This window comes from Dipteris shenzhenensis, chromosome 11 (assembly GCF_047967505.1).
Source record: "Dipteris shenzhenensis isolate YYH24624 ecotype China chromosome 11, Dip_SZ_1.0, whole genome shotgun sequence".
In the NCBI taxonomy this organism is placed as follows: Eukaryota; Viridiplantae; Streptophyta; class Polypodiopsida; order Gleicheniales; family Dipteridaceae; genus Dipteris; species Dipteris shenzhenensis.
Genome location: NC_141606.1, coordinates 10,916,390 through 10,988,478, shown reverse-complemented (window position 1 = coordinate 10,988,478; position 72,089 = coordinate 10,916,390). Strand labels below are relative to the sequence as shown.

The following is a 72,089-nucleotide window of genomic DNA, read 5'->3' as shown; positions in this document are numbered from 1 at the left end:
AAATGGGATGATAGACGGGCCCGTATTTTCTTTGGTCTAACGCGCAAATAAACGCGGGGATTAACGCGCAAAGAGACGAGCATTTAGCCGCGCTAATAGACGCGCCCGTAATTTCTCTACTAAAACGACGCCTATAGACGCGCCCGCTATTTTGCGCGTCTACCAAGTGCGTCTATGGTTGCTTTGTGTTGTTGTGAAGCTGTAAGCATCTCCTTTGCATCCACAATACCATTGAAATCCTTCATCACCTCCTTAGCAACTTGCACACATAGGCGCTTGTGTCTTGGGTCCCTTAGTATCCCAATGACATCACTTGACTTCAATAAACTAGCTAGAGCATATGAATAGTCAATATCATCCCAGTCCATTCTTTCCATCACATCTTCCATGAAGTTCCTAAAGCAAAACACAATAAAAACTTAGTCACAAACAATGTAGCACAAAAGAGTGTAATCTCATTGGAACATTTGATAACCAATCTTGTAGCCCGGAGTCTCCTCTTTCTAGCACCACCAGTAGGTGCCAATGCATCCATGTTATGTAAGTACCTTCTTTTCCTCTCCTTCAATCCCAAAGGTGTTTCTTTCATCTTTTGCACTCGTTCTTTTGCCTTCTCTCGTTCCTTCTCTACGGCTCATTGTACTTGATTGTATATAGATCTTTCCAAGCCTTTTTTGGACTCAGCTAGCTTACAGAGTGACTCTTCTAATTTATGTCGCTCCAAGTCCAATGCTTTGGCTTTATCATAAAGATCGTGGTTCTCCCTTTGAAGATCCTGCATAGAGTTATGCATTGCAACAATGGTGCTATTTCCTAAATGTGCTAGCATCTCTGCTTGGGCTTTGCGCATCTCGCTTGCTTGTATAGCCATTGACTGAGCATTGTTTAACCGATTATAATAACCAAGCAAGCCCGCATGTCCATTTCCAAAAAACCGAACTAGCTCATGCATTGTATGGAAAGAAGGGTTCTTTTGGTTGGCAGGATACAAGGATCCTTCTACCCAAAGGATACCAGGATCCTTCTACCCAAAGGTCGAGATGCTTCTTTCGTTGCGAACAAATACTGTGGATTTTGGAAGCTCCCCTCAATCCTAGACTATGTGTGCTTGCATATTCAGCCTCCAACTCTAAGTGAACCTAGTACTTGTTGGAGATGTCCTCGAATGGTGCCATTACTAAAGGAGTGTAGAGAAGGAGAAGGTGTGGAGATGCAGGCTTGAAGGAGTAGCACTCAGGAAGAGGGAGGGCAAGGAGGAGGAGGGATGGGGGAGGGAGGACCAGTAGTTGAAGAGGAGAACAGGGGGGCAGACCAGCAGGTGTGGAGGGTGAGGAGGAGTAGGTGTGGAGGAGGAGGGAGGAGGGAGGAGTAGGAGGGAGGGGGGAGGAGGAGCAGCAGTGGAGGAGGGAGGGGGAGGGCAAGAGGAGCAAGCGTGGAGGAGGGAGGGAGGGGTAGGGTAGAAGGAGCAGGCATGGAGGAGGAAGGGAGGGAGGGCGAGGAGGAGGAAGGGGGAGGAGGGAGTGAGGAGAGAGAGGGGAGGAGAGGGGAGAGGAACGAGGGAGGGAGGGAGGGGGAGGAGGGAGGGGGAGGAGGGAGTGAGGAGGGGGAGTTAGGGAGGGGGAGGGAGGAGGGGGAGGGAGGGAGGGAGGAGAGAGAAGGAGGGAGGGAATTCAAATTTTGAATTTTTGATTTCTAAATTTTTTGGTTCCCACCTAGGAGTAAGAGTTGTGTAAGAGGTGTAAGAGGTGGGGTCACTTGTGGGCTTAACCCACCTAGGTGAGGGGGGGTTAGGACTTTTTGGGACCTACCTTGGCCCTTTCATTAGGACTAATTCATTCCTTATGAGGCCCTTTTGAGACCCCAATTCTCCCCTAATGATAAATCTATATGAGTCCCTAAATATCCTAGTTTTCTCTTGCATTATCTTTTCCAACAATTGATAATTTATAGAGCTTTGAATGGACAGATATTTGATAATAACCATCTTGGAAGAGCTATTTTAAATAAATTAATTAGGTGATTGATTTTTGTAACCATCTCATTTTTTACAAAGAATAGTAAGAAAAGGGTTTGATACCATTTCTTAGAGCAGTCCAAAGAAAAGTGGGGTGAAAGGTTTGATCCTATTGCTTTTATGATTTTAGAATTCTAGCTAATTGTGTTTGTGTTAGATAGAATAGGATAGCATACAACATCTAGCATATTTAATGCCCCTCAACCAAACCATAACGAATAGGCCTGGTGGATAGAAATAGAGTAATTAGCATTGGCCTCATTTACCTTTCATGGCCAAGTACACAAAGTAGGGACAATACATGAAATCTATTAGATTTCTTCTCAATTCCTTTTGCTAGCTACGGATTCCTTAGATCATCAATAATTTAAATGGGCCAAACCGCTACCTCACTGCAACATGGCCATTTGTAGAGTCAATTTGTAAATCTATTTTGTAAATATGTTGTCTAAGTCATTACCCAAATAGAACCACCTTGTGAATAGTACCATGGGAACTACATGCATTAGACTTAGGCTAAACTTGTCACATATGCTTAATGAGAGCCTAAATGTCGAGGTAGCCATGTTCCTTGATTATGCAACTACTACACCTATTTGGATGTAGATTAGTGCTTTGTGGCCTCTCATATTAATTTGAATGCTTTTATTAGATATCTATGGTAGCATTACAAAGAAATATTGAATTGTTGAAGTATCAAGATATGTGTATTATGCTACTACCTTGCATCATACTAGATGCAATTAACAATATTCTTAGGAAATTTTACTCTATTACACACTCTCCTAGTACATGTATATGAGTAGTTGACTGGACCAAGTTCGTCATTCTCATCACATAATTGACCCAAACACTACAACATGGTACATGGCACCATAATAAATAGTTTGGTCAAGGTTATTTGCCGTTTGATCTCATTAGTCTTACGATGATCATGCCAAAGCATTTAGTGCATATGTATGACAAAAGATTAATGAGCTCTAATTAGTTTGGTATAACCATAAATTTGGTGATGCTCAATTGTATATTTAATTGTGTTTCATGGATTAGTGAAGGTTTTCAGACCATCTGCCATTAGAAATTTAGACTCCCATTAAGCCCACCTTGACTGCATTAGCAACGCCTCAATATAATCAGGTTCACCAGTGCGAGGTACTACTGCCATGTGCTCCGAATCCTAAGCCAATGCAGTGTGCAAGCTGCTTGGATCAAGAAATTTTGACTTCTTGCCCTTAAGCTTCTAGTCATACGTTCGTTCTTGTGACAAGGCGTCTGTTGAAACTTTGGATCTCGGGATGTCGCCTGAACGGAGCTTCCGGCCCTTTTTGCAATTTCCAGGAACTCATTAGTGTTGACAAATGGCTGAACCGAAAAGGTTCATTGACTGTCGTTCCTCTTCAAACGAAGGAGACGAAAGCTACTGCCGGTTCTACCGACTACAGTGGGGAATAGGGGGCGACGGCGGGAGCTTGCCGAATGCACCGGTCCGTGGTAATCCTGGAGGATTGAGGAGCTGCGAGAGGAAGGTGGAACCAAATCGACGGAGAACTTGCAAACTGCAGGAAACAGAAAATGTCACGGGCAGCGTCATGCCTCACATGTCGCTAGAGGTTATAACTCCTGATAGGTAATATGGATCGTCAACTGCGTATTTGCAAAATCGTCCATGCGTGACTGCGTCTGTATGACGATTGATGAGAAAAGCTGAATTCCAGCATGTTTGTTCCGTGACCCGTCCTGTTTCTGTCTTTTCTTCCCACGGTCTGATCCACGTGAACATGTCTGTGGGCGTTCTGCCACCGATAGCTCATGTCTCGTCGCGTTGCACCGAAGGAAAACCGAAGTTTTTCCCACTTCATGCACACTGTACGTCCCAAAGTTATCGTAACTTATTCTAACCTCAATACGAACATTGTGAAACCCGTGGCAGGCCACAGTATAACTATTTACATTTCCTACGAAGTCAAAGGGAACCGGTGGAGCTGTAGAAGGAAAACCTAAGTTTCTCCCACTTCATGCACATTTTACGTCCCAAAGTTCTAGTGACTTATTCCTAACCTCAATACGAACATTGTGAAACCCGTGCCAGGCCACGGTATAACTATTTCCATTTCCTACAAAGTCAAAGGGAACCGGTGCAACAGCTCCAGAGTCCACACGCTTGAGTCTTGACAACGCTCTACACTCTGGTCAACCAGTTTTTCTCTCTCTGCTTGATCCCAATATGCCTTTTTCATTTTTTATATGCAAATTTCCCTAACAATATGGCTGCCTTGATCAACAAAGCTCTCACCTCTCCCTTGCCCAAATGATATAGCCTATTGATCATCCCTTACTACTTCATGTAGTCGTAAAAGCTCGTTAAGCATCCACTTTTTCTTATTACTATCCATTTGCATTCCTCTCTTAACACGCACTCGAATTCTAAGCAGATCTACAAAGGCAGATATGTTGAGGGCAAGCTTACGATGGTTTGCATACGAGCTGGCTAGCTTAGACAAACAAGCCTACTTTTTCTAGCCATTGAGCTACGTCGTCAAGGCCCGAGCTTGGCCGGAATTCAATCTGGACCGTACGATTGAAAACGATTCCTATGTAGAAAAAGCTATTGCCAAAGGAAACCGCCTCCAATAGACATGTGTCAGTCTCACCCGTCAGAACGACCAATCAACGACCTCCCTCAAGGTTTCAACACTCGAGAAATGCTCGTGGTCAACATTCCTGGGTTGTTCTTTCATCCATTAAGCTAGTTTAGGTCGACCATCAAGTTAGTTCATAATCAAGCCTAGTGTAGAAACTAATCTAATGGTTGGGAAGTATCTTCTTGGTTAAAACTAGCCGGGAAATGGGCATGATGGTTAGATGGGTAGCAAGCTAAATTGCTATTCTAACCACTAAAATAGCTGTCTTACAAAAGAATAGACAATGGGAGTTATGTGGAGCATAGAATCAAAATTGAGGATTAGGAACCAATGGATTTTAGGACTTTTAAAGGTCATTGAAGATGGAACATGAATCTACAAATTTTGCAATTGAACAGAAGATTGAACGTGATTGTGCATAGAATATTGAAGTTCCTTTCAAAATTGGCAGCAACGATGTTTGCGATGGATAAGCATGTAACTTCTTGGGATATCAAACGACGTATTTCCTAGAATGGTAAGATAGTCTATTACACAAATCATTAATTGGATACACTTCAAACTTGGACCAAGCTAGGTGATAAATCGATAAGATGGTAAGAGCCTTATAGCTCACAAAGATGGTTATAAGATGATGAGGTGAAAACTAATATGTGTCATTTTGTTCAATTCATGTAGAAATCTACACTTACACAAAGTAGTAGGATTGGTACTCTTGTATGGCTTGATTGCTAGCTTTCTTCCACCACTCCCTAGGAGCAAGATAGACAAAGAGTTTTAGATCAATGACCTATCAAGTGCCATGTACTACATAATATTTCAGCCATTTGAGACAATCAAGGAGTCATAGTTTAATATAGTATCCATGAGCTAGAGTGCAAATGATAAAGACTAGGGGAGATTGGAGTCCAAAAGGCCCCTTTATCGAAGGAGCTAATACATGCTCTAATTAAAAAATCAGCAATCCACCAATGAGGAGGCTCCAACATTTAAAATTTGGAGGTAACCACAAATGTCCGTGCACATTTTGTGTGTGTATGTGCGTGCATGCATGTGTGTGGTCAAACCATCGTGTTTGATCCTCAAGAATGACTATATCTTTGCATTTGATTAATTTGCTTCTTGCCACATGTCTGTAGTGTAGGCAATTAAATTCTCGTTAAACTTATTTTTAAGATATAATAGATTTCTACTTTGCCATGTGCAGAGAAAAGGAGCTTACATATGGCACCCCTCCTTGCAATGCCTTACCCAACACATCAAAACTAAGAGCATCCTGATGTCATATGCTTCAAGATTTTCCCTACCTGAGCATTGTTAGATTCTTTTGTTGTGTCTTAATTTCTTCATCGCGTTCTTGCCAGCCCTTAGCATGGCCATGAGAGAGAGAGAGAGAGCGAGAGCGAGAGAGAGAGAGAGAGAGAGAGAGAGAGAGAGAGAGAGAGATCAGAGAGAGATTAGAGAGAGAGAGAATTGCAAACAAAGTTATTGATATATATATGACATAGACATTCAAACATTGGAGGGGGTGTACGTATGGGAAACATAGACCTTGTGAGCATAGGTTGAAGTTTTTAAAGTATTCAAAGATAATTGACATAGTATTTAGGTGTGGGAAAAGGCTCCATAATGGAGGGAGGCAATGAATGGATAGAAGGTACTAAAGGAGCCGGTGGGATCGGAGGGTAGTCATGTAGGCAGAGCAAGCAAGGGCCTGGCTACATAAGCAGAGGTCGAGCAATCGAGCAAGCTTTAGGGGTGTGTTTTATTAATAATAAACTTACAGATATAGGCATTTTATAAATAGGCCTTGAACCTCGGGGGGTTCACTCCGAAAATTTTAGTGTACCATGTGCATTCAAAAGGAGAGGTATTTGAATTCCACTTTTGGAAAAAATTTAATGGGTTTGCAATAATAGGAGGCTTTTTAATTCAACTTTAGAAAATAATCCGTTAATTTATAAGGTAAGAGGGGTGGTTTTATTGGGGAAAATATTTTAGTTGAGGGGTTTTTAAAATACCCCTTGAACGCACATGATACCTAGGATTTCTTAGGGGTGCACGCCCCGAGCCTTGAACACACATAATATATAGGGTTTATACATACTAACCCCCCTAGAAGTGAGTAGAGCAAAAAGGAGATGGCTTGCGATTGGAGAAGGGCCAGGGGGGAGGGTGCACGATTTATAAATCCTATATATCAAGTGCGTTCAAGGAGTGTTTGTAAAACCCCTTAGCTGTAAAATTTCCATGGATAAAACACACCCTTTTCTAGTCAATCTGTGAATACCCCCTTTACATGATACCCCTTTGTATGTGCAAGTGGTATGCTTACATATTTATGAGTAACCTCCCCAAGGGAAATGGCCGGGTAGACATGGTGGCATCACAATGAAGAAAGGGCAAGGGCCACCCTCTAGTGGTAGATAAGGAGACCTCTATTTTTATTCCCCTCCCCTGGTTTCTCTCAACCTCCCCCATAAACCTCCATCTTTCTCCTCCTCCTCTGCTCGTTCTACCCTCCTCCTCCTTTGCCATTATCACCTACAAAAATTTCACCCTACTCGATCTCCTCTAATCCCCTTCACCAACCCCCTTGCTTCCTCCCTCCCTAACACCACAAAGCTCCTAAACAACATGTACACCATTGTCACCTCCCCTTGCTCCCTTGACCACCTCATGCAGTTCTCTTGCTACTCCTCCCTACTCTAGTGCTTCCTCTGCTCCTCCTTCTCGACCTCTTTCTCCTTCTTCTTGATGGGACTTTTCCTCAATATCAGCTACCCTAGTGCATCTGTTGGCATCTCCTCCTCCCTCAACAAAGTTAAAAAGGGCTTCATAAGGGGAGCATTAGCAGAAAGGATTAATCTCTTGATTACAAGTGAAAAAGGTCGTGGTCAACTATATTAAATGTGATTTTTTTACCTAACCCTCATATGGCCTAAGCAATGGCTCTCATAGTTTTCCATGTTTCACAACTTGTTTGGAAAGTTTTCAAATACCCCCTGTTCGTACTTGATGAGGGTACACCTTCAAGTTTGAATCCCAACTTCATAAAGGCCATCTTCACCATATATTGGTGCTAAAAAGATAGGGTGCCATAATGATGGCCCTTCTATCCTAATCATTGTCAATCTCAACTTGTTGAATGTCTCATTTGCAACCAAGAAGGGGCTAGGGTTGACATCTTCTCATTGAGTAGCTCGTCGATTAATTGGTTAGGGTAGATTGTCACAGGAAAAGGTAGTCCCTCCCATTCTTCCATCCATTTGGGATGCCTATAGTAAGTGGATGAGAGGTAGAGAGGTTGTCACTAGCGAGAGGGTAGGAGGTAACCTTGAGAGTGCCGCGAGGCCCCACTTATACTTAACACATGGTAGTCATTTGAGTGTACCTAACAAAATTTATAAATAAGCCGACACCATGAGGATGGCAAAATCAATTTGAATTGTAGAAGCCATGAACTGATTCACTAGGAGCCATGAAACCTTTATGAAATGCATTAAGGTCCAACTGACGCCCGACAATGGCTGTTACGGGGATGAGTAACCTAACCCATCTACGACGGGCTACAGACCCACTCCGCTAGGTCTGAAAGTTGAGATCATAGATTACGTTTAAGAAAATTTAAGGTTTCATTTATATATCTCAAACATTGAGGAAGTTTAAGAAAAATTGTGAATTAAAACATATACATATGTACATACCAACACACACACAGACAACACTAAATATTAACATTTAAATAAATATCTTTAAAACTCTCTCTCTCTCTCTCCCCGTCTATGCATGTCGACATAATATATAAACAAACAAACAAAAAAATATACTCTCTCTCTCTCTCTCTCTCTCTCTCTCACACACACACACACACACACTCTTTCCCCTTAGTAACGTCATGATTATCCCTTTGGATGGAGACTACCATCAATGAATTTGGTGTGCTTTGGAGGGCAAGGTCTTGTTTCCAAAAGCTAAATTGTCTTTTGAAAGGAAGCTTGATCAGATCATTCTCCCACTCATAGCAACCTTCCTTGAGTGGAAGACTAGCCAGCCCTTGTTGCCACAAACTGCGATGTGACATGTGCCGTAATGACAGTGCAAGTCTTGAATCTCTATAGTGCCTCTCATCATAGAGGCCAAGCCGGTCATCCTTATGTAGCAATCATGAAGGAAGAAGCATGATTGCTTGTTTTCAATTACAGCCCCTCATCTCCTTTGACAATCCTTGCAGCTGGGAGGCGTCCCTTGGAACCCCTCGTCCAGTAGAACATCTGCACCATGATCTGTTTTCCGAACCTTCCGATATTAACTTCCCTTTTCCCCGGTCCAATTCTGACCCCTGTTATGGCCTCGCGGAGCAGCTTTCGCGGTCGCAGGTACAAAACTCGCCAAACAATCTCGTACTAAGCTGTTCACTTCAACAGAATCCTCCTGATACAATCGAACTGTTTCAACCCCTGCTGCATTCCCTGCTTTGTGGCTCAGCTATACCTGTTGACGTTCTACGAAGCTGGAATATTCCTTCTGCCATATCTGATGCGGAAGAAGTACGAGATTTAGGTCGGCTTGTCGCTACGGATCATACTTTCCACTCGATGTTATCACCGGAATATCATTTTGAGGCATCTGAGACAGAAACGGGGCAGTTTTACGTCTTGTTCATGAACTAGAGTCTGACATTATGTTCGATGATTCCGCAAATGCACAGTCTAGCGTCATATCTGCTTTCAAAGCTTGGACTTCCATTGGAGTGGATCATACTCACAGAAAGAGAACTACAAGCTCCCAATGCGCGTTAAAGAGATGCCTCTTGCACATGGTGTACATTGTTCTGTAACATCTCAAGTTCCTGTACTCGACATTCAAGCTTTCTCAAATAGCTTATGGTTGATTTAAGCATGGCTGCCTTGTCCTTCCGAAAGACGAGTTGTAAGGAAAATGATGTTAGCATAACAAAATGCCAAACCGAAGCAAAGACAACTGAAGCAAGAATCGATATCTACATTTGTGGGAAGGTCCTCACCTTTTTATTGAACGGAAAGAGTCCCCGCAAGACATTGTAACACTCGTTTTGATTGTCTGTTCACCTTCTTTCAGCTATCAGGTGCTGACGGGCTATCGCCTTATGTCGGTCGGTCATATTTTTCCTTTTGCTGCATTGTGTTTGACTTGAGGGCTTCATCTTGTACACCATGTGCAAGAGGCATCTCTTTAACGCACATTGGGAGCTTGTAGTTCTCTTTCTGTGCGTATGATCCACTCCAATGGCAGTCCAAGCTTTGAAAGCAGATATGATGCTAGACTGTGCATTTGCGGAATCATCGAACACAATGTCAGACTCTAGTTCATGAACAAGACGTAAAACTGCCCCGTTTCTGCTCTCAGCTGCCTCAAAATGATATTCCGGTGATAACATCGAGTGGAAAGTATGATCCGTAGCGACAAGCCGACCTGAATCTCGCACTTCTTCCACATCAAATATGCTAGAAGGAATATTCCAGCTTCGTAGAACGTCAACAGGTATAGCTGAGCCACAAAGCAGGGAATGCAGCGGGGGTTGACGAGGCTCGATTGTATCAGGAGGATTCTGCTGAAGTGAACAGCTTAGTACGGGATTGTTTGGCGAGCTTTGTACCTGCGACCGCGAAAGATGCTCCGCGAGGCCATAACAGGGCGGCATTAGTGGGTCAGAATTGGACCGGAAGGTTCGGACAACAGATCATGGTGCGGATGTTCTACTGGACGAGGGGTTCCAAGGGACGCCTCCCAGCTGCAAGGATTGTCAAAGGAGATGAGGGGGTGTAATGGGTTGTTATGGAATGTGGAGCAAGGCTCGGGACTGAGATCAACCGCCAATGCGGAAACTGATAATAAGTTCATTACACTAGGCTCTACAACCGCTTCGCTCACCGGATACATGAACACAAATGTCGTCGTGCTTACTGGACAAAGGTTTCGCATCACTTATACGGCGCAGCTGCGAGCTGAGGCCCACAGCAACAACATTGAACTTTCTCATCAACTAATCTTACAACATTGATAACCCAACTTTCTCATCAACTAATCTTACACTAGGCTCTACAGCCGCTTCGCTCACCGGATACATGAACGCAAATGTCGTCGTGCTTACTGGACATGAACGCAAATCTTTCGATTTGCGATCGAAAGGTTTCGCGTCGCTTTTAGGGCGCAACTGCGAGCTGAGGCCAACAGCAACAAGTTTATACCAACGGATCGTGGACGAACTGCTTTAAGTCGCTGCATAAACAGTTAAACTTATTTCAGAATCTACGGATCGTGGACAAACTGATTTAAGTCGCTGCATAAACAGTTAAACTTCTTTCAGAATCTTTCTTTACAGAATCCAGAGGCAGACGTGACCGATGAACTTCTCCGTAACATCGGTCGTCGGGTGTCAGTCTTTGTCAATGCATGGCCTCTACAATTCAAATTGATGTTGCCATCCTCATGGTGTCGGCTTCTTATGATTTGACTCCTTGACGTAGCTTATTTATAAATTTTGTTTAGGTACACTCAAGTGACAACCATGTGCCAAGTATAAGTGGGGCCTCGGGCACTCTCAAGGGTACCTCCTACCCTCTCGCTAGTGACAACCTCTCCGCCTCTCATCCACTTACTATAGGCATGCCAAATGGATGGAAGAAAGGGAGGGACTACCTTCTCCTATGACAATCTACCCTAACCAATTAGTCACAATCTACCCTAACCAATTAATCGACGAGCTACTCAATGAGAAGATGCCAACCCTCGCTCCTTTGTCGGAAAGGAGACGTTCAACAATTTGAGATTGACAATGATTAGGATACAAGGGCCATCATTATGGCCCCCTAGCTTTTTAGCACCAATCTATGGAGAAAATGGCCTTTATGAAGTTGGAATTCAAACTTGAAGGTATAGCCTCATCAAGTACGAACAGGGGTATTTTTAAACTTTCCAAACAAGTTGTGAAACATGGAAAACTATGAGAGCTATTGCTTAGGTCACATGAGGGTTAGGTAAAAAATCACATTTAATATAGTTGACCACGACCTTTTTCACTTGTAATCAAGAGATTAATCCTTTTTGCTAATGCTCCCCTTATGAAGCCCTCTTTAACTGTGCTGAGGGAGGAGGAGATGCCAACAAATGCACTAGGGTAGCTGATATTGAGGAAAAGTCTCATCAAGAAGGAGAAAGTGGTCGAGGAGGAGGAGCAGAGGAAGCACTAGAGGATAGAGGAGTAGGAAGATAACTGCATGAGGTGGTCGAGGGAGGGGAGGCGACAATGGTGTACATGTTGTTTGGGAGCTTTGTGGTGTTAGGGAGGGAGGAAGCAAGGGGGTTGGTAAAGGGCTTAGAGGAGAGCAGGGTGGAATTTCTGTGGGTGATAAAGAGAGAGTAGAAGAGAGAGAGAGAGAGAGAGAGAGAGAGTAGAAGAGAGTAGAAAAAGAGAGAGAAGAAAGAGAGAGTACAAGAGAAAGAGAGAGAGAGAGAGAGAGAGAGAGAGAGAGAGAGAGAGAGAGAGAGAGAAATGTGAGGGGGGAGAGTAAATGCGCGAGTAGGGGAGAGGTTGAGGAGAGAGAGAGAGAGAGAGAGGGGGGGGGGGAGAGGGACAGAGAGAGATATATATAGAGAACAAAGAGAGAGAGAGAGAGAAAGAGAGTTATTAACAATCATCTAGATATGCATCTAAAAGCGCATCTAAAAGCGTAGCTATACTATCTATTAGACGTGCCTATAGACACGTTCCACAGTACAGACATGGTGTTAGACGTGCTTTTAGACACTACACAGAGTTCTGACATTTATAACTCATGCAAAAACACATTTTTTGGGTTGTTTATCTATAGGATGTCTTCATCTTTAACAAGTAGCTCCAGTGAGGATGAATTCCTCCATATTCACCATCGCGAAATATGGTTGGAGTGAAAAATTAAATATATCTATCATCGATGTCGAGGAAACATGTATCATGCATGCAAAATTACACTCAATCACATCTCAAAATATGGAGAATGGGATGCGACCGTAAACATGGTAAGTGTTAAAGAGTTAAGGTTGATTGAGATACCTATGGGTGTTCATGTGTTTGATATATGACCATTTTTTAATTTGATACAGGATGCAGTGCCACACCCACATATGTTGCCCTATGCTCGTTGTGAGGAGGCGAAGCGTTGGTGATATGAGGTGGGATCTTTAGGAGGGACCGTTACAGATGCATGGAGTGATGGTGATAGTAGCACTCCGCCATTACCTCATGAGGCCATGGAGGAGGAGGTGCTTGATGATATGGTGCGGGATTTATATATCCATAAGTCCTTAGGTAGGGATGATAGCATGGAGCAGGATGATCTTTTTATTGTAGCATTGACTCCACTGTTTGAGGGGTGCACATTCTCTATTCTACATGCCTACCTTGCGTTACTAAACTTGCTGACCATCTATGGATGGAGCAATGCAAGTTTGAATGCATTCCTCAAGTAAGCTTTAAAGTCTAGTTTGCAAACATCATGAATTATGCTAGTGGGTCAATTACTCGAATGTTTTTTCTCATTTATGATCTTCACGTGCAGGCTATTGTGTAAAATGCTTCCAAGGGAGAATAAATTACCGACCTCAAGAGAAATGGCAAGGTAGCATGTGACCTCTCTTGGAGGATTAGATTACAAGCACATCCATGCATGCGTTAACAAATGTGTTCTGTTTCATGGACCACATAAGGATGCAAGAGAGTGTCCTACTTGTGGAGAGGCAAGATATAGATGTGACGCTCCAATTTTGTATATGAAATATTTTGGAATATATATCACAGATAGTGTTCAAAAAGGATGGTTTTGATGTTTTGAAGGTTTTGGGAAAGTTTGGTATTGGTCAAAAAATTTTGGTTTTTGTCCATTATGGTGTCAGCTGGATTTTGCGGCTTGATTTTGAGTTCGTTAGAGAAATAATTTGAAGAAACTCTGTATGAGAAAGTTTTAGATCTTGTTGAGTAGAAAAACTTTGTCCTCGTGAAAAATTTGTGGTTCACTCGTTTGCATGCTTGTATGGAGGTCAAAAGTTGCTAAAGAAGTGGTTTTGAGCTAAAAGTGCATCTAGATTTCCGTGTCAAGAATTGCATGCATTAGACGGAGGTCGAGATGGAAGAGTTAGCCATGAAAGGTGAAATGCAGAGGGAAAGAAGAGGGTCCGATCTTCGAGATGAGCTATTGAGCTTGTCCATTGGATCTACGAGGCAGGCGTGGTGGTGCTTCGAACAGGGCCATTTTGTACGCGTTCGCTATCAAAAGAGCACGCTAAAAGAAGGTGAAAAGCACACGCACGCTTTTTGAGAAAAGCTATTTTTGGCTAAATTTGGGGGATTTTGGCCGTCTTTTTTTGGAGTCATGAAAGGCTATAAAAGAAGAGGAGATCGTGAGAAGGAGAACACACAATCCAACGCACGCATATCGAGGCTGTGCAAAAGAGAAGAGAAGGCACGCATATCGAGGTTATGCGAGCGAAGAGGAGGCACACATATCGAGGCATTGGGAAAGTGACAATAGCACACGCGAATCGAGGCATCGCAAAGAAGAAGATAAGATCAAGATATTTTGAGAGTGAGAGTGAGAGTGTGATTGAGATTTGATCATCTGATTTGAACATCTTCGTGCGAGTGAGAGTGAGAGTGAGAGTGAGATAGCTCAGGGGTGATTGGGTGGTATCAAGCTCCTTCATAGAGTGATTCTTCTCCAAAATTATTATAAAGACTCATCAGTTTGATTCATATTGCAATCTCTCTTCTTGTTTATTCGTGATTATTATCTTGCTATAATTTTGATCGTGATTGTGAAAGAACGGTGCATGACAATAGAGTAGATCTCAAAACTTTGGATGTGCCTCGTAAGGTTTTGCGAGATTTTCCATAATCCCTCGCATACAACATATGTTCAAGTGCAAATCCATTTTAGAGCTCATGTGACCATGGCATTCCTCCCATCGATCAACCGATGGCAAGTGGAGAACTCCCGCAAACACTCCTATTGAAGACACATGGCCAAGCTTCAAGGAAGAACCTAGGAACTTGAGACTTGGATTGGTTTTGGACAATGTGAAGCCATTTGGTCTTAAAAGCACATCTTACAATGTATGGCCAGTGATATTGGTGAATTATAATCTTCCACCCTCTATGGTGATTAAAAAAAGGACATGTTATGTTATCCCTTTTAATCCCAGGGAAACATAAAGTCAAAAATCCTGATGTTTATTTGAAGCCTTTGATTGATGATCTAGAGATACTTTGGAGAGGTATCGAGGTGCATGATGTGAGCAGGCCTCCCTCATCACGAGACTTCAACTGCAAAGCAGTCTTGATGTGGACGATGCATGACTTCCCAAGCTATGGCGAGTGTTCAGGTAAGCATTGAAATTTTAATTATGAGTAGGCAATCGATGTGGCACCCTGAACCCACCTTGAACTCTTAATTGCATCTATTGTTTAGGTCTCACTACATTGGGTTACCATGCATGTCCTGTTTGTGGTCCTTTGCAGACACATTGAATAAGGTCATCTATGAGAATCACGAGCGATTTCTTCCACCTGATCATCCTAGATATGTCACCCCTTGGAATGAAGTCCCCCACGACTCCTCCACCACTTGGCATGAGCCGATAAGGGTTTGTAACTATTATGTGCTATATTAAATGGAAATAAAGATTGCATGCTAACACCAGCTTTTGGTTAGATACTCCATCTTTTATCGACTACCATATTGGTCCCACCTTGATATCAATCGCCTGCTTGATCCCATGCATATCTTCAAGAATGTGACGTCTACCATTTGGGAACATTTGAATGGAACACGAGATTCTGCAGGCATAAGGGAGGATCTATGCACCATAGGGAGAATGCATGAAGCTTGGCCACAAGAGAGGTCAAATGGGTGTCTTTTTACCTCGTGCACCGTGGACGTTATCAAAGTTAGAGATGGTGGCAGTGAAGAGAGATATCACTACAATTCGTACTCCCACTGGATGCATGAGGTGTTTGAAGGGGGCCTTCACAAAGAGCAAGAAAAGAGGTGTAGAGCAATTATATGGTTTGAAATCTTATGATTAGCACAAGATGCTCCAAGTAAGTATTTTATGTGTATAATATCTTTCTCCTTCCAAATTTTTGAGTGCATTAGAAGCAACTAATCAACCATTCCTCATGTGTTCAGTTCATACTACCTACTAGCATTTCTCATAGTACATCGAAGGACATGAAGGATTGTATTTACAAGATGGGTGAGCTTGTGAGGTACTTTACAAGATACAAAATGTAAAGTGTATCAAAGCTCCATGCAAGGTTTTCATATTGCTAATATGGTGTACTTTTTTCTTTCTAGGTATGTGAGCTCGAGTTATGTCAATGGAGGTGGTTTGTTTAGTGGAGGAGACATTTCCACGTTCTATTCTCACAAGCCAACTACATCTCCTAGTTGGATGAGATTGCTATATTTGGTACTATACATGCACGATGATTGTTCTTTCTCAAGTGCTTCATGAAGACCTTGAAGCGTTTCATGAGACAAAATGCAAGGCCCAAAGGTAGCATGGACGAGGGCTGGTTGGTACCAGAGTCACTTGTATATATATTTGATTTTCTTGTTGATGTGGATAGCTCTCTCCCACGACTATGGAGAGATGATGAAGACCTAAGGATGACATCTATTGTGCCTCAAGGAAAGGACACATCAAAGTAATAGACACGGAGTTGCTTAATAATATCAACCTTTATTGCATGCTTAATAGTGATGAAATGAAAAGATGGGTAACAATATACGAGGATGCAAAGGCAAGAAGACAAGGAGAAAGGGCCTTCTTTTGTACACACCACGGATCTCATGTGCCATATCCTCAACATCTAAGAGCACTTCCAAAGGATATTCATGTGGATTGGCTACTTGATGAAATGGAGAGAGCAGAGAGAGACAAGGGGATGCATATCACAATGAAATAATGAGAGTATGCTAGGGGATGCATGAGCAAGGTCGATATGTAGAATGTTATGCATAAGTTAGGAGCTTTCAACAATTTAGATTGCTTATTTAATTGATTTTGTCTTGGTGTAGTGTACTATGTTCAATGTTGTATGGTGTGAGGGCAAGAATTTTCGAACACAACAAATTGATGATAAGAGAAACACACAAGATTGCGGCATCATTGCTAGCTTTGAGGGAGCTAATGGAGCCATGGATGATTATTGTGGCATAATCCAAGATATTATTAAGCTTGAATTTTGATGCTTCTTTGTCTATGTTTTTGATGTAAAGTGGTTTAAGGATGTGATGGAAAGAGGCTTTAATGCAACAATCAAACACCATGCAAGTGGCTTTGTAACTATTGACTCCACAAAGTTTTGGCAAAGTAAGGACACACTAGTACTATTGCAACAATGTGAACATGTATTGTACACACATGTAAAAATACTCACTTTTAAATATTTGATACCTTCGATGGAAGAAAAATAACATGATTGTATTTGTGTTTGAATCAGGTTGTCTATCAACCAATGGTAGATAATAATAGGCAGTGGCATGTCATACCTATTCTATCACCACATTCCAAAGTGATGTATAGTACATTTACTAATATGGAGCATATGGAGGATGATCATGGCGATGGAGGTGATGATGACTGTGATACGAGAGAGGAGGATGATCATGAGATAGGAGATAAAGATATTGAGGCCATTACCCGTGAGGATGAGCCTACCATTGGTGATGCTGATTTTGATGAGCATATGAGTAGCACAAGTAGTATTGGGCTGAATGTATTTGTAGATTTGAACACTGGTTTGGATTTTGAAGTAGATAGTTTAGCAATGGTTGATCTCATTGAGGATGAGATTGATTAATTTTAGGAATATCTCTCTATAATTTTTCATTTAATAACAATCTAAATTAACAATTTAAAATAGATTAATAATTCAATGACATCTAAATTAATACAAGTAATTGAAATGTGTGATAAAATTATATGTATGCATGTATGTATGGCCCATGCATGACATTAATTTACCATAACAGTCCTCTAAAATCTTGGAGATATCATAATGGTAATAATAAAAATCTTTTGAGAGTTTCAAAACTCTAAAGTTTAGTAGATATGGAGTCATACACGACACTTCTCATCCATGCATGGAATGTACACGTCCTTGGTTCATCAATGGAAGGCCATTGATACATATGGTGGGACCGGTGCGCTACACTTGTTCACATGGCATGGGCATGCACATAGGGTTTTTAGTTGATCCGTGTGGGTGTGGGATTCATGCTGCGATGATTGTTGATGGAGTGGAGGGAGGGGAAATAGAGAAAGAGAGGGAGGTGGGAAAGAGATGAAAAGGAAGGGGAGGGAAAAGGGAAGGAGACAGTATTGCGGCAGCTGTGTCAAGACTTTTAGGTGTGCAACATAGGAACATTTATATTTTACTAGATCTCAAATGTGGAAGCTTATGCGGAAACTCATTCTCTATTTCTGCATAAGCTCCTTCTCTACTTCCGCATGAGCATAAGCAAGAGCTTATGCATAAGCATAAGCATAAGCTCATGTTTATGCTCATGCATGCGCATGAGCTTATGCTTGAGTTTCCGCATAAGCTCATGCTTATGCGGAAATAGAGAATGAGAGAAGCTTCTGCGGAAACTCATTCTCTATTTCCGCATAAGCTCCTTCTCTACTTCCGCATGAGCATAAGCATGAGCTTATCCATAAGAATAAGCATAAGCTCATGCTTATGCTTATGCATGCGCATGAGCTTATGCTTGAGTTTCCGCATAAGCTCATGCCTCAAGCATAAGCTCATGCTTATGCATGAGCTTATGCGGAAATAGAGAATGAGAGAAGCTTATGCGGAAACTCATTCTCTATTTCCGCATAAGCTCCTTCTCTACTTCCGCTCATGCATGCGCATGAGCTTATGCTTGAGTTCCCGCATAAGCTCATGCTTATGCAAGAGCTTATGCGGAAATAGAGAATGAGAGAAGCTTATGCGGAAACTCATTCTCTATTTCCGCATAAGCTCCTTCTCTACTTACGCATGAGCATGAGCTTATGCTTGAGTTTCCGCATAAGCTCATGCTTATGCAGAAATGGAGAATGAGAGAAGCTTATGCGGAAACTCATTCTCTATTTCCGCATAAGCTCCTTCTCTACTTCCGCATGAGCATAAGCATGAGCTTATGCTCATGCATGCGCATGAGCTTATGCTTGAGTTCCCGCATAAGCTCATGCTTATGCAAGAGCTTATGCGGAAATAGAGAATGAGAGAACCTTATGCAGAAACTCATTCTCTATTTCCGCATAAGCTCCTTCTCTACTTCCGCATGAGCATAAGCTCATGCTTATGCTTATGCATGAGCATGAGCTTATGCTTGAGTTTCCGCATAAGCTCATGCTTATGGATGAGCGTATGCAGAAATAGAGAATGAGAGAAGCTTATGCGGAAACTCATTCTCTATTTCCGCATAAGCTCCTTCTCTACTTCCGCATGAGCATAAGCATGAGCTTATGCAGAAGCATAAGCATAAGCTCATGCTTATGCTCATGCATGAGCATGAGCTTATGCTTGAGTTTCCGCATAAGCTCATGCTTATGCATGAGCTTATGCGGAAATAGAGAATGAGAGAAGCTTATGCGGAAACTCATTCTCTATTTCCGCATAAGCTCCTTCTCTACTTCCGCATGAGCATAAGCATGAGCTTATTCTTATGCAGGTGTCGAGGACCAAGGAACAGGCCAACAAGATGAAGATGATTCGGATTCGGATGAGTAGTAGTGGTAGTAGCATCTTATATATCCGCTCGTTTGAGCAATTTTGTATTGCCCTTTCGAAAGGGTAATTTTGTTACAAACACTGTTGTATATGTCCGACGTGTATATGCATTTGTTACTCATCATTTCACAAGAACAATTTTGTATCACCCTACAAGCAAGGGAAATTTTGTTATAAAAAACTTTCTTTTGTAACTACAAAAAAAAAAAAGGATTAGTGGGGCTAAACAGGGCCAAAAGGAAGCCCTGTTTAGCCCCACTAACCCTTTTTTTTTACTTCTATTAATCATCGCTATATAGCGATGTTTACCAGTGTCGCTATATAGCGATGATTAACATGTCGCTATATAGCGACGTTTGACATCGTCGCTATATAGCGACGTTTGCTAGTGTCGCTAATCCATATGTATTCATCTGAAAGATGTTGAACCTTGCTACATGCAAATGAGTATGCAATATGACCATGTCAAAATGAGTACTCAATAAGTAATCCATATGTGTCCATTGTGAAAGCCAGATAAATATGTGTCACATCCAAACGAGGACTTAGTAATAATCCATGTACCACATCCAAACGAGTAAATATGTGTCACATCCAAGTAAGGAGTCAGTAATAATCCATGTACCACCTCCAAACGAGCACTCAAGTAGTTAGCCATATGCCATGTCCAAATAAGTACTCAAGCAATTATCCATACGTGTTCATAAATATTGTCACATGAAAGACATTGAACCTTGCCACGTTCAAACGAGTATGCAATAAGTAATCCATAGATGCCACGGTGAAACCAATACTCATTAAGTCAGCCATAGGTGTTCATCATGAAAGACATAAATATACCTTACCACATAAAGGGAAAAATAAAAGTATGCCTTGCTTGAACCAATAAGTAAATACATACCATAAGTCATCAATAAGTTAATTGACAAAGAAGGAAGAAATCATTGGTCTAGCAAGACCTTGCATGCACTCGTAAATATAGATGACTATGAAAAACAAAGTAGATATACTCATCTTGTAGATATCGAATGTGCATTTAATCCGTTGGGTTGTATCTAGGCATCTGTGCAAACCTGCATGTACTTGGAGAAACAACTAAGTGTGATGAAAGAGAATATATGAGCTCACCTTGGAAATAAACGAGTGCCTTGAAAACGACAAGAAAACATGTGAGAAGCACCTTTGCATATGTGAAGTAACGTATCCAAGGAGTAATAATATCAAACCTAAATAGAAAAGAAACATTGAAAGAAAACATGTTAGAATGCTAACAACATAAAACATTCGGCAAGTCCTTTTCTTTCATAGGATGGACCAACTTATGAAAGTGAAGCTAGTGTTGAATACATGACGCGAAGTCAAGCAAGATGTTAGCTTATAAGAGAGAAAGAAACATTACATCGACATTTTCTTTTGCATATCAAGCATACCTACATGATATTTAGCCTACTCCAGATCAAATACAATGGATGGCCTATAGGCATGCTTGATTAACGAAGATGAAAGAGAAACTACTTTCAAAATCATAAGATAATCGAAAGTAACTCTCACCTTCAAAATAACATAAAACATTTAGGAAGTCAAAAGTAAATGATAAGATAATCGAAGAAAATCTAGCCTTCAAAACAACACAAAATATTTTGGAAGCTCCTTTGAATCAATCAGCTCATGCTGAAAGTAAAGCTTGATATAGAATATGTGGCAAGTCTCTTTAACCGACATTTATGGAAACTTGAAGCTATAGCTAAACTTGCTAGCAAAACATAATAATACATGTATTATCATTGTGAATAAAGCACCAAGCATATGAATGTAGTGGAATACAAATAACATAACCTTTCAAGTAGAATATCAAGAGCAAGGCATTGTATTGAACTACGATGACATCATGGTTCCCAATCGGACAAAAACCAAATTTTTTTGACCAACACCAAACTTTCCCAAAACCCTTTAAAACATCAAAACCATCCTTTTTGAACACTATCTGTGATATATATTCCAAAATATGTCATATACAAAATTGCAGTGTCACAATCGTTCCCTCTTCAGGAACTCTATCCTTAGAGTTTAAATGAAGGAAACTCAGTAAGTAAGGCATCTAAGTCTACCCATGAAGCATCTTCTATAGGATAAGTATCCCACTTAACCAAAACTTCTTCTATTGTTCTATTCCTAAGCCGCTTTGTGTTCTTATCCAATATATATTCAGGTTCGACTTTCAAAGTCCCATCCTCCATGATCCTAGACTTGTCCTGCAAAATATGAGTTGGGTTGGCAACATAAGATTTCAATAGACAGACATGGAAAACAGGATGCACTTTTATGTTCTCAGGCAGTTCAAGTTGATATGTAAGCGTTCCCACCCTCTCTAAGATTTTAAAAGGTCCTGCGAAACGAGGTGAGAGTCTTCTATCCTTCCCAAGGATTAGATTACTGCGTTTAGGTATTACTTTCAGAAATACCATCTCCCCAATATGAAATTCACGGAAAGACCGCTTCTTATCATAGTAATGCTTTTGCCTGTCTTGTGCTCTTTGAATGCTCTTTCGAATCAGTTTCACTTCCTCATCCATCCTCTCAAGCATTTGTCTAGACACTTCGACTCTATTTTGAGGATCCGCAAAATTCACAGGAGTGTGGCAATTTTGACCATACATGGCTTCAAATGGAGTCATTCGAATGGAGCTATGCCATGAACTATTATAAGCAAACTCGGCTAAGGATAGGAATTCAGTCCAATTTGTTTGCTTCTCATTAACATACATTCGAAGCATATCCTTAAGTACGTGATTAACCCTTTCAATTTCTCCATCTGTTTGTGGGTGAAAAGTTGTACTCATTTTAAGCTCCGTCCCAATTGCTTTGAATGTGGCCTTCCAAAAATTAGAAGTGAATTTGGAATCCCTATCTGACACAATACTTTTAGGCATCCCATGCAATCAGAAAATTTCTTTCATAAACAACTTAGCTACCTCAAGAGCATCATCAATATTCTTTTTCATAGGAAAGAAATGTGCCATTTTGGTAAGCCGACCAATGATGACAAAAATGGTATCATATCCCTCTCGAGCTGTAGGTAGTTTAGTAATAAAATCCATGGATATTGATTCCCACTTCCTGAAAGGTATATCCAAAGGTTGCATCTTACCAGGCATCTTATGTTGTTCCACTTCACTTGTTGACATTGTAAGCATTCTTGGACATAACGACAAACATCACGCTTTAGTGCAGGCCAATAAAATGATTTTCGAACCTTGCTGTATGTTTTGTTATATCCAACATGTCTCGAAAATGGAGCATCGTGATAATCATACAAGATTTTCCATCTCAAAGGTGAATCACATGGTACACAAAGTCTATCATGGCAATATAAATTACCATTCACCAAATGAAACTTTCCTTCAATCTTTTCACAAGGTGTTTGAGAAATCTTTTGAAGAATAGGTGCATTAAAAACATCATGTTCAAGTTCATTTCTAATGTTTTCTGCAAGACCAGAACGAATAAGGGTGATGGCATTCACAAAAGGTCTTCTACTTAAAGCATCAGCCACCCTATTCTCCTTTCCCTCAATGTATTTAATCTCAAATTCATACTCAAAAAGAAGATTCATCCATCCTCTTTGCCTATTATTCAATAAGGGTTGAGTGAAGAGGTACTTCAAACTTTCATGATCCGTTCGAAGTTCGAACTTTACACCAAGTAGAAAGTGTCTCCAATGTTTCAATGCATGAACAACGGCAGCCAATTCGAGATCATGCGTGGGATAGTTCTCTTCATGCTTCCTTAATTTTCGAGACTCATATTCCACTACACGACCATCTTGAGAATATACACATCCAAGTTGGGTACCACTAGCATCACATCTCACTACAAAAGGTTTACCCATCTCGGGTATCTTGAGAATACAACTTTCAGCCACTTTGTCTTTTATAGTATCAAAAGCTTGTTGACACTTCTCCGTCCATATAAACTGTTTGTCAAGTTTTGTCAAATCGGTAAGTGGAGAGGCTATTTTTGAGAAATCTTTGATATGTTTTATCTCATATTTGCTAAGCCAATAAAGCCCCTTACCTCCCTTACATTTTTCGGTCTAGGCCACTCCGAAATAAGCCTTGCTTTGTCAGGATCAATATGAATACCATCTTTTGAAATCACACGACCCAAATACATAAGCTTGTCTTTAGCGAAGAAACATTTGCTCTTTTTCCCATAAAGTTTATGCTCCTGTAACTTTTCAAGTGTTTTCCTTAGATGTTGTTCATGTTGTTCCCCATTCTTGAAATATACAAAAATTTCGTTCGAAAAAACTAGAATGAAGTCATCTAAATACTCACAGAATACATCATTCATTAGACACATGAAGGTAGCAGGTGCATTGGTGAAGCCAAAAGCAAGCACAATAAATTCATAATGGCCATAGCGAGTTCTAAAAGCAGTTTTAGGAATGTCCTCCTCCTTAATATGAATCTGATGGTAACCAGATCGCAAATCAATTTTAGAGAACACTGTGGCACCATTCAATTGAGTCAACAATTCATCAATGTGAGGTAGAGGGTACTTATTCTTTATAGTATGCCGATTCAATCCTCTATAGTCAATGCAAAGCCTATAAGTTCCATCCTTTTTCTTTTGAAATAAGACTGGAGCACCCCAAGGAGAAACGCTAGGATTTATAAACCCTTTCTTTAACAAGTCATCCAGTTGAAGCTTTAACTCATTTAGTTCATCCACATTAAATCTATAGGGAGCCCGACAATAAGGACTTGTGCCTGGTTCTAACTCTATAGCATGGTCAAGATGTCTAGGTGGTGGCATCCCAGGTAAATCATCAAGAACACATCAGAAAATTCTTCAAGGATTTTCGTAACATAGTGTGGTACTGTCTCATCTTCACTTCCCTCCTTTAACTTATCAGCAAAGATGAGGAATGTGTCACAACCCTATCTTACTCCTCGCAGCAATTTCATGGTTGATATGAGAGAAGCTTTACTATCTCTTTCTTCTCCTTGAATAATTTTATCTTTGCCATCTTCATTAAGAAAACTAACGGTCCTTTCTCCACAATCAATCACTGCTTTGTTTACATTTAACCAATCCATTCCAATAATAGCGTCACACTTCCCCATCTCAATAACATAAAAATCTCCCTTACTCTTTCTCTATGCTAAACTGAAGGAAAGATTTTCTAGAAGCCCTTGAGTATAATGTAATTTTCCATTAGCAAGTTGGACTGGTCTTCTGACTTGATCCCTAATTTCTACGTTTAGAGTCTTGAGGAATTTCGGGGATATAAAACAATGAGTGCTACCGGAGTCAATAAGAAAACTTATGTTTTGATTCCCAAATTTCCCCATTACTTTAATCACAGACGCATGCATATGAGTTGTGGAAGATGCCATACATTTCATAGGTTCCAAGCACTTACCTTTGTCCCCCGCTTCGTCGATGGTTGGATTCGTCTGATTCGTCTTTGCTCCCATCATTGGTCCTTTCATAAAATTAAATTTTGCTTTATTTGGGCACTCAAATGTTCGGTGACCTTGCTCTCCACATCAGAAACATAATCCCAATCTTCTTGCCCGTTCAATAAACTTTGGATCACTTTTCCAAGGTGCGTTTTCTTGGGTTTTCTGATTCGAAACTCCTTTATTCCTTTGATTTTGATTTTGATTTTGATTCTGATTTCAATTATTGAAGTTTGGCCTTCCCACTTGGTTGTACCCAGGTTGGCTACTCCTCTCTTGAAATCTAGGCATATTCGAATAATCCGGTTTTCATTGAGGCATACCTGAACCTTGAAAATGATGGCCTGTTGGAATGAACTTTGATTTTGCTATCTTTCTTAGGTTATATTCTTCCATCTTTTCAAAGTTTTCGGCCTTAGCCACAGCATCCAAAAAATCACTTGATCTTGTTCCTTTCATCATATATAAAATATCTTCGTTAAGCCCTTCCACAAATTTGTGAGTAAGAGCTTCACCTGTGACCTCAGGTGCATACTTATGTAATCGCAGGAACTTCTCCTTATACTCATCCACAGAAAGATTATGTTTTCCCTCTTGTACTTGCTTAAAATTATAGAACTCCATCTTCCTTTCCATATAATAATGTGGAGAACAATACCACTTTTCAGCTGCAATTCTGAATTCAGCCCATGTGATGGGTTGATCTTGATGTTGTCGAATTTGCACATGCGACTTCCACCATAGTTTTGCAACTCCACGTAACTGTAGTGCCGCAATCTTAGCCTTTCCCGCTTCATCAAACTCTCGTAGAGCAAAGAAATCTTCAAGTTCTTCGAACCATCCTTCCAAATCTTCCCCGGTCTTCTTCTCACCATCAAATTCAGAGAGTTTCGCTTTCTTAAAAACTTGCAAAAGAGCAGATTCGGCAACATCTTCCTCACCTCTTTGTCTCTTTTGGCTCGGTACCTCGGCACCAAGCTCGACATAGACCTCTTCATCTTCTAAATTTCTGCCAGTAGCACCACTACTAGCTCCATCATCCGCTATGCCTTTTCCTTTGGACAATCTATTTAAGTCCATGGTTAGCCTTCAAATCAATGAATCTTGTTCTTCTAGTTTCTTCATAATTGCCTTGTTGTTTGCCATCGAAACCACGCTCTGATACCACTTGTCATGCACTGTTCTTTCATAATCACGATCAAAATTGTAGCAAGATAATAATCACGAATGAACAAGAAGAGAGATTGCAGTATGAATCAAACTGATGAGTCTTTACAATAATCTTGGAGAAGAATCACTTCGTGAAGGAGCTTGATACCACTCGTCCACCCCCGAGCTATCTCACTCTCACTCTCACTCTTACTCTCACTCGCATGAAGATGTACAAATTAGATGATCAAATGATCAAATCTCAATCACACTCTCACTCTCAATCTCACTCTCACTCACTCTCAAAATATCTTGATCTTGTCTTCTTCTTTGCGCTACCTCGATCCGCGTGCACTAAATGTCACTTTCACAGTGCCTCGATATGCGTGCCTTCTCTTCGCTCGTGCCACCTCGCGATGCGTGTCTTCTCTTCTCTTTGTGTTGCCTTGATATGCGTGCGTTGGATTGTGTGTCCTTCTCACGATCTCCTCTTCTTTTATAGCCCTTCATGACTCCAAAATAAGCCGCCAAAAACCTCCAAAATCGGCCAAAAATAGCTTTTCTTGAGAAGCGTGCGTGTGCTTTTCACCTTCTTTTAGCGTGTGCTTATGATAGCAAACGCCTCAAAACACCCCTCATGAGTCAAGAGTGTAGACTCCAAACCAACCCACACCCACACCACCTGAGATTACTCCTTTGGAGTTGAGACAACCTAACAGGCAACAGAGCCGCCAGCCTTCTCCCCTATGGTCAGGAGTCCCTTCTCCCCTGTGGTCTAGAGTCCCTTCTCCCCTAAAATCAAGAGGCCCTTGTAGATCCTAGAGCCTCCAGCCTACTCTCGTATAGTCAGGAGCCCCTTCTCTAGAGGTAAGTGCCCATCGTAGTACCTCATCACGACATGGTAGTAGGTGTAGTAGCAAGGAGAGATCTGGCATAGGATGCATGGCATAATGCTTTGGGGGCAGCACTGGGGGCAAGCAGGATTCAAATGTAGACGTACCAAAGGGTGATGGTACAATCTACTATGATATCACTTAGACGAGCAGAATCTTACAGGATGCACGGGGGAAGGATGTCATGTCGTTCATGCGCTCTATAGTTCATAACAACTACAAAGATTGCTTTATTCCATTCATAGAGCACAAAGAAATTTTGGCTAAGCATACCATCAAGAATATACCCGAGGTATCCCAATCAAGAACGTGTTGAGTTCACTGACAAATGGGCAAATACAAAGATTACCACTATCCTTGCCCATAAGAGGTCTTTGCTTAAGAGGCAAGCACTAGCCAAGATAGCTAGGAGAGAGGGAGGACAACCACCAAGGGGACAACCACACACTACTCATAAGCATGAGTACAAGATAGCGATGAACGCAGCAAAAGTGAACCCCAGTCTTCAGCACGTGAAGGCATGATGGATCCAGAGGGAACGATATGGAAACATGCATTTTGGAGCACAACAAGACAAAGAAACTATAGAATATGTGCCTGATAGATGTGCAAAATAGCGAGCGTGTCTATAGGGGTAGATAGAATAGTGAAAATACTAGCATGTCTATTAACACGGTTATTAATTCATCTAATAGCGTGTTAGCACTATCTTTTAGATGCGGATTTAAACGACTTTATAAATGTGGAACAGAGAATACAGAGAGTAATATTTTGCTACAGGCATGATAAATGTGCATCACTACTTTCCAAACATTGCCCATGATTGCCAAAGCACATAATTTTAATAAAAATATCAATGCTTTTTGGCAAACCCACATATACAAAAATTAAGTGAGGTGAGGAGAATGAGACAATATGTAAAATAGTTTTGCCAATATCAATGATGGGCTACAGTTCGATCTCATCCTCAATGAGATCAACCCTTGCCAAACTATCTGCTTCAAAATCCAAACCAATGTTGAGATCTACAAATACATTCAGCCCACTACTACTTGTGCTACTCATGTGCTCATTGAAAGTAGCATCACCAATGGTAGGCTCATCCTCACAAGTAATGGCCTCAATATCTGTATCTCCTATCTCATGATCATCCTCCTCTCTCGTATCACGATCATCATCACCTCCATGGCCATCATCATCCTCCATATGCTCCATATTAGTAAATGTACTATACATCACTTTGGAACGTGACGTAATAGGTATGACATGCCACCACCTATTACTATCCGCCATTGGTTGATAGACAACCTAATTCAAACACAAATACATTCATGTTATTTTCCTTGCATCAAAGGTATCAAATATTTGAAAGTGAGTATTTTTATATGTGTGTACAGTACCTGTTCACATTGTTGCGATAGTACTAGTGTTTCCTTCTTGCTTTGCCAAAACTTTATGGAGTCAATAGTTACAAAGCCACTTGCATGGCATTTGATTGTTGCATTAGGGCCTCTTCCCACCATGAAATTAAACCAGTTGACATCCAAAGCATACACAAAGAAGCATCGAAAGTCAAGCTTAAGAATATCTTGGATTATGCCACAATACTCATCCATGGCTCGATTGGCTCCCTCAAAGCTAGCAATGACGTTGCAATCTTGTGTGTTTCTCTTATCATCAATCCGTTGTGTCCTAAAATTCTTGCACTCACACCATATAGCATTGAACATAGTAGCCTATAACACCAAGACAAAATCAAATAAATAAGCAATCTAAATTGTTGAAAGGTCCTAACTTATGCATAACATTCTATATACTGACCTTGCTCATGCATCATCTAGCATACTCCCATTATTCCATTATGATATGCATCCCCTTGTCTCTCTCATCTCTCTCCATTTCATCAAGTAGCCAATCCACATGAATATCCTTTGGAAATGCTCTTAGATGCTGAGGGTATGGCACACCGGATCCGTGGTCTCTACGAAAGAGGGCCCTTTCTCCTTGTCTTCTTACCTTTGCATCCTCATATCTTGTCACCCATCTTTTCATCACATCACTATTAAGCATGCAATAGAGGTTGATATTATTAAGCAATTCCGTGTCTATTACTTTGCTCTGTCCTTTCCCTTGAGGCACAATAGAGGTCATCCTTAAGACTTCATCATCTCTCCATAGTCATGGGAGAGAGCTATCCATATCAACAAGAAACTCAAAAATATATACAAGTGACTCTTGTACCAACCAACCCTTGGCCATGCTACCTTTGGGCTTTGCATTTTGCCTCACAAAACCCTTCAATGTCTTCATGAAGTGCTCGAGGAAGAACAACCATCGTGCATGTATAGTGCCGCATATAGCAATCTCATCCACCAAATGCATTATGAGATGTAGTTGGCTTGTGGGAATAGAACATGGAAAGGTCTCCTCCACTAAACAAACCACCTCCAGTGACATAACTCGAGCATTCTCAAGCATGGTGGGATTGATTTCCTTTGAGTTCACATACCTAGAAAGGAAAAAGTACACCATATTAGCAATATGCAAACCTTGCATGGAGCATCGATATGAGATTCATATTTTGTATCTTGTAAAGTACCTCAGAAGCTCGCCCATCTTGTAAATACAATCCTTCACGTCCTTTGATGCACTACGAGAAATGCTAGTAGGTAGTATGAACTGAACACACGAGGAATGGTTGATTAGTTGCTTCTAACTCACTCACAAGTTTGGAAGGAAAACGTGATTTTGCTAATCAAATACTTACTTGGAGAATCTTGTGCTAATCATGAGATTTCACGCCATATAATTGCTCTACACCTCTTTTCTTGCTGTTTGTGAAGGCCCCCTTTAAACACCTCACGCATCTAGTGGGAGTATGAATTGTAGTGATAGCTCACTTCATTGCCACCATCTCTAGCTTTGATAAACTACATGGTGCACGGGTAAAAAGACACGCCCATTTTGCCTGTCTTGTGGCCAAGCTTCATGCATCCTCTCTATTGTGCATAGATCCTCCCTTACGCTTGCAGAATCTTGTGTCCCATTCAAATGTTCCCAAATGGTAGACACCACATTCTTGAAGATATGCATGGGATCAAGCAGGTGATTGATCTTGAGGTGGGACCAATATGGTAGTCGATAAAAGATGGAGTATGTAAACAAAAGGTGGTGTTAGCATGCAATCTTTATTGCCATTCAATGTAGCACACAATAGTTACGAACCCTTACTAGCTCATGCCAAGTGTTGGAGGAATCGTGGAGGTGTCCCAAATTCTCATCCAATCTCCTACAGTGAGTGACTGTGGGGGGACTTCATTCCAAGGGGTGACATATCGAGGATGACTAGGTGGGAGAAATCGATGGTGATTCTCATAGGTGACCTTATTCAATGCATCTACCCATGAGGCAGCTAGCGAAGGACCACAAACATGACATCTCGGGGAGGTCACTATATGTAAATCCTATATATCACGTGCGTTCAAGGCCTAATTTAGAAATCCCTTATCTGTGAATTTTAATTGACTAAAATGCACCCTTTTTCTATTCAATCTATGAATACCCCCTTTAAATGGTACCCTTCTGTATGTAAAAAATGTGTAAAAAATATATATTAACTATCCCTTATGTTGAACTCACATGATACGATTAAATATTATGAGTGACCCCCCAAGCATGACATGCATGGTAACCCGATGTAGTGAGACCTAAAAAATAGATGCAATTAAGAGAGAAAGGTGGGTTTCATGTGCCACATAGATTGCCTACTCATAATTAAAAGTTCAATGCTTACTTGAACACATGCCATAGCCTAGGAAGTCATGCATCATCCACATCAACACTTCTTTGCAGTTGAAGTCTAGTGAGACGAGGGGGTCATGCACCTCGATACCTCTCCAAAGTACCTCTAGCTCATCAATCAAAGGCTCCAGATAAAGATCAAGATTTTTGACTTTATGTTTCCCTAGAATTAGAAGGGATAACATAACATGTCCTTTCTTAATCCCCATAGAGGGTGGAAGATTATAATTCACCAATATCACTGGCCATAGACTGTAAGAGGTGCTTTTGAGACCAAATGGGTTCACACCATCCATACCCAATCCAAGTCTCAAGTTCCTAGGTTCTTCCTTGAAGCTTGGCCATGTGTCTTCAATATTCTTCCATGCAAGAGTGTCTGTGGGAGTTCTCCACTTGCCATCGATTGATCAATGGGAGGAATGCCATGACATAAGCTCTGCAATGGTGGATTTGCACTTGAACATATGTTGGATGCAAGGGATTATGGGAAAATGTCACAGAACCTTACAAGGCACATCCAAACTTTTGAGATCTGCTCTATATCTTGCCTCTCCACAAGTAGGACACTCTCTTGCGTCTTTATGACGTCCACGAAACATAACACAATCATTGATGCATGCATGGATGTGCCAAACCTCCAAGAGAGGTCACATGTTTCCTTGCCATATATCTTGAGGTCAACAATTTATTCTGCCCTGGAAGAATTTTGCACAAAAGCCTACACGTGAAGACCATAAATGTGAAAAAGTATTCGAGTAATTGACCCACTAGCATAACTCACCATGTTTGCAAAATAGACTTTAAATCTTACTTGAGTAATGCATTCAAACCTGCATTGCTCCTGGTCTACAAGTTTAGTAACTCAAGGGAGGCACGTAGAATAGAGAATGTGCACCCCTCAAACAGTGGAGTCGATGTTATAGTAAAAATATCATCTTGCTCCATGCTATCGTCCCTACCTAAGGACTAATGAACATATAAATCCCACACCATATCATCAAACACCTGCTCCTCAATGGCCTCATGAGGTAATGGTGGAGGGCTTCTATCACCATCACTCCATGCATCCGTAATGGTCCCTCTTGAAGATCCCCCTTGATATTGTCGACACTTCGCCTCCTTAGGATGAGCATAGGGCAACATGTGTGGGTGTGGCACTGCATCCTGTATCAAATTAAAAAAGGATCATATATCAAATACATGAACACCCATAGGTATCTCAATTAACCTCAATTCTTTAACACTTACCCAGGATATGGTCACATCCCATTCTTGATACTTTGAGATGTGATTGAGTGTAATTCTACATGCATGATACATGTTTCCTCGACATCGATCACACATACATTTGATTTTTTGCTCCAACCACATTTTGCAATGGTGGATACAGAGGGATTCATCCTCACTAGAGCTACTTGTTGAAGATGAAGACATCCTACAGATAAATAACACAAAAAACTTGCATGAGTTGTAAATGTCAAAACTCTGTATAGCATCTAAAAGTGTGTCTAACACTGCATCTATACTATGGAACACGTTTATAGGCACCTCTCTACTATGAAACACATCTATATGCGCGCCTGATCTTCGGGATGCCATCTTTCGAGAGTTATATATGCTAATTAAAATGCCAACCGTGCTAATTAAAATGCAGTTGGCTATAAGAATTGAATTACAATTGAATTACACACTGTGGAAATGGGATTCTTGTAACCACACAACATACCCAACATACACAGCATTCTGTTCAACCACACAAAATTCTGCTTAAAAAATAAAATAAAATCTACAGAGCGTCTATAAGCACGTTTATGAATGCATCCTTCTGCTTTTTTTATTTTTATAAAGCGTCTAATAGAGGGTCTATAGGCGTGTCTATATGCACATTTGTCTGTTATATAGACACGCCTATAGATGTGGGTCTGTAGGCATGCTTATAGACGTGCAAAAAGACATGCATGTAAGTTTTTTTTAAAGTTAAGAAAACACGCGGTCTATGTGTGCATCTATGGGTGATTTGTATTGTTGTGGAGCAGGGTGTATTGCATCATGGGAGGCCCAATTGGTGAGTATCGATCTCAAATTATATTGTGTTTATGTGGTTTATTAGGAGGCTTTTCCTTTGTACTAATCCCTTCTGCAAATTGTTTCATCTTGCAACTTGATATCGTGGGTAGATACCGTACTCTTGCCAAGATAGCCTACCATCATGGACATGGCACACGACATACTTGGAGGCACTTCTATGATGAGGGGTTGCTTATGGAGGAGCAATTTATCTAGGTTACTGGAGCGCCCTTGCAGGTATTTAAAAAAACATAAAAATGTCAATGTTGTAAATAAAGACTGAATTTTTCATACATTGATGCATGTTTTGTTTATAGGCTCCTAGGGATATTGTGGAGGAAGAAGGTGAGGATACTAAGGAGGAAGAATGCGATGAAGAAGGCTCTAATGATGGGAGCAAGGACAAGGATGCCTCCAATTAGCCATAGAAGTAGTGCTAGCTATTGGTTTTTGTACTTGAAGCAAGAGGTGGCTTGGCTTCATGCTATATGTATATACAAGCACTTTTTGGGCTATAAATTAATATACACTCCTCTTATTTTTTGTACTTCAAGCCATAGATGGCTTGGCTTCGTGATATACAAGCACTTTTTGGGCTATGAATTAATATACACTCTTATTTTTTTGGCATCCAATTTCCTTGTGCAATGTTTTAGCAATGAATGCTTTGTGTTTTGGAGTTGTAATGTTTTATTCGGAATTGTAATCATTGGCTATAGACGTGCTGGAATAGTGCAAATTAAAATGTTGTTGGTTATAAGAATTGCAGTGCACATTGTAGAAATGGGATTCCTGCAACCTCATAACATACATAGCATTCTGTTCAATCACACAGCATTCTTTTTTTTTTAAAATCTGTAGAGCATCTATAAGCACATCTATTAGCGCGGCTTTCTTTTTTAAAAAAATTTGCATAGAGTGCTTATTAGAGCATCTATTAAAGCATGTCTATACATGTGTCTCTCTATTTCATAGATTCGCCTATAGATGCAGGTCTATAGACACGTTAATAGACGTGCTAATAGATGCACCTGTCACTCTTTTTAAATTCAGTAAACACGTCTGAAAATGCATCTATGGATTCATTGTGTTGTTGTGCTATAGAAACTCACCCAAAGAGTAAGGAGAGACTACGACAAAAAGTGACAGGTAATTGGCAGGGCAGTAGTGGCAAGGGCGGGATCCTTTTATAGGATTTTGTCACCACATCGCACGGTACATTCCTACACCGCGTGGTATGCAATGTTTGAGAATGTGTATCCTTCCAAATCAAACGATCCAGGATATCACGTGTGCTAATATGACATCTACTGCATGGTATAGGTAGGTTACCATGCGGTGTCTCTTGTTGCCCTTAAACAAACTGCACAGAGTTGATGTGGAACCGTGCGAGATAGATAATACTGCCTGGTATGGCTAAATACCACATGGTAGTCGAGATATTATACTGTGTGGTAAGACTACAAACTGCACGACATGCTCTCGATCCACAGCTAGTGTAAAGAACTGTAGTTTTTGGCATTTAGGACACTAGGCTGCATTTGTTAATCGAAAAGTACGTATTTTTATTTTAAAAAACGTATCGATCAGCCTCTCCCTCCTGTGCTACACTCTCTCCCTCTTCCTCCTACATCATGCCGCGATGTCCCCTCTCTTGCTTGTCTTCTCATGCCATGTTGCACTGCTTGGTGCCCTTTCTCTCTCATATGTGTCCTCTTGCCCTCTCTCCTAAGCCGCATCTCCTCCTCTCCCCTCCTTCCCCACGGTTTTATGTTATGCCGATTTGTAGATTTGGCACCCTCAAAGCAACATTTAGCCTTAGAATTTCTCTTTTATGAAACTAGGCACACAATAGCTTTGAATAGCCTTAAAAATGCTAAAGTATCTCTCTTTTTGAGCAAATGTCATGGTCAGTGAACTTAAGCAAGCGGGATGGTAGTGCACAAGAACCCATGCGATGGTCCCACTATTTTGTAGACTACCACATGTCATACACTATATTAACATCTGGTAAAGGCATATATTCTTGTGTTCATGTCCAGTAAAGGCATGGAGTGGCACATGTCAATCTTTGCACCTTGTTTAGATGGTTCTATGCATGTGGAGTAAAGGCATGGAGTAGCACATGTCAAGCTCTACACTATGTTTAGAATGGTTGTATGCTCATTGAGGAAAGGCTAGATGCCATGTATTTATCGAGCTATACATAGTGTTCAAAATAAATATACTAGAAAGTTCTAATAGGTTGTGTATAATCATTATGCCAGTGTGGAAAAACCATCTTGGCTCGAATTTGAGATATTTCCCACCAACACATCATAGCACTACCCAAAAAATGCCCAAAAAATAGTTCCATGATTTGCTACACCTAATTGTGCATCAATCCTCTAGGTGCAGGAAAAAAATTGTTCATCCATTTACACAACAAGACAAAGCAACTATAGACGTGCTTGATAGACATGCAAAATAGTGGGAGCATCTATAGGCGCAGCTAGAATAGTGAAAATATGGGCAGGTCTATGAGCGCGTCTATTCGTGTCTAATAGTGCATCTATTAGTCTGTCTAATAGCACATCTGCATTGTGAATTAGACGTGAATTTAGACGCCTTTATAAATGCAAAACAGACAATACAGAAAGTGATATTTTCGTGCAAGCTGATAAATCTGCATCACTGCTTTCCAAACATTGTCCATTGCTTGCGCTCATTTATTGTCTCTCCATCGTGTTCCGCTTTACATAGAGCTAGTTGTAGCCAATCAAGTGACATGTGAGTGGGGAGAAGGGTGAGATCCTGTGGATATGGTTGCGATCGCCTATACATTACTATGAATCTCTTCCTTGCAATTATTCTTTCTGCTTTGGCTTCTTCATATCTCTCAATCCACTTTTGCATCTCCTTTCTATTGAGGATACAAAGCGTATTTAATTTCTTCATTTGCTCTTCACTCATCTTTCTTTCAATCCCTTTTCCTTAGGGAAACTCGCCAACGATGCAATCATCATCCTTGTTATTCCAAGCTTGTAGCATATCGGGATCCGTGGATGCAAGAAACTCCGTGATGTATATAACTAATGACTCTTGCAAAAGCCATCCCTCTGCCATGCTTGCTTCTGTTCTTTGTGACACTCCAATTTTGTATATGAAATATTTTGGAATATATATCACAGATAGTGTTCAAAAAGGATGGTTTTGAAGGTTTTGGGAAAGTTTGGTGTTGGTCGAAAAATTTTGGTTTTTGTCCATTATGGTGTCGGCTAGATTTTGAGTTGGTTAGAGAAATAATTTGAAGAAACTTTGTATGAGAGAGTTTTAGATCTTATTGAGTAGAAAAACTTTGCCCAGCTAGTGAAAAATTTGCGGTTCACTCGTTTGCATGCCTATATGGAGGTCAGAAGTTGCTAATAAAGTGGTTTTGAGCTAAAAGTGCATCTAGATTTCTGTGTCAAGAATTGCAGGCATTAGATGGAGGTCGAGATGGAAGAGTTAGCCATGAAAGGTAAAATGCAAAGGGAAAGAAGAGGGTCCAATCTTTGAGATGAGCTATTGAGCTTGTCCATTGGATCTACGAGGCAGGTGTGGTGATGCTCCAAACAGAGACCTCGAGATTTCGTATGCGTTTGCTACAAAAGTGCACGCTAAAAGATGGTGAAAAGCACACGCATGCTTTTCGAGAAAAGTTGTTTTTGGCCAATTTTGGGGGCTTTTTTTGGGAGTCATAAAAGGCTATAAAAGAAGAGGAGATCATGAGAAGGAGAACACACAATCGAACGCATGCATATCGAGGCTGTGCAAAAGAGAAGAGAAGGCATACATATCGAGGTTGCGCGAGGGAAGAGAAGGCATGCATATCGAGGTTACGCGAGCGAAAGTGACAATATCACACGCGAATCGAGGCAGCGCAAAGAAGAAGATAAGATCAAGATATTTTGAGAGTGAGAGTGAGAGTGTGATTGAGATTTGATCATTTGATCATCTGATTTGAACATCTTCATGCAAGTGAGAGTGAGAGTGAGATAGCTCGGGGGTGGACGGGTGGTATCGAGCTCCTTCACGAAGTGATTCTTCTCCAAAATTATTGTAAAGACTCATCAGTTTGATTCATACTGGAATCTCTCTTCTTGTTCATTCGTGATTATTATCTTGCTACAATTTTGATCGTGATTGTGAAAGAACGGTGCGTGACATTCTTTCTCTTTGCCTTACAAATCCCTTCAAAGTTTTCATAATCCGCTCGAGAAAAAACATCCACTGACTATGAACAGTACTTGCAATGGCCACCTCATTAACTAAGTGCACAAGCAAATGCACTTCAGCTGTCATAATGCTTGAGGGAAAGTGCTTCTCAAGAAAGCATACGGCTTCAATGGAGTCCACCCTATCCTTCTCGATGCTCGATATGGAGATCTCTTTTTGAGATATCCACCTATTTCACATGCCCATGTAAGATATAGTTGTAATCAATCTACAGATTATTCAACTTAAATTGAAGAAAATGCAATCAATAGTAAGCATACCTCACAATACCATTGATCTTGAATATAGTATTTCTAACATCTTCTTGTAAGCACCCTTTCACTATCATTGGGAGGATGAACGATCAAAGCAACAAAGAGGTCATGTCAATAATATAACATAATCATAATTACACTAACGCATCACGATTATGGGTACACTAATCCTATAGCTTAGAATACCTATAAGACCTTGTGCCAATCATGGGACTTCAGCCCGCTAAGCTTATTGTCCTTTGAAAATTTTCCTTTCAAGCAAGGCATGTACCCTGTGGGTGTTCAAAAAGAGGCAATGTCTGCCTTGACTATTGCCTCCTCTTTCTTGGAGAGGATCCATGTTGCTTTTGGGAGGACAACTTCGCAAGCGAGCATGCACTTGAGGCCACAAACGAGGCATCCTATTCATAGTGCGCAAGTCTTCTTGCACTCCTCTTGAGTCTTTCGAACCCACCAAGTGTGCCCAAATAGTAGCCCTCATATTCTTGAAGATATGCATGGGATTCGAGAGATGATTGATTTGCAACTGACCCCAATAAGGAAGCTCGTGAAAGATGGATAGCCTCTTCATACCACCAAGAGGCTCCTCTCCATTCACCCTCTAAGCCTGAATCCAGTCACTTGCCTTCAAGTATGGTGGTGGTGGATCAAGCTGACCTCCACGCACAGGATGGTCTAGCAGAAGGTATCGAGGATGACCTTCATAAACATTTTCCTCATATGTTTGGAGTATCGTGCAAGCGGTTTCAGACCCGATCCACAAATAGGATAAGCTTAGTACCCACTCATAACAAGTCCTGCATGCGTGCATGAATGTGTTAGTATAAGACATGCATGCAAAAGAGATTCATAAAAGCATAATCCTATATTATACATGTAAAGACACACTACAAGGCATAAGCCCTTTTTCGATGAGAATACCGACACTTTTTACATTAAATTTTTTTTTTTTAATGGACACAAACGTCGTTATTAAAGTCATTAAAAGCGTCGGAAAAGAACGATCACTATAAACTGTCGCTATATAGCGACGCTGATAAACGTCGCTATATAGTGACATTGATAATCGTCGCTATATAGTGACACTGGTAAATGTCACTATATAGTGACGATTAACAGAACTATAAAAAAAGCATTAGTGGGGCTAAACAGGGCCATAGCAAGCCCTATTTTGCCCCACTAATGTTTTTTTCTTTTGTGATTACAAAAAAAAGTTTTTTATTACAAAATTTTCCTTGCGAAAAGGGTGATACAAAATCACTCAAATGAAATGATCGAGCAACAAAAGCATATACATGTCGAACATATACAACATTGTTTGTTACAAAATTACCCTTTCTAAAAGGGTGATATAAAATCGCTCAAACGAGCGGATATACAAAATGACATACATGGCAAAGTATATGCAAACTGCTACTACTACTACTACTACTACTACTCATTCAATTGTCCTCGTCACCCTCGTCCTCATCCTCATCTTGTTGTCCTAATCGTTGGTCCTCGTGAGCTGCACCTTCTCCTTGACCCTCGTCACGTGCATCTGATCCCTGGCCTTGGTGATCGCTCGCCTCTGGTGATGGGACGCTCGAGCTTTGACCCTAAGAGTAAACCATTTAAATTGAAAATTAGATTGGAACTTAAAGAATAAAACAATTTAAAAAGTGAGATTACAAGTAGGAGTAGACTTATAGCATGCGAGCAACCACCTCAACCCAATCGGCTGTCGCTCCCATTGCCTCTTGCTCAATAAGCCATAGCTTTGTTCCTATGCAAAACGCGCGGCGCGTCTCTGCATCTGTAGGAAGACGACCCATCACAGCTTGTTGTGGATCAAATTTATGAGAGTTAGAGTTAGATAAAGTGCATGTAATATATAGTAAAGCAAATAGAACAATACATTAAATGAGAAGAAGTAGACTTACCACAGTTGCCTCGAATGCCAACCGTCCGCCTGCACCAAAGTGCGAAGTACCTACAGTGTCCAGCCATCTCCTCGTAGCCCTCCTCTGACCCTGGAACATTTCGGGTTGGTCCCTATTCTGCTTCTTGAAGAACTTCCAATCAGCTTTGTCTGCCCAACTGGGTTTAGCCATCCCCTTTGCAATGGAAGTACGCAAGGTTGATCTACGATAAACCCATGCGCTCTCGCATATAATTCTCATTAAACTCCCTATTTGGCGGGTTAGGGTATTTTTGTTTTAATTCATCGATGACCGCCTACTTCTTTTGGTCATCTTGATACCGCCAATCGGTAGCAATTCCACTCTTGAAGTGACAGCTCATCAACCGCCTCATGGTGACCATCACTACTTTTCCCTTTCTATCTTCTATTATCTCTCCGGCAGCCGTGATTTGATAGGAGAGGTCCTCGTCTGGGTAAGGAGGACTGATGGTAGTGGCAGAGTTAGAGCGAGTGGAAGCTGTGCGAGTGCTTCCGAAGCGAGGAGTAGCAGTGGGAGTAGGAGAGGGCAAGGGACCTGACTGATACTGTGTCTCGGTACCAAGTAGAGACTTGTAGGGATGTGAGTGTGCTGACCCATCTACATCTCCCGAGTCAACACAACATAAGTGGCCCCTCCTACTTTTCCTTCCCTTACGATAGGCATGCACATGTGATGACCCCTCGATTGAAGGGGCACGAGGGGACGGCTAGGCAGTAGGTCCAGTCGCCGGTGTAGGAGAGGGACTGGTTGAGATCCTCTGAGATAGCAAAGAGAGGAATCTCACTGCCTCCTCATCGGTCATCTGCGCTACAAACTTGTCGCGACTCCTAACAAAGCCATGTGCTACTAGCAAAGGAGTTCCACGAGGGGTAGTTGTAGTGCTACGTTCGAGAGGAGTCGAACTAGGGATAGTTGTAGTGCTAGGTCCGTGAACTAGGGGTAGTCACAGTGCTATGTTCGAGAGGAGTCGGATGAGGGTTAGTCCCCTCAAGTGTCCCCTGAGAGGAATCAAAGTCCTCTAGAGCATAGAGATCGTGATGTCTCCTCTTGCAAGGCTGTCCGTACTCGTCAGACGTGTGACGTGATCCCATGTCTAACATAGACACAAACACGAAAACCAAAAAAAACAAACAAACATAAGCATAGGCATAGGCATAGGCATAGGCAAATACATATGCTTATGATCAAAAGAGGAAAATGAGACATGCTCATGAGAGAAGGAAAAGAGAGAAAAGAGGGAGGAAAAGTGAAAAAGAGATTGAAAGAGGGAGACATATGCTCATGCTTATGCTTATGCATGAGCATAAGAGAAAGAGACATATGCTTATGCTTATGCTTATGCTTATGCATGAGCATAAGAGCATGAGCATGAAAGAGGGGAAAGAGGGGGGAAAAGAGGAAGAAGAGGGAAAGGAAAAGAGATTGGAAGGGGGAGAAAGAGAGAAGAGGAGGGAAAGGAAAGAGGAAAAAAGAGACATATGCTCATGCATAAGCATAACCATAATTATGCTTATGCTTATGCATGAGCATAAGAGCATGAGCATGAAAGAGGGGAAAGAGGGAGGAAAAGAGGAAGAAGAGGGAAAGGAAAAGAGATTGAAGGGGGGGAAAGAGAGAAGAAGAGGGAAAGGAAAGAGGGAAAAAGAGACATATGCTCATGCATAATCATAAGCATAAGCATAAGAGAATGAGACATATGCTCATGCTTATGCTTATGCATGAGCATAAGAGAATGAGACATATGCTCATGCTAAAGCTTATGCTTATGCATGAGCATAAGAGCATGAGCATGAAAGAGGGGGAAGAGGGGGGAAAAGAGGGAGGAAAAGAGGAAAAGAGATTCAAATAGGGGAAAGAGAAAAAGAGGAGAAGGAGAAGGAGAAGTAGAAGGAGAATTATGCATGAGCATATGTCTCCTTCTCTTATGCTCATGCATAAGCATAAGCATGAGCATATGTCTCCTTCTCTTATGCTTATGCTTATGCTTATGCATGGCTCCATATGTCTCCTTCTCTTATGCTTATGCTTATGCTCATGCATAAGCATAAGCATGAGCATATGTCTCCTTCTCTTATGGGCTCATGCATAAGCATATGCATGACATTAGGAAAAAAGGGAGCTAATTTTGGGGCCTTTTACGGTTTGGAAAAATAAGCTCTCAACCAATCAATAGAAGGCCAACGTAACGTTGAAAATTCACGAAAATAAGAGAAAATAGAAAAAAGAAACAATACTTTATGTAAGTACAAGCGTGCTACATTAATGAGGAGATTGGTTTTTTATTCTTAGAAGATCTTTGGACAAGAAGATAGAATCTAAACTGACATTTTATCTGACAAGATCCTTCCCGCTTCCACCTTCCTTTGAATTTTCAAATGTTGTGCCGCCTTTCGTGCGAAAGGTCTACCATTCTACACCATTGCCTCATTGTGCAACAGCCTTTCTTTTCCAAAACTGCTCCCTTGATCCTGTTTGGCATAGAGTAAGATGTTTCTCGTCAACTGTCTGTTTGCCCACTTTCTCTTTCTTGAAACTTCAAATTGTTATCTTAGTTACATTACTTTACTATTGTTACAGATTCAAAAAATCTCCATGGTGAACCAAAACCACGGCCGTTCTTGTGGAAGACGCTCTGTTGATGATAATGCTACGAAGGCAGAATTTTACCAAACATCCTTACCCCGTCGACCTGCTTCTTCTATTTCATCGGTAGAGAATTCAAGTACAGTCAAAACAGAAGGAACTTGGGAAAGGTTTAGTGTTTCGAAAGGAGCATGGGTGCTCATGCAACCTAGCAAAAAAAAAAAACCCCAGACGAAAAACATTTTCTTGGCATCGTGGAAGGGAAGAGTACGACATTTTAAAATCACCAAAGGGAAGATATCCGTGAAAGAAGTTTTGATTCAGCACGTGTACATGCATAAAGAACTTGTCTTGCGAGACTATCCAAAAAATCTTCCGCAACACAGGCCTAATTGTATATTTTTCTATTGTGGTTTTTTTCTTCATGAGGTGTATGGATTTTTAAGATGAAGCTTTCTCTCTTAACTTATTGACATTCTTGTGTTGTTTTATTTCAGATTTATATCCTTCATCGTATGAGACATGGCAAAACATCGATTGTATTCTGGGATTTATAGATGTTCTGCATGGATCGATAGGAGAACAACAATACCAAGGTCGATGTGCAACAGAGCTAGCTCAATCGGGTATATTTTTTACTGATCATTTTTATCAGTTGCTGGACAAAGCTAACACACATGGTGTATTAATAAAACAAGACCTTCCGGCGTGGAATTCGGTGGATTGGCCTCACCCACATTCTAGTGTTACAGAGGCATATAGGGTGAAGCTTTTTACAGAAGTACAGAAAGCTCTGAGGCCCAATATTGCCACTAGGATAGTAAAAATTTCTTTGTGCATGCCTCTCACAGTTTTTGTAGACTTGTTTAATACCTTTCTAGTAAAGGTTTCAAAAACAATGTTCACAGTTAAAGCAACAAATTCGGCATGCATGCCACAATTTTTGGATAAAGGTTGGGATAAGAAGACATGTAGTTCAGTGTTTTGTGAGGTGGTCCAACCTTCTATGCAACTGAAGTACATGGTTGCATCACAAAATTTTATTTTCTCTTTTTATTACAAGCGCAGTCGAATGCCAGGCACAAAGCTTGTCCCAATGGATCAAGATGAAGAGTCTTTTGGTGCAGAAAATAAACTTATTGATATTGATGTTGTTGAGAATGGTGATGTGGTAGCCAATATCTCGTTAAGAGAATGTTGCTCCCTAGCTCAATTGCGCAGTGACATTTTGTTTGAGACTGAAGGTTCTATCTCAAACGACTTTTTATTTATCTCACAACAACACAAAGCAACTATAGACGCGCTTGGTAGACGCGCAAAATAGCGGGCGCGTCTATAGGCATCGTTTTAGTAGAGAAATTACGGGCGCGTCTATTAGCGTGGCTAAATGCTCGTCTCTTTGCGCGTCAATCCCCGCGTTTATTTGCGCGTTAGACCAAAGAAAATACGGGCCCGTCTACCATCCCATTTATTAGCGCATTTATTTACACGGGTATTAGCGCGTTTATTTGCGCGTTTACACTGAGAATCAGACGCGCATTTAGACGCGTAAATAGATGCGCTCCAGAGATTACAGAAAGTGAGATTTTGGTGTACATCATTGCTTTCCAAACATTGCCCATGATTACCAAAGCACATAATTTTTTGCAAGCCCACATATACAAGAGTTAAGGGAAATGAGGAGAATGAGACAATATGTAAAATAGTTTTGCTAATATCAATTGTGGGGCTACGGTTCAATCTCATCCTCAATGAGATCAACCCTTGCCAAACTATCTACTTCAAAATCCAAACAAGTGTTTAGATCTACAAATACATTCAACCCACTACTACTTGTGCCACTCATGTGCTCATCGATGGTAGGCTCGTCCTCACGAGTAATGCCGGCCTCAATATCTATATCTCCTATCTCATGATCATCCTCCTCTCTTGTATCACGGTCATCATCACGTCCATGGCCATGATCATCCTCCATATGCTCCATATTAGTAAATGTACTATACATCACTTTGGAACATGGCATAATAGGTATGACATGCCACCACCTATTATTATCCACCATTGGTTGATAGACAACCTAATTCAAACACAAATACAATCATGTTACTTTTCTTGCATCAAATATTTAAAAGCGAGTATTTTTATGTGTGTGCACAGTACCTGTTCACATTGTTGCGGTAGTATTAGTGTGTCCTTCCTACTTTGCCAAAACTTTGTGGAGTCAATAGTTACAAAGCCACTTGCATGGCGTTTGATTGTTGCATTAGGGCCTCTTTCCACCACGTCCTTAAACCACTTTACATTGAAAACATACACAAAGAAGTGTCGAAAGTCAAGCATAATGATATCTTGGATTATGCCACAATAATCATCCATGACTCCATTGGCTCCCTCAAAGCTAGCAATGACGCCACAATCTTGTGTGTTTCTCTTATCATCAATCCGTTGTGTTCGAAAATGCTTGCCCTCACACCATATAGCATTGAACATAGTGCACTACACCAAGAAAAAATCAATTAAATAAGCAATCTAAATTATAAAAAGCTCCTAACTTATACATAACATTCTATATACCGACCTTGCTCATGCATCCCCTAGCATACTCCCATTCTTCCATTGTGATATGCATCCCCTCGTCTTTCTCTGCTTTCTCCATTTCATCAAGTAGCCAATCCACATGAATATCCTTTGGAAGTGCTCTTAGACGCTGAGGGTATGGCACACGAGATCCGTGGTGTGTACGAAAGAGGGCCCTTTCTTCTTGTCTTCTTGCCTTTGCATCCTCGTATCTTGTCACCCATCTTTTCATCACATCACTATTAAGCACGCAAAAGAGGTTGATACTATTACGCAACTCCGTGTCTATTACTTTGTTGCATCCTTTTCCTTGAGGCACAATAGACGTCATCCTTAGGTCTTCATCATCTCTCCATAGTCGTGGGAGAGAGCTATCCACATCAACAAGAAACTCAGAAATATATACAAGTGACTCTTGTATCAACCAACCCTCGGCCATGCTACCTTCGGGTCTTGCATTTTGTCTCACGAAGCCCTTCAAGGTCTTCATGAAGCGCTCGAGGAAGAACAACCATCGTGCATGTATAGTACCGCATATAGCAATCTCATCCACCAAATGTACTATGAGATGTAGTTGGCTTGTGAGAATAGAATGCGGAAATGTCTCCTCCACTAAACAAACCGCCTCCACCGACATAACTCGAGCATTCTCAAGCGTGGTGGGATCTATTTCCTTTGAGCTCACATACCTCACAAGCTCGCCCATCTTGTAAATACAATCTTTCACGTCCTTTGATGCACTACGTGAAATGCTAGTAGGTAGTATGAACTGAACCCGCGAGGAGGTGGTTGATTAGTTGCTTATAGCTATTCACTCACAAATTTGAAAGGAAAAAGATATTATGCATATAAAATACTTACTTGGAGCATCTTGTGCCAATCATGAGATTTCAAGCCATATAATTGCTCTACACCTCTTTTCTTGCTCTTTGTAAAGGCTCCCTTCAAACACCTCATGCATCCACCAGTGGGAGTACGAATTGTAGTAATAACGCGCTTCACCGTCGCCATCTCTAGCTTTGATAACATCCACGGTGCACGAGGTAAAAAAACATGCCCATTTGGTCTCTCTTGAGGCCAAGCTTCACGCATCCTTCCTGTGGTACGTAGATCCTCCCTTATGCCTGCCGAATCTCGTGTCCCATTCAAATGCTCCCAAATGGTAGATGCCACATTCTTGAAGATATGCATGGGATCGAGTAGGTGATTGATCTTGAGGTGGGACCAACATGGTAAACAATAAAAGATGGAGTATCTAAACAAAATATGGTGTTAGCGTGCAATCCTCACTTTCAACCAATATAGCCAATCTTTACTTCCAACCAATAGTTACAAATCCTTACCGGCTCATGCCAAGTGGTGGAGGAGTCGTGGAACCGTCCCAAATTCTCATCCAATCTCCCGCGGTGAGTGATTGTGGGAGGACTTCATTCCAAGGGGCAACATATCTAGGATGATCAGGTGGGAGAAATCGATGGTGATTCTCATAGATGACCTTATTTAATGCGTCTGCCCGTGAGGCAACTAGTGAAGGACCACAAACAGGACATGCATGGTAACCCGATGTAGTGAGACCTGAAACAATAGATGCAATTAAGAGTGGAAGGTGGGTTTAGGGTGCCACGTCCTTGCCTATTCATAATTAAAAAATGCAATGCTTACCTGAACACTCGCCATAGCCTGGGAAGTCATGCATCGTCCACATCAAGACTGCTTTGCAGTTGAAGTCTCATGACGAGGGAGACCTGCTCACATCATGCACCTCGATACCTCTCCAAAGTATCTCTAGCTCATCAATCAAAGGCTCCAAATAAACATCAGGATTTTTGACTTTATGCTTCCCTGGAATTAGAAGGGACAGCATGACATGTCCTTTCTTAATAGCCATAGAGGGTGGAAGATTGTAATTCACCAATACCACTGGCCATACACTGTAAGACGTGCTTTTGAGACCAAATGGGTTCACACCGTCCATACCCAATCCAAGTCTCAAGCTCCTAGGTTCTTCCTTGAAGCTTGGCCATGTGTCTTCAATATGCTTCCACGCAGGAGAGTCCGCGGGAGTTCTCCACTTGCCATTGGTTGATCGATGGGAGGAATGCCATGACATGAGCTCTGCAATAGATTTGCACTTGAACATATGTTGGATGCGAGGGATTATGGGAAAATGTCGCAATACCTTACAAGGCACGTCCAAGGTTTTGAGATCTGCTCTATATCTTGCCTCTCCACAAGTAGGACACTCTCTTGCATCCTTATGTAGTCCACGAAACAAAACGCAATCGTTGACACATGCATGGATGCGCTTGTAATCTAATCCTCCAAGAGAGGTCACATGTTGCCTTGCCATATCTCTTGAGGTCGGTAATTTATTCTTCCTTGGAAGCATTTTACACAATAGCCTGCACGTGAAGACCATAAATGAGGAAAAGCATTCGAGTAATTGACCCACGCGCATAATTCACCATGTTTGCAAAATCGACTTTAAAGCTTACTTGAGTAATGCATTCAAACTTGCATTGCTCCATCCATAGATGGTTTGCAAGTTTAGTAACTCAAGGGAGGCACGTAGAACAGAGAATGTGCACCCCTCAAACAGTGGAGTCGATGCTGCGGTAAAAAGATCATCCTGCTCCATGCTATTATCCCTCCCTTGATGGACATATAAATCCCGCACCATATCATCAAACACCTCCTCCTCTACGGCTTCATGAGGTAATGGTGGAGGGCTACTATCACCATCACTCCATGCATCCGTAACGGTCCTTCCTGAAGATCCCACCTCATATCGTCGACGCTTCGCCTCCTCACGACGGGCATAGGGTAACATGTGCGGGTGTGGCACTGCATCCTGTATCAAATTAAAACGGGATCATTATAACTCAAACATATGAACACCCATAGGTATCTCAATCAACCTTAACTTACAAATCCTTACCCTGTTTACGGTCACATCCCATTCTCCATACTTTGAGATATGATTGAGCGTAATCCTGCGTGCACGATACATGTTTCCTCGACATCGATCACACAGACATTTGATTTTTTGCTCCAACCACATTTCGCGATGGTGGATACGGAGGGATTCATCCTCACTGGAGCTGCTTGTTGAAGATGGAGACATCCTACAAACAAACAACCCACCAAATTTGCTCTTCTTCAAATGCTTAACTTAAAAAACTCTGTGTTGCGTCTATCTTCGCGTCTATCGTCGCGTCTAATTCCGCGTCTAAATGCCCGTCTACTCTGTGTATTTTAACGTGCCTTTAGACGCGCTAATAGACGCGACTACTCTGTGTATTCAGACGCGACTATAGACGTGCTAATAGACGCGACTATACCCGTGACTTTTAAACCTGCTTTTCGGCGCGCCGCTCGCTTTGCTTTTCTTTTGACTACTTAAAGTTCGCGAGCGGCTTTCTTTCTTCTTTATTAGCACTTCTATAGATTCGAAGCTCCCATACACAGTTCCAAGCTTTCACTCAAGACAAAAGAGCCGTACCTACACAGCTTGCTTCCAAGCCTAAAGAAGAGGACGAGTACGAACAAGGAGAAGAAACAAGCTTGGAAAAGAAAGATCCTTCCATACCTTTTTCCAGGTAAGTCCTTTTGAAGTTGTTCTTGCTTGCCTTTTCCAGTTTTGTACTTTTTCGCATGCACGAAACGCAGCATCTAGGTATGAGCGACACGTTCTTTTGTCGGGCGAAACGTCCTTTTCCACTTTTGAGTATTCTCGACTGTCGGAGCGCGTGTATAGAAGCGTCTGAGGGCGCGTCTAAACTTGCGTCTACAGGCGCGTCTACATGCGCGTCTGAGCAGAGCCAGACACTCACAGACGCGAATATAGACGCCTAAACAGACGCTATGTTAAACGGAGTTTTAAACGAGGTTTTAGACGCAATTTTAGACGCGCTGTGTAACGCACTGTTAGACGGATTCTAGAATGGACTGTTAGACGCTCTTTTAAACGGAGTTTTAAACAAAGTGTTAGACGCTCTGTTAGACGCGTTTATAGACGCGCAGATCAGACGGGTCTGTAGACGCGCTCTGACAAAGCCTCTTTTTTTTTTTCCCCCTTTCTTCTCAGCTCTAGGTATCCTAACCCCCCCAATCGCCAGTTCACAGATAAATGGGGGAAGTCAAAGATTGTTACGATACTTAGCAATAAAAGATCTTCCCTTAAGAGGCAGGCACTAGCGGAGCTTGCCAGACTTGAGGCAGGTCAACCTCCAAGGGGCCCGCCCCACACCGCTCAGAAGCGTGAGTGGAAGAAGGCAATGAAGTCAGCGAGGGAGGAGCCCAGTCTGCAGCACGTGGAGGCACGGAGGATCCAGATGGAGGAGTATGGGAGCGCGCATTTTGGAGCAGGGGGTGTTGACTCATGGGAGGCACAATTTGTAAGTATCGATCTCAAATTATATTGCTTATGTAGTTTATTAGGAGGTTGGTTGTTTCTTTGTACTAATCCCTCCACAAAGTGTATCGCGGTCATGCAGCTTGAGATCGTGGGCAGATACCCTACTCCAGTGGAGACAGCCTACCACCGCCACCATCGCAGAGGAGATACATGGAGGCACTTCTATGATGACGGGTTGATTACTGAGGAGCAGTATACCCGAGCTACTGGACAGGCCCCCCAGGTATTTGAAAGTAATTAAATAATGCCAAAATTATAAGTAAAGATTTGATTTTTCATACATTGATATATGTTGTCCCTTGTTTACAGGGCACCCCTGCACAAGACGACGAGGAAGACGAGGAAGGAGGTGCAGAAGGCAGCGCAGAAGGGAGCGTGGAAGGCAGCGAGGATTAGTCGTAGAAGTAGTGCTACTATTTTTTTTGTACTTAAAGCCATTGGCTTGGCTTCGTGCCTCTTGTATATAGACTCCTCTTATTTTTTGTACTTGAAGCCACATGACATGGCTTAGCTTCTTTATTCTTTGTACTTGGAGCCACATGACGTGGCTTACCTTCGTGCTATATGTATATACAAGCACTTTTTGAGCTTTCAATTTTATTGCGTTTTGGAGTTGTAATATTTTATTTGGAATTGTAATAAAAATGCTGTTGGCTGTAAGAATTGAATTACAGAATGTGGATATGGGATTCTTGTAACTATATAGCATACACAACATACACAGTATTCTGTAAAATTTTTTTTTAAAAAAAAAGGCGCGGCTATCAGTTCATTTAAAAACGCGTTTATATGCGGGTCTGTCTGTTCGAAATGCGTTTATACGTGCGTCTATCAAAGCGTTTATAGGCGCGACTATATACGCGTGTATAAGCGCGTCTATACGCGCGTAAGTCTGATATATAGACGCGCTAATAGACGCGGGTTTTTTGACGCGCAAATAGACGCGCCCGTAAGTTTTTTATTTAGTTCATGAAACGCGTCTGTGCGCGCGTCTATGGGTGCTTTTTCTTGTTGTGTCTACAAGAACAGAAAGGTACACCATCTGATTTATCCTAGTCTCATTAAGCATTGCTATTAGTTTAATTTACCACTCTAATTCATATTGCTTTTTTGCAGTTACTCAGAAGAAGAGAGAGCTCAGTTAAATGCAAAGACATAGAAAATTTTAAAATTGAGATAACACAGACTCCATAAAGAAAGGTTTTGTATTCAATCAAGTAAGATTTTGTACAGAATTGTTTAGCTGAATCTGTAGAACATATTTCTAACATCCATTTTCTATTTATGTATGTACAGTTTCATCCAGAGGCTGCTCTACATTTTCTGGAGGATCTTCTCTCTGCTGCTCCATCCTGTCCGTCCTGTCTCCTCCACTGCCCCAGAAGCCTATCTTTGGTGCTTCTCCACCTTCTCCTCAACATCAGCAGCAGGTCTTTGCTCCTGTGTCTGCTCCTCCTCAGCACTCTGTGATTGCTCCTGTGGCTTCTGGTCCTCAACATTAGGTGCTTCATCTGTGGGATCAAGGTGTATGACACCTTCTTGTACTTTAGAGCTTTCACCCAGCTCCACAGTAGCTGGTACAATAGGTTTGGGGGAGGCATAGCTCAAAAACCTCCAAATTGTATGAGCTCTAAAATTATGTACATAGTTGGGGCTGAAGCTATCCTCTTTCATCTGCAATGGCAGAGGATAATTTAGAACACTTTGTATCATTATGAATTATCTTCAAGCTAAATGAAAAGTATTTTTCCTTACCAGATCTGGCTGTTCCTTGTCAAAGTAGCTTGAAAGTATATATTTTGCATTGATCAGCACCCTCCATCCACAGCTACTTGAATCATTTTGTTGTGGTGTCTGTACAGTTAGAAAAAAATGTTAGAAACTGTGAGCATCAGCACAAAACAAAATTATTCAATAAGTTCAAAGACATAGCATTTAATAGACTTTTTACCTCTAGACTTATTGGCTCTATTGAATCCAACAGAGAGACATTTGGAGGACAATGATCCAATGCATCTAATAGCCTTCCAATACAACTGCAATATGTATAATTTAGTTAGTATAGTATCAAAATAATGAAGTTTTAAGTCCAAAAGGCACACACAGCACTTACAATTTCAGCTCTCTGTGTGTGTTTTTTAGAGAGTTGAATAGAAAGCATTGCTTCTACTGGATGTCAATAGACACAAAACTCCAGTGGTCACTGCATAAGGAAAAAAGAATAAGAAAATGAAAGGCTACAAGAGTTCCCAATATTAAAGAAGAATCTTAAAAGAAGTAGTTACCCACATACCTGCTATGGTATGGAAGTAGCAAAATGTCAATTACTTCAAAATTGCAGTGTTTGAACCAGCTGGAAATACTCATGGGAGTCTCCTTTGCATCTCTTAATCTAGAAGAAATGGCTGGATCAACAATATGGACTGTATGTTGTACAGAGGGGTGAAGCCAGCTTCTCATCATGCTGCATAGGATCAGAACATAATTAGGGTAGGTTATAGAGGAGTTACAAGGAGGATTGATATGCAAAAAATGTAAAATTTAAAGACACTTACTAGAGCATTGCAAGAATGATAGTATCTGAGCAATACTCATTCTTGTTAGCCAATGCTGCTAAGCATTGTTTTGTCAAATCAAAATCATTGACTGAAACTTCATCCTCAATATGTACAACTACATCAGGGCCCAGCTCCTTCAACCTTCTATGTATGTGTAGCTCCTTCTTTCCAGTCTCCACATCTATAACAGATTTTGTTTCTTTTATTTGTTGCTTCAGTGAGTCCTCATAAGCAGCCTTCCCTCTGGTGTTCTTTGAGTGTGTTACCTCAACAACCTTTACCTCATCAACCTTCACCTTCCTTGTAGGTGGAATTAGCAATATATCTCTCATTTTGATGTCCTGCCATTCCACAGGATGAACCAGCTTGTCATACCTCCATCTCACTCTGGACAAAGTGTTGAAATCTTTGGCCATCAAAGTCACCCTGTGAGCATGGGCTACTACAAGCATTGCATCCTCAAAATATTTCTCCAGGTAATCCTCTGCCATTTCTTGCAAGGAAAGAATGGCAGTTCTATTCCACCTGAACCCAAGGTTCCAACTGTCACAAATTTCTCTCACCAGTCTTTGAAAGGGTGCTTTGGGTATTGCAAAGCCTATGGCTTTCTGTTGCCTCCTTATCTCCCTTAGCACACCTGCACCCTTATTCAATCTTTTGGCCTTTTGCTTGAGCAAGCTCATTGGCTTACCCTTCCTGCCATGTGAAGCTCTTCCCTTTGGAGGCACACTAAACTTTTTGGTACCTGCCCCAGCTGCTGTTGCTGCAAGACCTGGTCCTTTGCCAACTTGCCTTGCAGTTGACTTGGTTCTTGCCATCACTCTGAAAAACTGCATACAAAGGATTGGAAAGAGATTACAGACATGAAGAACATGTTCTAACAAAGAAAAGGCAATCACAGGGGTGGAAGAAGCAAAATAGAGAAATTTGCAATAAAATGCGATATGAGCAGTTTAGAATTTCAAACAGGTCCACATCGCATTTTGCTGCAAATTTTTTAAATGATATGTTGGTGCACTCCTACAGTGATTTCTATGTTTCTCCAACCAAATACAGTATGAATGGAGGTTATGCAAGAAGATCACATGCAAATATCACACTTGAAGATCTGCATTCCTACAGTGATTTCTCTGTTGGTTTGAGCCTATGCATTTCCATACAGGATGTATTTTTTCTATTTTAGGCAAGAAGATTGCAGAGACTAAGGGGAGTCACAAAACCAGAACATGTTCTAACAAAGAAATGGCAATCACAGGGGTGGAAGAAGCCAAATAGAGAAATTTGCAATAAAATGCGATATGAGCAGTTTGGAATTTCAAACAGGTCCACATCGCATTTTGCTGCAAATTTTTGAAATGACATGCTTGTGCACTCCTACAGTGATTTCTTTGTCTCTCCAGCCAAGTACAGTATGAATGGAGTTTATGCAAGAAGATTACAGCTATGGAAGTCACAAAACCAGAACATGTTCTTACAAAGAAAAGGCAATCACAGGGGTAGAAGCAGCCAAATAGAGAAATTTGCAATAAAATGCGATATGAGCAGTTTGGAATTTCAAACAGGTCCACATCGCATTTTGCTGCAAATTTTTTAAATGACATGCTGGTGCACTCCTACAGTGATTTCTATGTTTCTCCAACCAAATACAGTATGAATGGGGGTTATGCAAGAAGATCACATGCAAATATCACACTTGAAGATCTGCATTCCTACAGTGATTTCTCTGTCTTGGTTTGAGTCTATGCATTTCCATACAGGATGTTTTTTTTTCTATTTTACGCAAGAAGATTGCAGAGACTAAGGGGAGAACCCATTGTTACTGACCTGGAATCTAGCTGTGGATGTGCTGTGCTACTGAGGAGTAATCTGTGCTAAGGATGAACCTGTGCTGCTGGACAAGATGCTGATGCTGCAGAGTATGGAGGTAGGGAGGCAAGAGAGCAGAGACTGGAGGGCAAGAGGTTTAAAACAGGATACCACAAATAAGTGCAAATAGAATTAAAGAATCACTAAATCCCACACGTGTGGAATCTAGTCGTTTTTCACACGTGTGGATGGGACCCAGATCTCTTGGAGTTTGAAATTTGGCACGTGTGAAAGTACGCTTTATTCCTTGGAACTTGTGCCATTCATGATTTCATCATCAATACCACAACCACTTTTCCCTCCCCTGGATTCCAATCTTTCATCCCTGCCACGACCTTCGCATCTTCCATTTCGACCTTCTCTCTGATCCTTTCCTACCCAGCACACTCCATCCAAACTGCAACCTGCCTGAAGACACTACTGCCAGATCTCCAGGTTACCTAGAGTGCAAAGTTCAAGCTAGAGAAAGAGCAGGAGATTTACCAGTGCAACTCAATCAGCATGGAAAAGGACAAAAAAGGTCAGAATTCTAGTTTGGTTTCAATGTTTTTCAACATTTATTTCTTCCATCCATTGGATTTTTGATGTCCCAATGTCTTCACTCACCTCCATCCTTCTTCTTACATTTTCAATTAATACTGTTCAAGAATGTGGTAAATCACCCAGAAATTAGATTAAGGGTTGATATGAATAGAAACAAGAAATTTGCAACAAAATGCGAGGAGAGTGGTTTATAATTCTCTAAACAGCCCATATCGCATTTTGCTGCAAATTCCTGTTGTGGACTCCTTGCTCATGAAAATTTTCATTCATTCCATTATTTCTCTTGCATGTGAGATCATAGTGTCCAGGAATCACTGGGATGAACCCAGTGCTTGATTTGACATGCATATGAACAGAACTTGAGAATTTGCAACAAAATGCAAGGAGAGTGGTTTATAGTTCTCTAAACAGCCCATATCGCATTTTGCTGCAAATTCCTGTTGTTGACACATTCCTCATGAATAGTTTCACTCATTCCATTATTTCTCTTGCATATGAGATCATAGTGTCCAGAAATCACTGAGATGAACCAAATGCTTGATTTGACCTGCACATGAACAGAATTTGAGAATTTGCAACAAAATGCGAGGAGAGTGGTTTACAATTCTCTAAACAGTCCATATCGCATTTTGCTGCAAATTCCTGTGTATTATTTGTTTCTCACTTCTACCTCATTAATTTGCTATCTTTAGCCCTGTGGAAATCTTCCTTGATGATGAGAAATGTTTTTGTTTTGGAACAGCTGGCTCCCAGGCCCCACCTTTCAAGAGGAAGCTGGACTTTTCTGCTGCTATTATTAGACCACAGCAATCACCAGGTGAGTCATGGGATGTCATGAAGGAATTATCTGGTGATATACAATGCATTCACTGATTGCATATGTCAGCATATAGAATTCATTGTATATAAGTTTTTGAACAGGCAAAAAGAAGAGGCTGGAGCAGAGTGCTGATTCTTCCATCAAAAAACAAATGGAACCAGAAGAGGACAGTTCTCCAGATTTGCTCCTATTTGAGTTTCTTCACAAATGCAAGGCTCAGAGTAACTTCCATATATACCACAGTATTTTCAACATGGAGTTCACAATGAGCTCTGTACTGAAGCAACACAAAGATTTCCTTTCAGACTATTGGGATGCCTTCAAAGAACTGACAGAGGCAGGAAGAATTGTAGGAGGAGAAAACGTTTTTGTGCACCTAAATCATATTGTCTCCAATGACAGGCTGAGGTACCATGTGAACAGAAGATTTGACAGCCTGCCTGATCACTATAAATTCAACTGTACTTTGCACACCAGAAAGTGCAGAGTGCTGGAGGAGAGCATGGCATTTCTTATGTACATTGTCTTCAGTCAGGAGTCTTTGGATGAACAAGGGCAGGAAAGAGAAGAAGAAGACACATCCATTAGGGAAAAAGGGAACTCATTTTGGGGCCCTGTAAGAAATTCACTATTTTTTGATTTATTTCTCTCCTAAAAGACCTCAAAAATAGTAAAATACGGAAACGTGGCTCAGATTTGTCAGTAAGGACTACAGAACTGTCAATTCAAAAAGGAATAAGATAATCTTTTGTCTGACTAACACGATTTTGTATTAAATATCCTCTTAGATTTTTTTTTGTTTACCAAAGATTCCGCATCTCTTTGGCCGACGTGTGCAGGTCTTTCATTAAGAGTCCATCACTGAACTTAGTGATTGCAAGTTTTCAAAATATTCACATGGATACCGCCACACTTCCACGATTCATGTTACAAAACGACGATGAGATTGAAAAACAAACTTCGCAACCTGAGGAGCACAAAAAATGGCCGATACTAGTGAGTCACTATCTGAGAAAAAGCGATTACACCATCTTCACATCAACTTGGAAGAACAATATGCTCCAGCACAAAAAAGACGAAAGGATACGGTGCTAAATGCTCAACAGCGGGAAAATATGAGAAGAGAAGGCCTTCAACATATTGACTTATGGTGCGACGGAAGCATATATCCAAAATGTCAAGTAAAAAACTCTACACCTCCATTTGTCAATCCCACCACATTACTGAGGTTTGCCGGCGATGGACAAAATGGACTTCTTGGTTATATTTCAGCGCAATCTGCATTTGCGGAAACGTATAAAATGATGTACCTACAAGAAAAGGGGGCCAAGATGGAGGAGATAGCCATTCGTGCAAAATTGGAGCAGCAGTTGCAGAATGAAATCGAGGAGCATTCAAAGAGTAAAAAAGAATTGACAAGAGCAAGAAAGAAGAGAACCGTGCTTGGAGACAGACAACGTAGCAGGAAGATTAAAAACATTGCAAATTTGAAGGCTGGGACTGGTGGATGCAAGCGATGAATTCAGGAAGCAAGGTTAGATTGAAATTTATCATTTTGTATACTCAAAAAGGCTCTCTTCCAGACTATATCTATTTCGTTGATTGTCGCAAAATAAGAATGGAGGTGCTGAATAATATAGTCATATAATGTTGTTATTACAGGAAATTATTGGAGCCTGCAAAAGAAAATATGGACCCGAACCTTCTTCCTGTTAAACAAATGAAAGGATTGCTTTCTTGCGGTGTAGCAAAAGGTTTGATTGAGGAAAAAAAATACAAAACAGTCAAACGCAATGTTGTAGAGGACTTTGTATCCAATAATCAAGTTGATGGCACTATAATCCAAGAGGCTCTTGATGTTAGTGGAGTTAGCAGGAAGGGATATAGTTCGATTTTCCATGCGATATCCTCAACTTTGAAAGATCAAAGGATTAAACGAGTTTTACTGCCAAATCCAGCAACCGTGTGGAGGATAAGAGGTCATTTGAATGAAAGTATAGATGAATTTATTGGGCAGTATATCCATATTGAAGAAATATTTCATGGTGTTAAAGGAACCACTGTGTATGATCCTTGGAACAATATATTTTTAGATCTGCAACAACTTCAAAAAAGAATGGTCGAGTTTTATGGAATAACATTTGAGGAGTGCAAAGGCATTTTGAAATTTGTTATCAAACTGGATGAGTGTGAGGTTGTAAAGGAAAAGAAAATGGAAAGAGTTACTATTACATTGATGAATGGAGCGATTGATACATCATTGACTGAAGCGAGTTCGAAGTATTTTAGTGTGCAGTCAGAGAAACACATATGGTGGTTAGGCTCGTTCCAGGTATGATCATGGGCTGTTTTATACTTGATTTTGGTCATTGTTTTCAAATCTGATATAGTAATACTTTTGTTTTCTATAATCTCGCAGGTGAAGACCGAAGACCATGAAACACTAGATTGGGTGTTTCATCACACGGAAATACCAACAATAATCAAAAGACAAGTGCAAGGCGAGAATCTCCATGTTGCAGGAAAAGGTGATTTTCAAGTAGAGTGGCACATGGCCGGGGATCTTAAAACACTTAAGTGCATGTATAACATTAGTAAAGGAGGCAACTCAAAGTCTCCTTGTCTTTACTGCAAAGAATCAGCTCAAGTAATGGATTCAAAATGGTGGAAGAGAGCACCTAATAGAGATAAAGTTGACCCTGACTTCAAGGCCATTCTGGACATTCCACTATGTAATGTTCACATCTGCACATTGCATGGTCTATGTCGAATTATTGAGAAATTGGTATTTTTATATATTGGATTTGCTTGGAAACTCCGTCCCGAAAAAAATAGAAAGGATGCTCTTCAAGCATTGGAAAAAGTGTTATCCGATATAGGTCTGCATGGAGGAGATGTTCAAATCACAAAGGATTTTAAAAAGTCTACCAATGGCAAGGAGGTACCAATCAAGCCCTCTATTGGTGGTGTTAAGGCAACAAGATTCTTGTCTCGACCCAAACACATTAAGCAAGTAAGGCAAGGTAGAGCAGTTTCAAAGATTAATTATGAATTGTGGAAGCAAGTCCATAATGCTGTGAAAGATCATGAGGCAGATGGGGAAGCACGAAATAGGAAGGCAGAGGTGTGGAGGTCTCTTGATCAACTCTTCATGTTCTGTGACAAAGTAACATGGACAAAGAGTGATTACAAGAACTTTGAGGAGGCAATTAAACATTTTGGGAAGTCAATGAAAGACGCGTGGACAGCCTGCAATATAACTCACTACATGGTAAGGTTCTGTCTTTTTCTTTTACTTAAGTGTGATCCTCTTTTTTTTATTACTTACTATGAATTCTTATGTCTTACAGCATATCATATACAACCACCTTCCCTATTTTGTCAAAAAGTATGGATGTCCAGCTATTTGGTCTACCCAAGGCATGGAGAAGTCTCACTACATGGCACGTAATGCATTTTTTAGACACACACAACACTATGGAGGGAGTCAGAAGGCGAATAGTCTGAAGGAAGTCTTCCAATGGTTTTACCGAGGCATACTACAAAGGCTGCATGCTAAAAGAAAAGTTGCTAGCTCCAAAATCAAGCTTGCTTTTCTTCTAGCCCAAAAGCAAAGACGAAGACAAGCTCTAGACAATTCAATTGCAGCAGAGAGACATAGACAGTGGAGGGAATCGAAGATATTTAGAAACCATAAATGGACAAGTAAACATGAATAGGACTCATTTGTAACTTATTGGGGTTATGTCCACATGTTTTCAAACTCATTCAATAGAAATTTTTTTAGTCGAACAAGTGACTCTTGGTGTTATGCATGAAAAAAATTTCAATGTGAAACATATGATCTGAACTTAATACAATTTGTTTACAATTTCAATATATTGTTCATTTAATATTTAACGACACCACTCTATGTAAATGTACAAATCATTTCATCATCAACTTATTAATCATTTATACAAGATCATACCAGATATCAAAGACTTTATACAAATCAGTTCAAATTTAATATAATGTTTGTGCTATATTCGATGACTAAATCCTATTTCTCCCAGGGCCTGTTCATCGGAACTCTCTTTTTGATCTTGATTGGAGTCTTTTTCTTCTTTATTGGCTTGATGTCGACTGTCTCTTTAGCCTTTTCTTCAGCTCTCTCCACCTGTTCCTCTTCTTGGATTGTGTGGCCTGATGCAATCATGGGTGGCTCTCGAAACCTTACAAGCTGGTGTTTTCCATAGCCCTCCAGATATTTGGGGTCCTTAACACCACATGCTAATGCATAAGAAGTGTAAGACAAAAAGTAAGCGGCCCTAGAGGCCTGCTTATTCACATAATCTCCAAATATATCTATGGCAGACAACCTCTCTATCAAAATGATATTTTCCTTTTGCCATGAAAGAGCATGTCCACCTAAAGCCCTGGACAAACATTTTAGGAAGTAAACAATGGCTTCTCCATTGGTGCTCAACTGCCTATGGTAAATCAAGATCTTGGCACTGCCTAGATCATGAATATAATGAGCTAGGCCTGACATTTTGCGAAACCCAACCTACCTGCTTCCACTTGATCTCTGGAGGAATGTGTCATCCTCAATTTGTAGCTGCAACATATCAAAGGATTGGAGTGAGACAATACCCAACCTACAAAACTAAAGTTAAGCAGAAGTCAAAGTATATGATTTGAAGTACCTTCTCATTTTCATCAGCAACAAGCAGTTCATCTTTCCAAAGATTTATCCCTCTCCCTTCTTGTACAGCCTCTTCTCTAGTCTTTTTTGTGTATAGAGCTGAGAGATTCATAGCTTCCTGTGTGAGCTGGGAAGGCAGCTTCATCTAGCTCTTGGAACTTTTCAGCCTCTTTGAAACAAAATGAAAGGGCCTCTACAGGATCAAACATTGTTTCCAAAGCCAGAAGTGATTGGTCATCCTCTATGCCAACCTCCTTGTCAAGCCTTGAAGCCTGGGCAATAAGGGAAATGGCATAGTCCTCCCTCAAATCAAACATATACTCTATATCATGGAGGAAAACATAATCCTTTCCACCAATCAACACACCTGGAAGCATGGGCACTGCATAGTTGCTGCTCTGAACATCAAAATCTTCAACCGGCTCTGCTTGCCTCAGAGTTTTATTCCTCAGTTGAACAAGGTCAAGAGCAGCCACTTGCAGCCCCTCATCCTGAAGGTTGATATCTTCTTCTTGCTCTGCCATTTCAGAGCCCAAAGAAACATCCTCCTTTTCAGAAGCTTCAGATGTGTCTTCTTCTTCTGTTTGCCATGCTCTCCTCTAGCACTTTGCACTTTCTGGTGTGCAAAGTACAGTTGAATTTATAGTGATCAGGCAGGCTGTCAAATCTTCTGCTCACATGGTACCTCAGCCTGTCATTGGAGACAATATGATTAATGTGCACAAAAACCTTTTCACCTCCCACAATTCTTCCTGCCTCTGTCAGTTCTTTGAAGGCATCCCAATAGTCTGAAAGAAAATCTTTGTGTTGCTCCAGTACAGAGCTCATTGAGAACTCCATGTTGAAAATACTGTGGTATAAATGGAAGTTACTCTGAGCCTTGCATTTGTGAAGAAACTCAAAAAGGAGCAAATCTGGAGAACTGTCCTCTTCTGGTTCCATTTGTTTTTTGCTGGAAGAATCAGCACTCTGCTCCAGCCTCTTCTTTTTGCCTGTTCAAAAACTTATATACTATGAATTCTATATGCTGACATATGCAATCAGTGAATGCATTGTATATCACCAGATAATTCCTTCATGACATCTCATTACTCACCTGGTGATTGCTGAGGTTTTATTATAGCAGTAGAAAAGTCCAGCTTCCTCTTGAAAGGTGGGGCCTGGGAGCCAGCTGTTCCAAAACAAAAACATTTCTCATCATCAAGGAAGATCTCCACAGGGCTAAAGGTAGCAAATTAATGAGGTAGAAGTGAGAAACAAATAATACACAGGAATTTGCAGCAAAATGCGATATGGGCTGTTTAGAGAATTGTAAACCACTCTCCTCGCATTTTGTTGCAAATTCTCAAATTCTGGTCAAGTGCATGTCAAATCAAGAACTTGGTTCATCTCAGTGATTCCTGGACACTATGAACTCATATACAAGAGAAATAATGGAATGAGTGATACTATTCATGAGGAATGTGTCAACAACAGGAATTTGCAGTAAAATGCGATATGGGCTGTTTAGAGAATTCCAAACCACTCTCCTCGCATTTTGTTGCAAATTCTCAAGTTCTGTTCATGTGCATGTCAAATCAAGCACTTGGTTCATTTCAGTGATTCCTGGACACTATGCTCTCATATGCAAGAGAAAAAATGGAATGAATGAAAATTTTCATGAGCAAGGAGTCCACAAGAGGAATTTGCAGCAAAATGCGATATGGGCTGTTTAGAGAATTCCAAACCACTCTCCTCGCATTTTGTTGCAAATTTCTTGTTTCTGTTCATATCAACCTACAATCTAATTTCTGGGTGATTTACCACATTGTGGAAGAAGGATGGAGCTGAGTGAAGACATTGGGACATAAAAAATCCAATGGATGGAAGAAATAAATGTTGAAAAACATTGAAACCAAACTAGAACTCTAACCTTTTTTTTCCTTTTCCATGCTGATTGAGTTGCACTGGTAAATCTCCTGCTCTTTCTCTAGCTTGAACCTTGCACTCTAGGTAACCTGGAGATCTGGCAGTAGTGTCTTCAGGCAGGTTGCAGTCTGGATGGAGTGTGCTGGGTAGGAAAGAATCAGAGAGAAAGGATCAGGAGAGAGTCGTGGCAGGGATGAGAGATTGGAATCCAGGGGAGGGAAAAGTGGTTGTGGTATTCATGATGAAATAATGAATGGCACAAGTTCCAAGGAATAAAGTGTACTTTCACATGTGCCAGATTTCAAACTCCAAGAGATCTGGGTCCCATCCACACGTGTGAAAAACGACTAGATTCCACACGTGTGGGATTTAGTGATTCGTTAATTCTATTTGCACTTCTTTGTGGTATCCTGTTTTAGAACTCTTGCCCTCCAGTCTCTGCTCTCTTGCCTCCCTACCTCCATACTCTGCAGCATCAGCATCTTGTCCAGCAGCACAGAATCATCCTCAGCACAGATTACTCCTCAGCAACACAGCACATCCACAGATAGACTCCAGGTCAGGAACAATGGGTTCTCCCCTTAGTCTCTGCAATCTTTTTGCCTAAAATAGAAAAAAAAATACTGTATGGAAATGCATAGACTCAAACCAAGACAAAGAAATCACTGTAGGAAAGCAGATCTTCAAGTGTGATATTTGCATGTGATCTTCTTGCATAACCTCCATTCATACTGTATTTGGTTGGAGAAACATAGAAATCACTGTAGGAGTGCACCAGCATGTCATTTAGAAAATTTGCAGCAAAATGCGATGTGGACCTGTTTGAAATTCCAAACTGCTCATATCGCATTTTATTGCAAATTTCTCTATTTGGCTTCTTCCACCCCTGTGATTGCCTTCTCTTTGTGAGAACATGTTCTGGTTTTCTGACTTCCATAGCAGTAGTCTTCTTGCATAAACTCTATTCATACTGTATTTGGCTGGAGAGACAAAGAAATCACTGTAGAAGTTCACCAGCATGTCATTTCAGAAATTTGCAGCAAAATGCGATGTGGACCTGTTTGAAATTCCAAACTGCTCATATCGCATTTTATTGCAAATTTGTCTATTTGGCTTCTTCCACCTCTGTGGTTGCCTTTTCTTAATGAGAACATGTCTGGTTTTGTGACTCCCCTTAGTCTCTGAAATCTTCTTGCCTAAAATAGAAAAATTACATCCTGTATGGAAATGCATAGGCTCAAACCAAGACAGAGAAATCACTGAAGGAATGCAGATCTTCAAGTGTGATATTTGCATGTGATCTTCTTGCATGACCTCCATTCATACTGTATTTGGTTGGAGAAACATAGAAATCACTGTAGGAGTGCACCAGCATTTCATTTAAAAATTTTGCAGCAAAATGCGATGTGGACCTATTTGAAATTCCAAACTGCCCATATCGCATTTTATTGCAAATTTCTCTATTTGGCTTCTACCACCCCTGTGATTGCCTTTTCTTTGTTAGAACATGTTCTTCATGTCTTTGATCTCTTTCCAATCCTTTGTATGCAGTTTTTCAGAGTGATGGCAAGGACCAAATCAATTGCAAGGCAAGTTGGTAAAGGACCAGGTCTTGCAGCAACAGCAGCTGGGACAGGTTCCAAGAAGTTTAGTGTGCCTCCAAAGGGAAGAGCTTCACATGGCAGGAAGGGTAAGCCAATGAGCTTGCTCAAGCAAAAGGCCAAAAGATTGAATAAGGGTGCAGGTGTGCTTAGGGAAATAAGGAGGCAACAGAAAGCCATAGGTTTTGCAATACCCAAAGCACCCTTTCAAAGACTGGTGAGAGAAATTTGTGACAGTTGGAACCTTGGGTTCAGGTGGAATAGAACTGCCATTCTTTCCTTGCAGGAAATGGCAGAGGATTACCTGGAGAAATATTTTGAGGATGCAATGCTTGTAGCAGCCCATGCTCACAGGGTGACTTTGATGGCCAAAGATTTCAACACTTTGTCCAGAGTGAGATGGAGATATGACAAGCTGGTTCATCCTGTGGAATGGCAGGACATCAAAATGAGAGATATATTGCTAATTCCACCTACAAGGAAGGTCAAGGTTGATGAGGTAAAGGTTGTTGAGGTAACACACTCAAAGAACACCAGAGGGAAGGCTGCTTATGAGGACTCACTGAAGCAGCAAGTAAAAGAAACAAAATCTGTGATAGATGTTGAAACTGGAAAGAAGGAGCTACACATACATAGAAGGTTGAAGGAGCTGGGCCCTGATGTAGTTGTACATATTGAGGATGAAGTTTCAGTCAATGATTTTGATTTGACAAAACAATGCTTAGTAGCTTTGGCTAACAAGAATGAGTATTGCTCAGATACTATCATTCTTGCAATGCTCTAGTAAGTGTCTTTGAATTTTACATTTTTTGCAAATCAATCCTCCTTGTAACTCTTTTATAACCTACCCTAATTATGTTCTGATCCTATGCAGCATGATGAGAAGCTGGCTTCATCCCTCTGTACAACATACAGTCCATATTGTTGATCAAGCCATTTCTTCTAGATTAAGAGATGCAAAAGAGACTCCCATGAGTATTTCCAGCTGGTTCAAACACTGCAATTTTGAAGTAATTGACATTTTGCTACTTCCATATCATAGCAGGTATGTGGGTGACTACTTCTTTTAAGATTCTTCTTTAATATTGGGAACTCTTGTAGCCTTTCATTTGCTTATGCTTTTTTCCTTATGCAGTGACCACTGGAGTTTTGTGTCTATTGACATCCCAGCAGAAGCAGTGCTTTCTATTCAACTCTCTAAAAAACACACACAGAGAGCTGAAATTGTAAGTACTGTGTGTGCTTTTTGAACTCAAAACTTTATTATTTTGATACCATACTAACTAAATTATACATATTGCAGTTGTATTAGAAGGCTATTAGATGCATTGGATCATTGTCCTCCAAATGTCTCTCTGTTGGATTCAATAGAGCCATTAAGTCTAGAGGTAAAAAGTCTATTAAATGCTATGTCTTTGAACTTATTGAATAATTTTGTTTTGTGCTGATGCTCACAGTTTCTAACATTTTTTTCTAACTGTACAGACACCACAACAAAATGATTCAAGTAGTTGTGGATGGAGGGTGCTGATCAATGCAAAATATATACTTTCAAGCTACTTTGAAAAGGAACAGCCAGATCTGGTAAGGAAAAATACTTTTCATTTAGCTTGAATATAATTCATAATGATACAAAGTGTTCTAAATTATCCTCTGCCATTGCAGATGAAAGAGGATAGCTTCAGCCCCAACTATGTACATAATTTTAGAGCTCATACAATTTTGAGGTTTTTGAGCTATGCCTCCCCCAGACCTATTGTAGCAGCTACTGTGGAGCTGGGTGAAAGCTCTAAAGTACAAGAAGGTGTCATACACCTTGATCCCACATATGAAGCACCTGATGTTGAGGACCAGAAGCCACAGGAGCAATCACAGAGTGCTGAGGAGGAGCAGACACAGGAGCAAAGACCTGCTGCTGATGTTGAGGAGAAGGTGGAGAAGCAGCAAAGAGAGGCTTCTGGGGCAGTGGAGGAGACAGGATGGAGCACGGACAGGATGGAGCAGCAGAGAGAAGATCCTCCAGAAAATGTAGAGCAGCCTCTGGATGAAACTGTACATAAATAGAAAATGGATGTTAGAAATATGTTCTACAGATTCAGCTAAACAATTCTGTACAAAATCTTACTTGATTGAATACAAAACCTTTCTTTATGGAGTATGTGTGATCTCAATTTTAAAATTTTCTATGTCTTTGCATTTAACTGAGCTCTCTCTTCTTCTTAGTAACTGCAAAAAAGCAATATGAATTAGAGTGGTAAATTAAACTAATAGCAATGCTTATAGAGACTAGGATAAATCAGATGGTGTACCTTTCTGTTCTTGTAGATAAATAAAAAGTCGTTTGAGATAGAACCTTCAGTCTCAAACAGAATGTCACTCCGTAATTGAGCTAGGGAGCAACATTCTCTTAACGAGATACTGGCTACCACATCACCATTCTCAAGAACATCAATATCAATAAGTTTATTTTGTGCACCAAACGACTCTTCATCTTGGTCCATTGGGACAAGCTTTGAACCTAGCATTCGACTGCGCTTGTAATAAAAAGAGAAAATAAAATTTTGTGATGCAACCATGTACTTCAGTTGCATAGAAGGTTGGACCACCTCACAAAACACTGAACTACATGTCTTCTTATCCCAACCTTTATCCAAAAATTGTGGCATGCATGCCGAATTTGTTGCTTTAACTGTGAGCATTGTTTTTGAAACCTTTACTGGAAAGGTATTAAACAAGTCTACAAAAACTGTGAGAGGCATGCACAAAGAAATTTTTACTATCCTAGTGGCAATATTGGGCCTCAGAGCTTTCTGTACTTCTGTAAAAAGCTTCGCCCTATATGCCTCTGTAACACTAGAATGTGGGTGAGGCCAATCCACCGAATTCCACGCCGGAAGGTCTTGTTTTATTAATACACCATGTGTGTTAGCTTTGTCCAGCAACTGATAAAAATGATCAGTAAAAAATATACCCGATTGAGCTAGCTCTGTTGCACATCGACCTTGGTATTGTTGTTCTCCTATCGATCCATGCAGAACATCTATAAATCCCAGAATACAATCGATGTTTTGCCATGTCTCATACGATGAAGGATATAAATCTGAAATAAAACAACACAAGAATGTCAATAAGTTAAGAGAGAAAGCTTCATCTTAAAAATCCATACACCTCATGAAGGAAAAAACCAGAATAGAAAAATATACAATTAGGCCTGTGTTGTGGAAGATTTTTTGGATAGTCTCGCAAGACAAGTTCTTTATGCATATACACGTGCTGAATCAAAACTTCTTTCACGGATATCTTCCCTTTGGTGATTTTAAAATGTCGTACTCTTCCCTTCCACGATGCCAAGAAAATGTTTTTTGTCTGGGGTCTTTTTCTTTTGCTAGGTTGCATGAGCACCCATGCTCCTTTCGAAACACTAAACCTTTCCCAAGTTCCTTCTGTTTTGACTGTACTTGAATTCTCTACCGACGAAATAGAAGAAGCAGGTCGACGGGGTAAGGATGTTTGGTATAATTCTGCCTTCGTAGCATTATCATCCACAGAGCGTCTTGCACAAGAACGGCCGTGGTTTTGGTTCACCATGGAGATTTTCTGAATCTGTAACAATAGCAAAGTAATGTAACTAAGATAACAATTTGAAGTTTCAAGAAAGAGAAAGTGGGCAAACAGACAGTAGACGAGAAACATCTTACTCTACGCCAAACAGGATCAAGGGAGCAGTTTTGGAAAAGGAAGGCAGTTGCACAATGAGGCAATGGTGTAGAATGGTAGACCTTTCGCACGAAAGGCGGCACAATATTTGAAAATTCAAAGGAAGGTGGAAGCGGGATGGATCTTGTCAGATAAAATGTCAGTTTAGATTCTATCTTCTTGTCCAAAGATCTTCTACGAATAAAAAACCAATCTCCTCATTAATGTAGCACGCTTGTACTTACATAAAGTATTGTTTCTTTTTTCTATTTTCTCTTATTTTCGTGAATTTTCAACGTTACGTTGGCCTTCTATTGATTGGTTGAGAGCTTATTTTTCCAAACCGTAAAAGGCCCCAAAATGAGCTCCCTTTTTTCCTAATGAATCACTTTCTTGGGAGCGACTCTTGTGTCAGTGGCTCTTTCTCTTCCTCTCAACAGTGTATGATAATAAGTATAAAAAATAGTATAATAATATATTAATAGTTTGCAAATGGCAAGTGAGTAATGGGAAGTGGAAGTGAACTCCAAGTACATGCTTGTTTGCACAGGTGCCTAGATACAATCCAATGGAATAAATACACATTTGATACCCATATCCAATGGTCACAATACTTTGCACGCACATCAACCTTTTTGAACTTGACATGCATGCAAAGTGGATCCCCCATCCATAGAGAAGTAAGGAATGAGCTTATGATTCTTGAAGGGATACAGCGTGAAGGAATATCACCAACCTAAGGTTGCTGAAGAGAATGCATTGGGTGTTTCCTACAAGTCGTTCTCCCTGTACACTTTTGATAGAAATCCTTCTTATTGGGTGAGACCTCTTTTGTAATTGCACCCTTTATGCATGGTTGTCATTCACACAAATGTAGTGGTATCTTCTCTTGACACATTTGAGATCTAGTAGCATAGAAGTTCCTATGTTGCACACCTAAAAGTCTTGACACAGCTACCGTAGTACCGTCTCCTTCCCTTTTCCCTCCACTTCCTTTTCATCTCTTTCCCACCTCCCTCCCTTTCTCTGTTTCCCCCTCCCTCCCCTCCATCAACAATCATCGCAGCATGAATCCCACACCCACACGGATCAACTAAAAACCCTATGTGCATGCCCATGCCATGTGAACAAGTGTAGCGCACCGGTCCCACCATACGTATCAATGGCCTTCCATTGATGAACCAAGGACGTGTACATTCCATGCATGGATGAGCAGTGTTGTGTATGACTCCATATCTACTAAACTTTAGAGATTTGAAACTCTCAAAAGATTTTTATTAATACCATTATGATATCTTGAAGATTTTAGAGGACTGTTATGGTAAATTAATGTCATGCATGGGCCATACATACATGCATACATATAATTTTATCACACATTTCAATTACTTGTATTAATTTAGATGTCATTGAATTATTAATCTTTTTTAAATTGTTAATTTAGATTGTTATTAAATGAAAAATTATAGAGAGATATTCCTGAAATTTATTATGTGAAAATGACAATGCCAAAAAGTAAAACCCTGATTCTTGAATGAAAATAAACCCTGATTCTCGAATGACATTTTCATCAAGTAAACTTTCCATTTGGGAAGGAGTTTTAGAGTTAGTCCAAATGAAGACATATGAGTCCAAAATTAATGAAATATATGTTCTATGTATTATTTATATACTTAGGTATTATATACATATGCTCTCTCTCTCTCCCTCTCTCTCTCTCTCTCTCTCTCTCTCTCTCTCTCTCTCTCTCTCTCTCTCTCTCTCCCCGTCCTGTTCCCTTCCCTTCGCTTTTCCCCCCCTTCCTTTTCATCTCTTTCTTACCTCCCTCCCTTTCTCTGTTTCGCCCTCCCTCCCCTCCATCAACAGTCATCGCAGCGTGAATGCGCATGCCCATGCCATGTGAACAAGTGCAACACTGAGGTCCCACCATATGTATCAATGGCCTTCCATTGATGAACCTCGGGGGGGTCACTCATCATATGTAACCCTATCACGTGAGTTCAACAGAAGGATATTTTTTATTTCTAAAATTTACAGAAATAAATATACATAAGGGACTATTTAAAATAGTTTTGGGGAAAATTTACAGATTTGTATAGAAAAGGGGTACATTTTATTAATGAAAAATTTTACAGATATGGGATTTTAAATATAGGCCTTGAACGCACGTGATATAGAGGGTTTATACATAGTGACCCCCCTGAGTGATGAACCAAGGACGTGTACATTCCATGCATGGATGAGCAGTGTCATGTGTGACTCCATATCTACCAAATTTTGGAGTTTTTAAACTCTCAAAAGATTTTTATTAATACTGTTATGATGTCTTGAAGATTTTAGAGGACTGTTATGGTAAATTAATTTCATGCATGGGCCATACATACATGCATACATATAATTTTATCACACATTTAAATTACTTGTATTAATTTAAATGTAATTGAATTACTAATCTTTTTTAAATTGTTAATTTAGATTTCTATTAAGTGAAACATTATAGAGAGAGATTCTAAAATTTATTATGTGGAAATGACAATGCATAAAAGTAAAACCCTGATTCTCGAATGACATTTTCATAAAGTAAACTTTCCATTTGGGAAGGATTTTTAGAATTAGTCCAAATGTAGACATATGAGTCCAAAATTAATGAAATATATGTTCTAGTATGTATTATTTATATACATAGGCACAACAAGACAAAGCACCCATAGACGCGCGCACAGACGTGTTTCATGAACTAAATAAAAAACTTACGGGCGCGTCTATGTGCGCGTCTATTTGCGCGTCAGGAGACCCGCGTCTATTAGCGCGTCTATATATCAGACTTACGCGCGTATAGACGCGCTTATACACGCGTATATAGTCACACCTATAAACGCCGTGATAGACGCACGTATAAACGCATTTCAAACAGACAGACGCGCATATAAACGCGTTTTTAAACGAACTGATAGCCGCACCTTTTTTTTTTTTTTTTAATTTTACAGAATACTGTGTATGTTGTGTATGCTATATAGTTACAAGAATCCCATATCCACATTCTGTAATTCAATTCTTACAGCCAACAACATTTTTATTACAATTGCAAATAAAATATTACGCAATAAAATTGAAAGCTCAAAAAGTGCTTGTATATACATATAGCACGAAGGTAAGCCACGTCATGTGGCTCCAAGTACAAAGAATAAAGAAGCTAAGCCATGTCATGTGGCTTCAAGTACAAAAAATAGGAGGAGTCTATATACAAGAGGCACGAAGCCAAGCCAATGGCTTTAAGTACAAAAAAGAATAGTAGCACTACTTCTACGACTAATCCTCGCTGCCTTCCACGCTCCCTTCTGCGCTGCCTTCTGCGCTGCCTTCTGCACCTCCTTCCTCGTCTTCCTCGTCGTCTTGTGCAGGGGTGCCCTGTAAACAAGGGACAACATATATCAATGTATGAAAAATCAAATCTTTACTTATAATTTTGGCATTATTTAATTACTTTCAAATACCTGGGGGGCCTGTCCAGTAGCTCGGGTATACTGCTCCTCAGTAATCAACCCGTCATCATAGAAGTGCCTCCATGTATCTCCTCTGCGATGGTGGCGGTGGTAGGCTGTCTCCACTAGAGTAGGGTATCTGCCCACGATCTCAAGCTGCATGACCGCGATACACTTTGTGGAGAAATTAGTACAAAGAAACAACCAACCTCCTAATAAACTACATAAGCAATATAATTTGAGATCGATACTTACAAATTGGGCCTCCCATGAGTCAACACCCCCTGCTCCAAAATGCGCGCTCCCATACTCCTCCATCTGGATCCTCCGTGCCTCCACGTGCTGCAGACTGGGCTCCTCCCTCGCTGACTTCATTGCCTTCTTCCACTCACGCTTCTGAGCGGTGTGGGGCGGGCCCCTTGGAGGTTGACCTGCCTCAAGTCTGGCAAGCTCCGCTAGTGCCTGCCTCTTAAGGGAAGATCTTTTATTGCTAAGTATCGTAACAATCTTTGACTTCCCCCATTTATCTGTGAACTGGCGATTGGGGGGGTTAGGATACCTAGCGCGAACAGTAGCGAGGGTCTCATCAGCCAACCTCTTTGGGTGGTCTTTGTAGTGGATAAAGCAATCTCTGTAATTGTTAGCAATTACAGAGTGCATGAAGGCCATTATGTCCTTCCCCCGCGCATCCATCAAGATGCCTCCTGTCTGGGTGATGTCATAATAAATCATACCATCACCCAAAGGCACGTCTAAATCATCTGAATCATCCTCCTCCTCACCGCCACATGGCCCAAAGCAGCATCCGCCACCGCTCTCCCTGCTACTACGCCTGCTACCCTATCGTGTCGAGCTCGTACGCTGGCCACTCGTAGCTGGGGACCGCGCGGGACTACGCTGACCACTCGTAGCTGGAGAACCGAGTCTCGACGGCTGGGGAGTACGTCGACGGCTCGCTGAGGCAGAAGGACCTCCTGAAGGCATGGGGGAAGGGGCATAAGACGGGATGGCAGAAGGGACATAAGACGGCATGGGGGAAGGGGCATAAGACGGTACATAAGACGGCATGGGGGAAGGGGCATAAGACGGTACGGGGGAAGGGGCATAAGACGGGGCATAAGACGGCTGTGCGGACTCCGCTGGGGTGATCTCAGGCGGTGTGGGGTGGCTCGGAGTCTGTACTGCCGACTCCTGGGGAGTGTTAAGGGTACCCGTCATGTACCCGTATAACTATGCAGGACTAGGAGGGTGTCCTAAAAGATTATATAAATCCTTCCATATCGATTCCCGTGGATCAGGTGAGCTAGAAGCACTTCCTGGCCACATCTTGAACTGGAAAAAAATAAACAAATCTATTACTTTGGGAGCTGAGAAGAAAGGGGGAAAAAAAAAAAAGAGGCTCTGTCAGAGCGCGTCTACAGACCCGTCTGATCTACGCGTCTAACAGAGCGTCTAGCACTTCGTTTAACCCTCCGTTTAAAAAAGCGTCTAACAATCCGTTCTAGAATCCGTCTAACAGTGCGTTACACAGCGCGTCTAAAATCGCGTCTAAAACTTCGTTTAACATGGCGTCTGTGGAGGCGTCTATATTCGCGTCTGTGAGTGTCTGGCTTTAGTCAGACGCGCATATAGACGCGCCTGTAGACGCCAATTTAGACGCGCTCTCAAACGCCTCTATACACACGCTCCGACAGTCGAGAATACTCAAAAGTGGAAAAGGACGTTTCGCCCGACAAAACAACGTGTCGCTCATACCTAGATGCTGCGTTTCGTGGATGCGAAAGAGTACAAAACTGGAAAAGGCAAGCAAGAACAACTTCAAAAGGAATTACCTGGAAAAAAGTATGGAAGGATCTTTCTTTTCCAAGCTTGTGTCTTCTCCTTGTTCGTACTCCTCCTCTTCTTTAGGCTTGGAAGCAAGCTGTGTATGTACGGCTCTTTTGTCTTGAGTGAAAGCTTGGAACTGTGTATGGGAGCTTCGAATCTATAGAAGTGCTAATAAAGAAGAAGGAAAGCCGCTCGCGAAGTTTAAGTAGTTAAAAGAAAAGCAAAGCGAGCGG

General features: G+C 40.9%; 1 protein-coding gene across 1 annotated transcript; it reads right to left on the bottom strand.

Annotated features, from left to right (window-relative positions):
- Positions 1–22,935: 22,935 nt before the first annotated feature.
- Positions 22,936–26,007, bottom strand: LOC147896606 (uncharacterized). Its single transcript, XM_087381917.1, has 5 exons — positions 25,251–26,007; positions 24,888–24,950; positions 23,534–23,967; positions 23,119–23,432; positions 22,936–22,945 (listed from the first exon to the last, which is right to left on the bottom strand). The coding sequence occupies exons 1-5, from the start codon at positions 26,005–26,007 to the stop codon at positions 22,936–22,938; spliced, it is 1,578 nt and encodes a 525-aa protein (XP_087238043.1).
- Positions 26,008–72,089: the final 46,082 nt, after the last annotated feature.

Bases quoted from the DNA above. Each gene is read 5' to 3' on its own strand.
- LOC147896606 (XM_087381917.1), bottom strand. From the start codon at position 26,007: ATGGACTTAAATAGATTGTCCAAAGGAAAAGGCATAGCGGATGATGGA. The intron at 23,968-24,887 runs GTAAGTGCTTGG...ATGGTGCCACAG, and splicing joins CGACGAAGCGGGGGACAAAG to TGTTCTCTAAAATTGATTTG. The intron at 23,433-23,533 runs GTAAGGGGCTTT...CTTGACAAACAG, and splicing joins GACCGAAAAATGTAAGGGAG to TTTATATGGACGGAGAAGTG.